At 41.9% G+C, this 72,089-nt stretch overlaps 1 protein-coding gene and 1 pseudogene across 2 annotated transcripts; one reads left to right on the forward strand and one right to left on the reverse strand.

Moving 5' to 3' along the window:
- Nucleotides 1-23,502: 23,502 nt before the first annotated feature.
- On the reverse strand, nt 23,503-53,007 carry PRKRIP1 (PRKR interacting protein 1). The gene is made up of 6 exons (XM_082361279.1): nt 52,831-53,007; nt 52,125-52,203; nt 51,200-51,300; nt 47,653-47,738; nt 46,711-46,778; nt 23,503-23,982 (listed from the first exon to the last, which is right to left on the reverse strand). The coding sequence occupies exons 1-6, from the start codon at nt 52,954-52,956 to the stop codon at nt 23,888-23,890; spliced, it is 555 nt and encodes a 184-aa protein (XP_082217405.1). The 5' UTR covers nt 52,957-53,007; the 3' UTR covers nt 23,503-23,887.
- Nucleotides 23,989-35,264, forward strand: LOC309613844 (small nuclear ribonucleoprotein G pseudogene; annotated as a pseudogene). The gene has a single exon. The product of its transcript is annotated as a small nuclear ribonucleoprotein G pseudogene (transcript).
- Nucleotides 53,008-72,089: the final 19,082 nt, after the last annotated feature.

Below are 72,089 nucleotides of genomic sequence, written 5' to 3' on the forward strand. Positions count from 1 at the left end.
CGAGCCCTGGTCCAGGAAGATCCCACATGCTGTGGAGCAACTAAGCCTGTGTGCCACAACTACTGAGCCTGTGCTCTAGAGCCTGTGAGCCACAACTACTGAGCAAATGAGCCACAACTACTGAAGCCCATGTGCCCAGAGCCTGTGCTCTGCAATGAGAAGTAACTGCAATGAGAAGCCCATGCACCGCAACAAAGAGTAGTCCCCCATCGCCACAACTAGAGAAAGCCTGCACGCAGCAACAAAGACCCAATGCAGCCAAAAATAAATTTATTTTAAAAAGTATTTTATTTATTTAAGCTGATACAAGACTGGAGTTTGGTTTTTTGTTATGAGAAGGTTTTCTTGGAATATTGAGCTGCTTTAAGTAAGACTTACTTTTATTATTTTTAAATATTTTGTCCGCACCGTGTGGCCTATGGGATCTCAGTTCCCTGACCAGGGATTGAGCCCGGGCCATAGCAGTGACAGTGCTGAATGCTAACCACTAGGCCACCAGGAAACTCCCAATAAGACTGTTTAAGTGATCTGTTGTAACCTTCTGTGTTTGCCTTTGAAATCTTCACTGTCACTTTAGTTAAGTGAATACTTTCACAATACTTACGATTCTACTTGACCAAGTATTTTAAAACTTTATTTTAAAAAAACTGTATTGAAATATAGTTGATTTACAATGCTGTGTTAATTACTGCTGTACAGCAAAGTGATTCACTTATTTATATGTACATTCTTTTTTAATATTCTCTTCCATTATGGTTTTTTTCTTTTAGTTATTTCTGAGATATACATTTTAAAGTAATAACTAGAATTGTGACTTATAACATTATACCAGAATAAATAAGATTTTTAGAAATTTCATGTAATGTCTGAAACATTTATATTAACATATTTCCATACAAATAACCCAAAGAAAGTTTAGTATTAGTTGTTTTTTTTTTATACTGAAGGTTTTTATTAGTCATCAATTTTATACACATCAGTGTATACATGTCAATCCCAATCGCCCAATTCAGCACACCACCATCCCCACCCCACCGTGGTATTCCCCCCTTGGTGTCCATACGTTTGTTCTCTACATCTGTGTCTGAACTTCTGCTCTGCAAACCAGTTCATCTGTACCATTTTTCTAGGTTCCACATGCATGCGTTAATATACGATATTTGTTTTTCTTTTTCTGACTTTCTTCACTCTGTATGACAGTCTCTAGATCCATCCACGTCTCAACAAATGTCTCAATTTCGTTCCTTTTTATGGCTGAGTAATATTCCATTGTATATATGTACCACACCTTCTTTATCCATTCGTCTGTCGATGGGCATTTAGGTTGCTTCCATGACCTGGCTATTGTAAATAGTGCTGCAATGAACACTGGGGTGCATGTGTCTTTTTGAATTACGGTTTTCTCTGGGTATATGCCCAGTAGTGGGATTGCTGGATCATATGGTAATTCTATTTTTAGTTCTTTAAGGAGCCTCCATACTGTTCTCCATAGTGGCTGTATCAATTTACATTCCCACCAACAGTGCAGGAGGGTTCCCTTTTCTCCACACCCTCTCCAGCATTTGTTGTTTGTAGATTTTCTGATGATGCCCATTCTAACTAGTGTGAGGTAATACCTAGTAGTAGTAGGTAGTGTAGTTTTGATTTGCATTTCTCTAATAATTAGTGATGTTGAGCAGCTTTTCATGTGCTTCTTGGCCATCTGTATGTCTTCTTTGGAGAAATGTCTATTTAGGTTTTTTGCCCAATTTTGGATTGGGGTGTTTGTTTCTTTAATATTGAGCTGCATGAGCTGTTTATATATTTTGGAGATGAATCCTTTGTCCGTTGATTCATTTGCAAATATTTTCTCCCATTCTGAGGGTTGTCTTTTCGTCTTGTTTATGGTTTCCTTTGCTGTGCAAAAGCTTTGAAGTTTCATTAGGTCCCATTTGTTTATTTTTGTTTTTATTTCCATTACTCTAGGAGGTGGATCAAAAAAGATCTTGCTGTGATTTATGTCAAAGAGTGTTCTTCCTATGTTTTCCTCTAAGAATTTTAAAGTGTCCGGTCTTACATTTAGATGTTGAATCCATTTGAGTTTATTTTTGTGTATGGTGTTAGGGAGTGTTCTAATTTCATTCTTTTACACGTAGCTGTCCAGTTTTCCCAGCACCACTTATTGAAGAGACTGTCTTTTCTCCATTGTATATCTTTGCCTCCTTTGTCATAGATTAGTTGACCATAGGTGCGTGGGTTTATCTCTGGGCTTTCTATCTTGTTCCATTGATCTATGTTTCTGTTTTTGTGCCAGTACCATATTGTCTTGATTACTGTAGCTTTGTAGTATAGTCTGAAGTCAGGGAGTCTGATTCCTCCAGCTCCGTTTTTCCCCTCAAGACTGCTTTGGCTATTTGGGGTCTTTTGTGTCTCCATACAAATTTTGAGATGATTTGTTCTAGTTCCGTAAAAAATGCCATTGGTAATTTGATAGGGATTGCATTGAATCTGTAGATTGCTTTGGGTGGTATAGTCATTTTCACAATATTGATTCTTCCAATCCAAGAACATGGTACATCTCTCCATCTGTTGGTATCATCTTTAATTTCTTTCATCAGTGTCTTACAGTTTTCTGCATACAGGTCTTTTGTTTCCCTAGGTAGGTTTATTCCTAGGTATTTTATTCTTTTTGTTGCAATGGTAAATGGGAGCGTTTCCATAATTTCTCTTTCAGATTTTTCATCATTAGTGTATAGGAATGCAAGAGATTTCTGTGCATTAATTTTGTATCCTGCCACTTTACCAAATTCATTGATTAGCTGTAGTAGTTTTCTGGTGGCATTTTTAGGATTCTCTATGTATAGTATCATGTCATCTGCAAACAGTGACAGTTTTACTTCTTCTTTTCCAATTTGTATTCCTTTTATTTCTTTTTCTTCTCTGATTGCCGTGGCTAGGACTTCCAAAACTATGTTGAATAATAGTGGTGAGAGTGGACATCCTTGTCTCATTCCTGATCTTAGAGGAAATGGTTTCAGTTTTTCACCATTGAGAATGATGTTTGCTGTGGGTTTGTCCTATATGGCCTTTATTATGTTGAGGTAGGTTCCCTCTTTGCCCACTTTCTGGAGACTTTTTATCATAAATGGGTGTTGAATTTTGTCAAAAGCTTTTTCTGCATCTATTGAGATGATCATATGCTTTTTATTCTTCCATTTGTTAATATGCTGTATCACATTGATTGATTTGCGTATATTGAAGAATTCTTGCATCCCTGGGATAAATCCCACTTGATCATGGTGTATGATCCGTTTAATGTGTTGTTGGATTCTTTTTGCCAGTATTTTGTTGAGGATTTTTGCATCTATATTCATCAGTGATATTGGTCTGTAATTTTCTTATTTTGTAGTATCTTTGTCTGGTTTTGGTATCGGAGTGATGGTGGCCTCATAGAATGAGTTGGGAGTGTTCCTTCCTCTGCAATTCTTTGGAAGAGTTTGAGAAGGATGGGTGTTAGCTCTTCTCTAAATGTTTGATAGAATTCACCTGTGAAGCCATCTGGTCCTGGACTTTTGTTTGTTGGAAGTTTTTTAATCACAGTTTCAATTTCATTAATTGTGATTGGTCTGTTCATATTTGCTGTTTCTTCCTGGTTCAGTCTTGGAAGGTTATACCTTTCTAAGAATTTGTCCATTTCTTCCAGGTTGTCCATTTTATTGGCATAGAGTTGCTTGTAGTAGTCTCTTAGGATGCTTTGTATTTCTGTGGTGTCTGTTGTAACTTCTCCTTTTTCATTTCTGATTTTATTGATTTGAGTCCTCTCCCTCTTTCTCTTGATGAGTCTGGATAGTGGTTTATCAATTTTGTTTATCTTCTCAAAGAACCAGCTTTTAGTTTTATTGATCTTTGCTATTGTTTTCTTTGTTTCTATTTCATTTATTTCTGCTCTGACCTTTATGATTTCTTTCCTTCTGCTAACTTTGGGTTTTGTTTGTTCTTCTTTCTCTAGTTCCTGTAGGTGTAAGGTTAGATTGTTTACTTGAGATTTTTCTTGTTTCTTGAGGTAGGCTTGTATAGCTATAAACTTCCCTCTTAGAACTGCTTTTGCTGCATCCCATAGGTTTTGGATCGTCGTGTTTTCATTGTCATTTGTCTCTAGGTATTTTTTGATTTCCTCTTTGATTTCTTCAGTGATCTCTTGGTTATTTAGTAATGTATTGTTTAGCCTCCATGTGTTTGTGTTTTTTACGTTTTTTCCCCTGTAATTCATTTCTAATCTCATAGCGTTGTGGTCGGAAAAGATGCTTGATATGATTTCAGTTTTCTTAAATTTACTGAGGCGTGATTTGTGACCCAAGATGTGATGTATCCTGGAGAATGTTCCATGTGCACTTGAGAAGAAAGTGTAATCTGCTGTTTCTGGATGGAATGTCCTATAAATATCAATTAAATCTATCTGGTCTATTGTGTCATTTAAAGCTTCTGTTTCCTTATTTATTTTCATTTTGGATGATCTGTCCATTGGTGTAAGTGAGGTGTTAAAGTCCCCCACTATTATTGTGTTACTGTCTATTTCCTTTTATAGCCGTTAGCAGTTGCCTTATGTATTGAGGTGCTCCTATGTGATAGGTAATTAAAAACTACTAGAAATAAGGGAAACATTTCAGTATGTAAAGAAAGTAGGATATATGTTGTTGGCAAGAAGGTATGAAAAATGGAGATATTTTTATTAAAGAGTAGATTTGTCCTAGAGCTGGTTGTTTCTGGATGGGGAAAGAATAAGGGACAAACTCATATGGATATAGGAAGTTGTGGAAGAGGAACCTTGAGAAAAGAGTTTTGTTCATGATCAGAACTGGATAAGATTAGATCGAATTCAATCTAAGTAAATTAATTTTCTTATTAAAAGTAAGCTGATAGGGCTTCCCTGGTGGCACAGTGGTTAAGAATCCGCCTGCCGATGCAGGGGACACGGGTTCGAGCCCTGGTCCAGGAAGATCCCACATGCCGCAAAGAAACTAAGCCTGTGTGCCACAACTAGTGAGCCTGTGCTCTAGAGCCCATGAGCCACAACTACTGAGCCCATGAGCCACAACTACTGAAGCCCATGTGCCTAGAGCCTGTGCTCTGCAACGAGAAGTAACTGCAATGAGAAGCCCATGCACCGCAACAAAGAGTAGTCCCCCATCGCCACAACTAGAGAAAGCCTGCACGCAGCAACAAAGACCCAATGCAGCCAAAAATAAATTTATTTTAAAAAGTATTTTATTTATTTAAACTGATACAAGACTGGAGTTTGGTTTTTTGTTATGAGAAAGTTTTCTTGGAATATTGAGCTGCTTTAAGTAAGACTTTCTTTTATTATTTTTTAATATTTTGTCTGCACCGTGCGGCCTATGGGATCTCAGTTCCCTGACCAGGGATTGAGCCTGGGCCACAGCAGTGACAGTGCTGAATCCTAACCACTAGGCCACCAGGGAACTCCCAGTAAGACTGTTTAAGTGATCTGTTGTAACCTTCTGTATTTGCCTTTGAAATCTTCACTGTCACTTTAGTTAAGTGAATACTTTCACAATACTTACGATTCTACTTGACCAAGTGTTTTAAAACTTATTTAAAAAAAACTTTATTGAAATACAGTTGATTTACAATGCTGTGTTAGTTTCAGGTGTACAGCAAAGTGATTCAGTTATATATGTGGTGTGTATATATACAAATATATGTATGAATACATGTGTATTCTTTTTTAGATTCTTTTCCATTATAGTTATTACAAGGTATTTTAATTAATTAATTAATTGTATTTATTTATTTTTGGCTGTGTTGGGTCTTCATTGTGGTGAGCGGGGGCTACTCTTCATTGCGGTGAGCAGGCTTCTCATTGCGGTGGCTCCTCTTGTTGCGGAGCATGGGATCTAGGTGGGCGGACTTCAGTAGTTTTGGCTCATGGGCTCTAGAGCGCAGGCTCAGTAGTTGTGGCGCACGGGCTTAGTTGCTCTGCAGCATGTGGGATCTTCCCGGAACAGGGCTTGAACCCGTGTCCCCTGCATTGGCAGGTGGATTCTTAACCACTTCGCCACCAGGGAAGCCCTATTACAAGATATTGAGCATAGTTCCCTGTACTATACAGTAGGTCCTTGTTGGTTATCTATTTTATATTATAGATAGTAGTGTATATATTTTAATCCCAAACTCCTAATGTATCCCCCCACTCCATTTCCCCTTTGGTAACCATAAGTTTGTTTTCTATGTTTGTGAGTGTGCTTGTAAAATAAGTTCATTTGTAGGATTTTTTTAGATTCCACATATAAGCAATATCATATATTTGTCTTTCTCTGCCTTCATTTAGTATAATAATCTCTAGGTCCATCCATGTTGCTGCAAATGACATTGTCTCATTCTTTTTTATGGCAAATATTCCACTGTGTATATATATACCACATCATCTTTATCCATTTATCTGTCCATGGACACTTAGGTTATTTCCATGTCTTGGCTATTGTGAATAGTGCTGCTATGAACATTAGAGTGTGTGTATCTTTTTGAATTACTTTCTCCAGATCACTGGATCATATGGTAACTCTATTATTTAGTCTCTTTTAAGGAACCTCCATACTGTTCTCCATAGTGGCTGCACCAATTTACGTTCCTACCAACAGTGTAAGTGGGGTTCCTTTTTCTCCACACCCTCTCCAGCATTTATTATTTGTAGACTTTAAAAATTAATTAAATTATTGCTCTGCGGGCTCTTCATTGCGGGGCACTGGCTTCTCTAGTTGTGGCACGCGGGCTTTAGCGTGCATGGGCTCTAGAGCACGTGGGCTCAGTAGTTGCGGCACGTGGGCTTAGTTGTGGTATGTGGGATCTTAGTTCCCTGACCAGGGATTGAACCTGTGCCCCCGGCAGTGGAAGTGCAGAGTCTTAACCACTGGACTGCCAGGGAAGTCCCTCACATATATGGTAATTCTAGTTTTTAGTTTTCTGAGGAAACTCCATACTGTTTTCCGCAGTGGCTGCACCAACTTACATTCCCACCAACAGTGTAGGAACGTTCGCTTTTCCAAAGAGCAAATTTAATCAGATTGAGAAAATGCAGAAACAAAGGAAACCAGTCAAGGAAGACAAAATAATAGTTTAGCCATAAAACAACGTCGAGAACCTTTAGTTCCTCCTCAAGGGATACAGATAATGTCCTGAGCCATACCCTTGTGCTGTTTTGCAGAAACTAAACCCCCACCAGGTGGAGGAAGTTAACTGCATGCTGACAACCAGCACATAGACCCCAGACCAGTTGGAACCAGAAGGTTGATAACTGAGATTCTCAAAACATCATCCTGTTATCTCATCATCAACCAGAGAATTGTACAGGAGCTGATTACCCACCTGTGACCTTTTCCCTCACACTGTTTTTAAAAAACCTTCTCTGAAAGCCATCAGGGAGTTTGGGTCTTTTGGGCACAAGCTGCCCTTTCTCCTTGCTTGGTGCCCTTCAATAAACACTGACTTTCCTTCGCCACAACTAGGTATCAGTAGACTGGCTTAGTTCAGTAACAATTTTGGTGACCCAGATGGAATTCCCATCCGGAGTGGGTGTGTCTTGCCTGTGGCACATAGGCCCCTGGCTGGTTGTAGCTCTCAGATCCTGTCCAGCAGCTGTCTGAGCACCTTTGTCTCAGGAACAGTGCTGAGTGCTTACTGCTGACTTGGTGCCACTGGCCCATGGCACTTTGAATTCCATGGTGAAGGAAACAAGGGTCTAGTTCTGGTCTGTGAGATGTCTGGTAAGTAGTGGAACCTTGCATGTGACCACACCAGGATATTCTTCCCTACTGGGTTGCCTTGAATGGAATTTTTCCTTTGGGGGTTGGGGTGGGAGAAAGCATAGGACTTGGTGGTCTGGTTTTGAGCAAAATGCTTTTTTGAAAAAAATATTTATTTTATTTATTTTGGCTGCGCCAGGTCTTTGTTGTGGCATGCGGGACCTTTAGTTGTGGCACACAGACTCTTAGTTGCAGCATGCATGGGGGATCTAGTTCCCCAACCAGGGATCGAACCCAGGGCCCCAGCACTGGGAGCACGGAGTCTTACCCACTGGACCACCAGGGAAGTCCCCAAAATGCTGCTTTAATTGGAGTCTTGTCTTCTGGGTTGAGGAATCCTTCAGCCATCCCACACTGCCCTTGCGGTGATTGGGAAACTCCCTGTTCATCCAAGGCTCGTTGGTACCCCTATCTGGAACAACAGGTAGGAAATCTTCCATTCTTGTGCTAGGGAACTGTGATCCTGAGAGGCCTCTGAGCACTGGGTTGCCTGGCTCTGATCTGTTTCTGGTAATACCAGCTGTATGAAAAAATGGGAAATCAGAGCTCTACTGCATCTTCTAGTCCCCTGGGGTGTATTTTACAAAACTGGGAAATCTTCAGCTACGTTTCTATGAAAAGAAAGATGACTTTGTTATAATACCACATGGCCAGAATGTTTAGACTGGAGAAAAATGGCCAAGATAAAACTCTTGACATTTCAAACTTTTTTTAAAATAAATTATTTTATTTTATTTTATTTTTGGCTGCATTGGGTCTTTGTTGCTGCACGTGGGCTTTTCTCTGGTTGTGGTGAGCAGGGGTTACTCTTCATTGTGGCATGCAGGCATCGCATTGTGGTGCCGCTCTTGTTGAGAGCATGGGCTCTAGGCACGTGGGCTTCAGTAGTTGTGGCACACGGGCTCAGTAGCTGTGTCTCGTGGGCTCCAGAACGCAGGCTCAGTAGCTGAGGCGCACAGGCTTAGTTGTTCTGCGGCATGTGGGATATTCCCGGACCAGGGCTCAAACCCGTGTCTCCTGCATCGGCAGGTAGATTCTTAATCACTGCGCCACCAGGGAAGCCCCAAAACTTTTTTTTTTTTTTTTTTGCATATGCAGTTAGAGAAGTCTGGCTTGATTTAAAAAAAAAAAAATTCTTTTTTTGAGGGGGATGGTGGTGGGATGAATTGGGAGATTGGGATTGACATATATACACTAATATGTATACAATAGATAACTAATAACCTGCTGTATAAAAAAAAAATTAAAAAAAAATTCTTTTCAAAATTCTGGCCCTGAGAGAGCAGAAGTACTCCTAGGTAAAAGGTTAAGTTATAACTCTTATTTCCTTGAAGTGCAAACACAGCTCACATTGTCTGAGACTATGGTCTTAGCTTACTTGGTAGAACCTGAAACTGAGAGGAAATGGGAAAAGAAGCGTTTTAAAACTCAAGTAAACATATTCCAACTGTTATAAATTAATGTGTTTTAGACGTCTAATTCATGACTGTTTTAAAATGAAACTATGAGATCTCTAGTTCTGTCTTTAAAAATTAATTTGTAAATGAGCTCTAATTGATTGGCTCAAAGGAAATTAGGTGCTTATGTAAATTCTCAGGAATACAACAGAAATTAACCCAAATGAATTTCAAGTTCATGTGATCTGGGGGAATATTCAGTATTAAACTAACTTTAATACCAGACATTAAGTTTGGTTTAATACAGACCTGTCTTTAGAGTCATCAGTATTAAGTATAATACTTTTATTGTACTTAGGTTTACTGAAAATCAATAAATTCTCATTATCCTTGTTGCAGAATTTGTCAGCAAGAAAAGATTAACTTGGTATGATATTGTCATAAGTAATAGAGATAAATGGGATAAAAGCTTTTAGGTGAACTCTTTAGGAATAATTGTTTGTTTTTCCAGATTTTTAGTAACTTGAGTTTTCCTAAATGAAGGTAAAATGATGAAAATTAATTGAATGTCTAAATCATTTTTAAATAAGATGAAATACTGGAACACTTGCTAAACAAGTCTGTTTACCTAATTTAGTTTTTCTCTAACAAGAGGACAAGAGATATGTCTAATGAACCAACATGTCTTGTACCACATTGAAGAAATTATGCTATGAGAAAGTGTTTTTAAGTTATAGAAGATGTTCCTAAGTTTGCTGATTAGAAAATACTGGTATGATAAACATTTCACAGTTGCTTGCCTCTTGGTTTTTGCTAGAGATGAAAGTTTTTAAGGGTTAAAAATTGTGATAGGTAATTAAAAACTACTAGAAATAAGGGAAACATTTCAGTATGTAAAGAAAGTAGGATATATGTTGTTGGCAAGAAGGTATGAAAAATGGAGATACTTTTGTTCAAGAGTAGATTTGTCCTAGAGCTGATTGTTTCTGGATGGGGAAAGAATAAGGGACAAACTCATATGGATATAGGAAGTTGTGGAAGAGGAGCCTTGAGAAAAGAGTTTTGTTCATGGTCAGAACTGGATAAGATTAGATTGAATTCAATCTAAGTAAATTAATTTTGTTATTAAAAGTAAGCTGATAGGGCTTCCCTGGTGGCGTGGTGGTTAAGAATCCGCCTGCCAATGCAGGGGACACGGGTTCAAGCCCTGGTCCAGGAAGAGCCCACATGCTGTGGAGCAACTAAACCTGTGTGCCACAACTACTGAGCCTGTGCTCTAGAGCCTGTGAGCCACAACTACTGAGCTCATGAGCCACAACTACTGAAGCCCATGTGCCTAGAGCCTGTGCTCTGCAACGAGAAGCCACTGCAATGAGAAGCCCATGCACTGAACAAAGAGTAGCCCCCATCACTGCAACTAGAGAAAGCCTGCACACAGCAACGAAGACCCAATGCAGCCAAAAATAAATTTATTTTAAAAAGTATTTTTTTAGTTTAAGCTGATACAAGACTGAAGTTTGGTTGTTTGTTATGAGAAGATTTTCTTGGAATATTGAGCTGCTTTAAGTAAGACTTTTATTATTTTTTTAATATTTTTGGGGCTTCCCTGGTGGCGCAGTGGTTGAGAATCTGCCTGCCAATGCAGGGGACACGGGTTCGAGCCCTGGTCTGGGAAGATCCCACATGCCGCGGAGCAACTGGGCCCGTGAGCCACAGTTACTGAGCCTGCGCATCTGGAGCCTGTGCTCCGCAACAAGAGAGGCCGCGATAGTGAGAGGCCCTCGCACCGCGATTAAGAGTGGCCCCTGCTTGCCACAACTAGAAGAAAGCCCTTGCACAGAAACAAAGACCCAACACAGCCATAAATAAATAAATAAATAAAAATTAAAAAAAAAATTTTGTCTGCGCTATGCGGCTCATGGGATCTCAGTTCCCTGACCAGGGATTGAGCCCGGGCCATAGCAGTGACAGTGCTGAATCCTAACCACTAGGCCACCAGGGAACTCCCAGTAAGACTGTTTAAGTGATCTGTTGTAACCTTGTGTATTTGCCTTTGAAATCTTCACTGTCACTTTAGTTAAGTGAATACTTTCACAATACTTACGATTCTACTTGACCAAGTGTTTTAAAACTTTATTTAAAAAAAACTGTATTGAAATATAGTTGATTTACAATGCTGTGTTAATTACTGCTGTACAGGAAAATGATTCACTTATATATATACACCCTTTTTAAATATTCTCTTCCATTATGGTTTTTTTTCTTTTAGTTATTTCTGAGGTACACATTTTAAAGTAATAACTAGAATTATGACTTTTAACTTTATACCAGAACATATAAGATTTTTAGAAATATCATGTAATGTCTGAAACATTTATATTAACATATTTCCATACAAATAACCCAAAGAAAGTTTAGTATTAGTTATTTTTTGTTTGTTTTATACTGCAGGTTATTATTAGTCATCAGTTGTATACACATCAGTGTATACATGTCAGTCCCAATCGCCCAATTCAGCACACCACCATCCCCACCCCACCGCGGTATTCCCCCCTTGGTGTCCATACGTTTGTTCTCTACATCTGTGTCTCAACTTCTGCCCTGCAAACCAGTTCGTCTGTACCATTTTTCTAGGTTCCACATACATGCGTTAATATACGATATTTGTTTTTCTCTTTCTGACTTACTTCACTCTGTATGAAAGTCTCTAGATCCATCCACGTCTCAACAAATGACTCATTTTCGTTCCTTTTTATGGCTGAGTAATATTCCATTGTATATATGTACCACACCTTCTTTATCCATTCGTCTGTCGATGGGCATTTAGGTTGCTTCCGTGACCTGGCTATTGTACATAGTGCTGCAATGAACATTGGGGTGCATGTGTCTTTTTGAATTATGTTTTTCTCTGGGTATATGCCTAGTAGTGGGATTGCTGGATCATATGGTAATTCTATTTTTAGTTTTTTAAGGAACCCCCATACTCTTCCCCATAGTGGCTGTATCAATTTACATTCCCACCAACAGTGCAGGAGGGTTCCCTTTTCTCCACACCATCTCCAGCATTTGTTGTTTGCAGATTTTCTGATGATGCCCATTCTAACTGGTGTGAGGTAATACCTCATTGTACTTTTGATTTGCATTTCTCTAATAATTAGTGATGTTGAGCAGCTTTCATGTGCTTCTTGGCCATCTGTATGTCTTCTTTGGAGAAATGTCTATTTAGGTCTTCTGCCCAATTTTGGATTGGGTTGTTTGTTTCTTTAATATTGAGCTGCATGAGCTGTTTATATATTTTGGAGATGAATCCTTTGTCCGTTGATTCATTTGCAAATATTTTCTCCCATTCTGAGGGTTGTCTTTTCGTCTTGTTTATGGTTTCCTTTGCTGTGCAAAAGCTTTGAAGTTTCATTAGGTCCCATTTGTTTATTTTTGTTTTTATTTCCATTACTCTAGGAGGTGGATCAAAAAAGATCTTGCTGTGATTTATGTCAAAGAGTGTTCTTCCTATGTTTTCCTCTAAGAGTTTTATAGTGTCTGGTCTTACATTTAGGTCTTGAATCTATTTTGAGTTTATTTTTGTGTATGGTGTTAAGGGAGTGTTCTAATTTCATTCTTTTACACGTAGCTGTCCAGTTTTCCCAGCACCACTTATTGAAGAGACTGTCTTTTCTCCATTGTATATCTTTGCCTCCTTTGTCATAGATTAGTTGACCATAGGTGCGTGGGTTTATCTCTGGGCTTTCTATCTTGTTCCATTGATCTATGTTTCTGTTTTTGTGCCAGTACCATATTGTCTTGATTACTGTAGCTTTGTAGTAGAGTCTGAAGTCAGGGAGTCTGATTCCTCCCGCTTCGTTTTTTCCCCTCAAGACTGCTTTGGCTATTCGGGGTCTTTTGTGTCTCCATACAAATTTTGAGATGATTTGTTCTAGTTCCGTAAAAAATGCCATTGGTAATTTGATAGGGATTGCATTGAATCTGTAGATTGCTTTGGGTGGTATAGTCATTTTCACAATATTGATTCTTCCAATCCAAGAACATGGTACATCTCTCCATCTGTTGGTATCATCTTTAATTTCTTTCATCAGTGTCTTACAGTTTTCTGCATACAGGTCTTTTGTTTCCCTAGGTAGGTTTATTCCTAGGTATTTTATTCTTTTTGTTGCAATGGTAAATGGGAGCGTTTCCATAATTTCTCTTTCAGATTTTTCATCATTAGTATATAGGAATGCAAGAGATTTCTGTGCATTAATTTTGTATCCTGCAACTTTACCAAAGTCATTGATTAGCTGTAGTAGTTTTCTGGTGGCATTTTTAGGATTCTCTATGTATAGTATCATGTCATCTGCAAACAGTGACAGTTTTACTTCTTCTTTTCCCATTTGTATTCGTTTTATTTCTTTTTCTTCTCTGATTGCCGTGGCTAGGACTTCCAAAACTATGTTGAATAATAGTGGTGAGAGTGGACATCCTTGTCTCATTCCTGATCTTAGAGGAAATGCTTTCAGTTTTTCACCATTGAGAATGTTTGCTGTGGGTTTGTCCTATATGGCCTTTATTATGTTGAGGTAGGTTCCCTCTCTGCCCACTTTCTGGAGAGTTTTTGTCATAAATGGGTGTTGAATTTTGTCAAAAGCTTTTTCTGCATCTATTGAGATGATCATATGGTTTTTATTCTTCCATTTGTTAATATGGTATATCACATTGATTGATTTGCGTATATTGAAGAATCCTTGCATCCCTGGGATAAATCCCACTTGATCATGGTGTATGATCCATTTAATGTGTTGTTGGATTCTTTTTGCTAGTATTTTGTTGAGGATTTTTGCATCTACATTCATCAGTGATATTGGTCTGCAATTTTCTTTTTTTGTAGTATCTTTGTCTGGTTTTGGTATCAGGGTGATGGTGGCCTCATAGAATGAATTTGGGAGTGTTCCTTCCCCTGCAATTCTTTGGAAGAGTTTGAGAAGGGTGGGTGTTAGCTGTTCTCTAAATGTTTGATAGAATTCACCTGTGAAGCCATCTGGTCCTGGACTTTTGTTTGTTGGAAGATTTTTAATCACAGTTTCAATTTCATTACTTGTGATTGGTCTGTTTATATTTGCTGTTTCTTCCTGGTTCAGTCTTGGAAGGTTATACCTTTCTAAGAATTTGTCCATTTCTTCCAGGTTGTCCATTATATTGGCATAGAGTTGCTTGTAGTAGTCTCTTAGGATGCTTTGTATTTCTGTGGTGTCTGTTGTAACTTCTCCTTTTTCATTTCTAATTTTATTGATTTGAATCCTCTCCCTCTTTTGATGAGTCTGGCTAATGGTTTATCAATTTTGTTTATCTTCTCCAAGAACCAGCTTTTAGTTTTATTGATCTTTGCTATTGTTTTCTTTGTTTCTATTTATTTCTGCTCTGACCTTTATGATTTCTTTCCTTCTGCTAACTTTGGGTTTTGTTTGTTCTTCTTTGTCTAGTTCCTTTAGGTGTAAGGTTAGATGGTTTATTTGAGATTTTTCTTGTTTCTTGAGGTAGGCTTGTATAGCTATAAACTTCCCTCTTAGAACTGCTTTTGCTGCATCCCATAGGTTTTGGATCGTCGTGTTTTCATTGTCATTTGTCTCTAGGTATTTTTTGATTTCCTCTTTGATTTCTTCAGTGATCTCTTGGTTATTTAGTAATGTATTGTTTAGCCTCCATGTGTTTGTGTTTTTTACGTTTTTTCCCCTGTAATTCATTTCTAATCTCATAGCGTTGTGGTCGGAAAAGATGCTTGATATGATTTCAGTTTTCTTAAATTTACTGAGGCATGATTTGTGACCCAAGATGTGATGTATCCTGGAGAATGTTCCATGTGCACTTGAGAAGAAAGTGTAATCTGCTGTTTCTGGATGGAATGTCCTATAAATATCAATTAAATCTATCTGGTCTATTGTGTCATTTAAAGCTTCTGTTTCCTTATTTATTTTCATTTTGGATGATCTGTCCATTGGTGTAAGTGAGGTGTTAAAGTCCCCCACTATTATTGTGTTACTGTCTATTTCCTTTTATAGCCGTTAGCAGTTGCCTTATGTATTGAGGTGCTCCTATGTGATAGGTTATTAAAAACTACTAGAAGTAAGGGAAACATTTCAGTATGTAAAGAAAGTAGGATATATGTTGTTGGCAAGAAGGTATGAAAAATGGAGATATTTTTATTAAAGAGTAGATTTGTCCTAGAGCTGGTTGTTTCTGGATGGGGAAAGAATAAGGGACAAACTCATATGGATATAGGAAGTTGTGGAAGAGGAACCTTGAGAAAAGAGTTTTGTTCATGATCAGAACTGGATAAGATTAGATCGAATTCAATCTAAGTAAATTAATTTTCTTATTAAAAGTAAGCTGATAGGGCTTCCCTGGTGGCACGGTGGTTAAGAATCCGCCTGCCAATGCAGGGGACACGGGTTCGAGCCCTGGTCCAGGAAGATCCCACATGCCGCAAAGAAACTAAGCCTGTGTGCCACAACTAGTGAGCCTGTGCTCTAGAGCCCATGAGCCACAACTACTGAGCCCATGAGCCACAACTACTGAAGCCCATGTGCCTAGAGCCTGTGCTCTGCAACGAGAAGTAACTGCAATGAGAAGCCCATGCACCACAACAAAGAGTAGTCCCCCATCGCCACAACTAGAGAAAGCCTGCACGCAGCAACAAAGACCCAATGCAGCCAAAAATAAATTTATTTTAAAAAGTATTTTATTTATTTAAGCTGATACAAGACTGGAGTTTGGTTTTTTGTTATGAGGAATTTTTCTTGGAATATTGAGCTGCTTTAAGTAAGACTTACTTTTATTATTTTTAAATATTTTGTCTGCACCGTGCGGCCTATGGGATCTCAGTTCCCTGACCAGGGATTGAGCCCGGGCCATAGCAGTGACAGTGCTGAATGCTAACCACTAGGCCACCAGGGAACTCCCAATAAGACTGTTTAAGTGATCTGTTGTAACCTTCTGTATTTGCCTTTGAAATCTTCACTGTCACTTTAGTTAAGTGAATACTTTCACAATACTTATGATTCTAGTTGACCAAGTATTTTAAAACTTTATTTAAAAAAACTTTATTGAAGTATAGTTGATTTACAATGCTGTGTTAGTTTCAGGTGTACAGCAAAGTGATTCAGTTATATATGTGGTGTGTATATATACAAATATATGTATGAATACATGTGTATTCTTTTTTAGATTCTTTTCCATTATAGTTATTACAAGGTATTTTAATTAATTAATTAATTGTATTTATTTATTTTTGGCTGCATTGGGTCTTCATTGTGGTGACCGGGGGCTACTCTTCATTGCGCTGCGCAGGCTTCTCATTGCAGTGGCTCCTCTTGTTGCGGAGCATGGGCTCTAGGTGCGCAGACTTCAGTAGTTGTGGCTCGTGGGCTCTAGAGTGCAGGCTCAGTAGTTGTGGCGCATGGGCTTAGTTGCTCTACGGCATGTGGGATCTTCCCAGATCAGGGCTTGAACCCGTGTCCCCTGCATTGGCAGGCGGATTCTTAACCACTGCGCCAGTAGGGAAGCCCTATTACAAGATATTGAGTGTAGTTCCCTGTAGTATACAGTAGGTCCTTGTTGGTTATCTATTTTATATTATAGCTAGTAGTGTATATATTTTAATCCCAAACTCCTAATGTATCCCCCCACTCCATTTCCCCTTTGGTAACCAGAAGTTTGTTTTCTATGTTTGTGTGTTTGTAAAATAAGTTCATTTGTGGGATTTTTTTTAGATTCCACATATAAGCAATATCATATGTTTGTCTTTCTCTGCCTTCATTTAGTATAATAATCTCTAGGTCCATCCATGTTGCTGCAAATGACATTTTCTCATTTTTACGGCAAATATTCCACTGTGTATATATATACCACATCATCTTTATCCATTCATCTGTCCATGGACACTTAGGTTATTTCCATGTCTTGGCTATTGTGAATAGTGCTGCTATGAACATTAGAGTGTGTGTATCGTTTTGAATTACTTTCTCCAGATCACCGGATCATATGGTAACTCTATTATTTAGTCTCTTTTAAGGAACCTCCCTACTGTTCTCCATAGTGGCTGCACCAATTTACATTCCTACCAACAGTGTAAGGGGGTTCCTTTTTCTCCACACCCTCTCCAGCATTTATTATTTGTAGACTTTAAAAATTAATTAAATTATTGCTCTGCGGGCTCTTCATTGCGGCACACTGGCTTCTGTAGTTGTGGCACGCGGGCTTTAGAGTGCATGGGCTCTAGAGCGGAGGCTCAGTAGTTGTGGCGCATGGGCTTAGTTGCTCCGCGGCATGTTGGATCTTCCCGGACCAAGGCTTGAACCCGTGTCCCCTGAATTGGCAGGCGGATTCTTAACCACTGTGCCACCAGCGTAGCCCTATTACAAGATATTGAGTATAGTTCCCTGTACTATACAGTAGGTCCTTGTTGGTTATCTGTTTTATATTATAGATAGTAGTGTATATATTTTAATCCCAAACTCCTAATGTATCCCCCCACTCCATTTCCCCTTTGGTAACCATAAGTTTGTTTTCTCTGTTCGTGAGTGTGTTTGTAAAATAAGTTCATTTGTAGGATTTGTTTAGATTCCACATATAAGCAATATCATGTTTGTCTTTCTCTGCCTTCATTTAGTATAATAATCTCTAGGTCCATCCATGTTGCTGCAAATAACATTGTCTCATTCTTTTTTATGGCAAATATTCCACTGTGTATATATATACCACATCATCTTTATCCATTCATCTGTCCATGGACACTTAGGTTATTTCCATGTCTTGGCTATTGTGAATAGTGCTGCTATGAACATTAGTGTGTATCTTTTTGAATTACTTTCTCCAGATCACCAGATCATATGGTAACTCTATTATTTAGTCTCTTTTAAGGAACCTCCCTACTGTTCTCCATAGTGGCTGCACCAATTTACATTCCTACCAACAGTGTAAGGGGGTTCCTTTTTCTCCACACCCTCTCCAGCATTTATTATTCGTAGACTTTAAAAATTAATTAATTAAATCATTGCTCTGCGGGCTCTTCATTGCGGCACACTGGCTTCTGTAGTTGTGGCACACTGGCTTCTGTAGTTGTGGCACGTGGGCTTTAGAGTGCATGGGCTCTAGAGTGCGTAGGCTCAGTAGTTGCGGCACATGGGCTTAGTTGTGGTATGTGGGATCTTAGTTCCCTGATCAGGATGGAATCTGGGTCCCCTGCATTGGGCACATGGAGTCTTAACCCTGGACCACCAGGGACGTCCCTGTAGACTTCTTGATGATAGCCAATGTGACTGGCGTGAGGTGACACCTCATTATAGTTTTGATTTGCATTTCTCTAATAGTGATACTGAACATCTTTTCATGTAGCTGTCGGCCATCTGTATGTCTTCTTTTGAGAAATGTCTATTTAAATCTTCTGCCCGTTTTTTGATTGGGTTGTTTTTTTGGATATTGAGCTGTATGCCCTTGCCAGTCTCATCATTTGCAAATATTTTTTCCCATTCTGTAAGTTGTCTTTTCGTAAAACTTTAGTTTTTAAATTTTATATTTTCCTTATTTTTTTGGCTGCATCGGGTCTTAGTTGCGGCACATGGGATCTTTGTTGAGGAATATGGGATTTTTCGTTATGGCGCATAGTCTGCTCGGGTTTCTCTCTAGTTGTGGCATGCGGGCTCCAGAGTGCATGGGCTCTGTGGTATGTGGCACGCGGGCTCTCTCGTTGAGGCATGTGAGCTCAATAGTTGCAGCACGTGGGATCTTAGTTCCCTAACCAGGGATCGAACCCGTGTCCCCTGCATTGGAAGGCAGATTCTTTACCACTGGACCACCAGGGGAGTCCCAGTAAAACTTTATTTTTGACAAACTTCCTCAAATCAAATTCTAAACTGAAGTTCTTTTGACCTCTAAAACTTGCGACCTTTCAAAGGCCCCTGAGGCATCTGAGACTAATATTAAACTAATTCAGATTATTTGGTATGTTAAATTACATGAGAAGCATTATCAAATGAGTGGTGATAAAACCTTCTTAGGTAATACTGTATGGGTAAACATCATTAAGTGTTCTAAAAATTATAGTTCCTAAAAGTTCCTAAAATTTGGGTATGTCCTGGATTGTTATCAGTCTTAATTCTAGTTATCTTAAAATATTGTATGTCACAGCAACTTGGTGAAGCTTCTTTGTCAATTGCATTGTAAGAAGATCCTTAACTGTGCCTTTTCAAGTCTTTTGTCATTCACAGATATTTCACTCATGGTTTTGCAAAATCTTCTTAAGATTCACAGAAAGGAATTTTTGGCAAGTAGAAGATTCTGATAACTTCCAGATCATACTGCTGAACTAGTTAAGAAATTCTAATGGAAACCCTGATTGTTTCATAAAACTGTTAACAAGATTAAGTATTAGTTACATAGTACTGAGTGAACTAATGAATATGGTTATGTTTTATGGTTTTTGTCTGAAACATTGCTGGCTTTTAGTCTGTTTTCTAGACATAAGGAAACCTTTCCCTTTATAACAACTTGGTAAGTTTTACCTTTGTAAGTGGAATTGAAACATTTATCTTTTCTCTTGACCTGATCCCTCCAGGAGTTGGAAACTCAGAGTCCCAACAGCTTTATCAGCTGAATAAGGAAGGTCACCTCCTGACAGGAGCAGGAATATTGAGATATTTTAGGAACCTTGAGAAGGGAGGAATTCTCTCAAATCTACAGATACTGCAGGCAAAATCTGATGGCAAGTCATTGATATGATTTTCCTGGCCTCAAGAGGTTTTTAAAAAGTTCAATTGATACTCCTTATGAAAAGTTCTAGCACAGCCAATTGAAAAGAGCCTATACGACCAGTTACACGTAGGTAAATCAGGCTGTTTACTGAAACTAGACTTAATTTGGCCCAATTTGGTAGAAATAAGGATAAATTAGGGAGAGATTGTTTTGATAATGTACCTTTGTGGATACTGAGGTTTTGTATATACTGAGGTTTTTGTATTATCTACATCCAAGATGACCTTGTTGCTATATTATAAAGTATTTTAATTAAGTTATTAAAGGAATATTCTAAGCTTGTTTCTGAAACTGATCACAGTAATCAGTAATCTATCTTTGGATGAAGATCAGATGCCCCCTGATCCACAACCAGGAGATTATACATACTGGAAAGGACAGTGCTTATAAGACTCTCTCCAACCTAAATGAAAGAGCCCTTATCAGGTATTAAATAGTTTCTTTCAGTTTCACTGTGCGTGAGCTGACTCTTGAATTAATATTTCCCACTTGAGGGCTTCTGTACTGGACTGGTCGATAGAAAGGACTGCTGACCTCAAACAAACAACACCCACATGAGAAAAAGACAACAGCAGTGGTAGACAGCTGACCCAAGAATCTGGACCAGGTCTGTTAAGATCCATCCTAATTCAATGGAACTGTTTACCAAATGTGTCTCCCTATCAAAATGGAAAGTTTTTGTTTTATTTCTAATATACTTCTGACTCCAATGTTCAGGATAGAAAGGAAATTCTCCAGTGAAGCTGAATAACTACTCACGATGTGTTATCACTGCTTGCTACTGAAAGATCTGCAAACAAAAAAGGGAAAATGATGGAGGAAACTTTCACATATTGAGGTATGGAGAAGTCATTCTGGCTTATAAGGTAAGGCCGTTCTAGTTTATCATCAAACATACATTGTACACCTGCTTTAACCATTAAAGAATGCATTTAAAAAATCAAAATGAAGTAACTGTGGTTCAGGCATCCAAAATGGATCTGGGTGCCTATTATGGACATGGTTTCAGACACATTCCTGTATTACTGAGAACTTGAACTTTCTGAACTGTATCAGACTCAAGGACACTATCAGCTGCTATGAAACCTTTCTCTTTAGGAATGGTAACAAGCGAGGCAGCTCAAGCTGTAGCCTCCCAGCAGAAGGCACTGGATTCTTTAGGCAGAAGAGTACTAGATACTAAAATTGCTTTACATTGTATTTTGACAACAAAAAAGAGGTGTAGTGGCCAATAACTCCTGCTACGTATATGTTCATACCCCTGGAGAAGCTGAAACACAAATAAATAGAGTTAATTCAAAATCCTACTTACAGAATTTACATAAAAAAGGACCCGCTCTGAAGCTTATTTTCCTGGCTGCCATCTGTAACAGGAAGACTTCTGGGGTTTACTACAGGGGTGCATTTTGATCATTATCCTCATTGCAATATGTCTACTAATTTTCAAATGTGTGTCCAGGTGCTGTGACAAAGCAGAGAGAGGTAATGTTTTCATAATACAAAATACTGATGCTAAGCAACTTGAGAATTCTTTAAAAATGAAAAGTCAGGGACTCGGGACTTCCCTGGTGGTCCAGTGGCTAAGACTCCGTGCTCCCAATGCAGGGAACTAGATCACACATGCTGCAACTAAGACCCAGTGCAGATAAATAAATAAAAAATAAACATATATTAAAAAAGTCAGTGACTCTCTCCTGAAAAAGGTTGCCGCCTCTCTTCCCGTCAGGCTTGAGGTATATCAAAGAAAAAGGCTGACTAAAACCAAGCAGGACCCTGTGGGCCTTCCTAGAGAAAGAAAGACCCCCCCCTGCCCAATGTCCCCTGTTTTAGCCTCCTAGGCCTTCCCTGAGTTCCAAAGAGCAAATTTAATTAGAAGTAAGAAAATGCAGAAACAAAGGAAAGCAGTCAACTAAGGCAAAATAATAATTTAGCCATAAAACAAAGTCAAGGACCTCTAGTGCCTCAAGGGCTATAAATAGTATCCTGAGCCATTCCCTTGAGTTGTTTTGCAGATATCAAGACCCCCACCAGGTGAAAGAAGTTAACTGCATGCTGACTACCAGCACGTAGACCCCAGACTGGTTGGAACCAAAAGGCTGAGATTCCCTAAACATCACCCAATTATTCACCATTAACCAATCAGAATTGTATGAGCTGATGGCCCATCCTGTGACCTCTCCCTCAGTCTTCAAAAGCCCTTCTCTGAAAGCCGTTGGGGAGTTTGGGTCTTTTGAGCACAAGCTGCCCGTTCTCCTTGCTTGGCATCCTGCAATAAACTGGGTTGTGATAATAGAAAGTACATCGTTAGTTGCTGAGTGTTGGGTGACCTGATCCAAGTTTCTGGTTGGTAACAGAAAATACTAAGAGTCATTCAACCTAAGGTACTGATAACCCCCTAAATATCATCAGAAACCGTTGGAGGACATTTTCTTCCTGAACATCATCTCCTGACATCTAGTAAAGGTAAAAACAACGATCCAGTCTGGCACCCTCCCATTTGTCTAGTCATTTGCCCACCTGTCCAGCACACATGTGCTCTGGTATCTCACTGAGCTCTTGGCCACAGGCACTGGGCAGAGGCAGGGAGTGCCTCCAGTGTGAGAGACTCACTAAAGTGTGTGTCATAACTCTTACTTTGACTCTGGGGAGAGATAAAGAAACCAACAGTTCAAAGATAGGAGGACACAAAACTAACCAGCCAGTCCCCGATAAAAGAGAAACACGGCTTTCAAGATGTACAGTCAGGGTGTGTGCTAATTTATTATGGCTGACTTGCCATTTCAGCTTCCTGGGAAAGAAAAATTCCTGTGACTTGAACTGCGGAAAGACAGAAGTTATCACAGATGTCACATGGCTCAGGGTGGAGCCAGGGAAATCAAGAAAAGTAAGATGTTTCTTAGTTTCCCTTCACTCAAAACCACTACTTCCCTAATTCTATCAAACTCCATAAAAGGCACAAAATAGAGCTAGAAACTTGGAAATATCCAAAAAGTGAGCAAAGGCTCTAATTAGAAACCATCCGAGTTCCTCCTGTTGGCCTGAAAAGGCACCCTCAGTCACCTCCCATTTTCTGTTTAGATCCCCTCTGAACTCCGGATGAAAATGCAGCTTTTGGCCAATGCATCTGCTTCCCCTGCAGTGCAGCTAGGATCCCCCAGGCCATCTCCACTGGTCCAGCCCAGGCTGGATTCTCTACCTGCTTATTTTCTACTCACCGGTTGTTTTTCCAAAGCTCCTCTCACACGTTAAGGTCCTCTCTTCTGGCTCAGCCCCAGTTTAGTCCCACATCTCCCTCTGCACATGTGTGCTGGGAGGGAGCACGTGTTCTGGGGTGCAGTCCGCACTCTCCGTTGAAGGAAATGGAGGTCACGTGCCCTGCAGTGAGAATTAGCTCCACAGCCAAGGCCATTTCCTTCAACGAGTCTGGGAACAGGCCCCATCCCTCTCATGTCGTTTCACAGCCTTCTCTACAGTTTCTGTAATTAACATTCACAGGTCCGAACAAAACCTAAAGTTTTTCTGTTCTTTACTAAATAAACATTTGCTTCACAGAAACCAGCCCCAAACACATCAGTGTCCAATTACGTGAGAACAGGCAGCAGGGGGACCAGGTCATACATCCCCCCCCTTGCAGCGAGAACGTTAGTGAACCCTGCCTGGCAGTGCCCTCGAGCGTCCAGGAGACGGTCCTCTCGCCTACAGGCCCAGTCCTGCCAACAGGGGGGCTGTGAGCCCTTAGGGTGGACTCCTACTTGCTTCTATCCAGTGAGGCTTTGGGAGGGAAAATGAGCTGGAACAGAGGTTGCTCCCTTCCCCTTGAGGCCTGTGGAGGCTTTTCTGAGGTCCCGGTCACAGAGCGGGCCAGGCTCCAGACAGCTGCCGTGGCCAACATCGTCATCGCCCCATGATGAAACTGGCCTCGTCCTCCTCCTCTGTTCCAGATGCCGCCTCAGAGCCACTGGATGGCTGCTCCTGGGACTGACTGGATCCTGTAATCACACGACATTCGGATTAGAGAGATACAAATCTTAGAGTATCCCCTGATTAGCGAATCAAGCGGTACTCCAAGAAAGGACTGCTCAGGAAAAGCCAGGAACCAGCTGTTCTTGGACTGTACAGGGAGGAGCCCGAGAGGCCCTCATGTCCACCAGTCCCCACTGCCCCTCCCGGGTAGAGAGGGCCAGTCACAGAACTGACCTTACCACTGCTGGAGGGCAGGCCTCCTCCTCATGAAAAGGTCCAGCACACATGAGATCCTGACACCCCACAAATCAGGCCTCACTGCCTTTTATATGACCCCCCAAAGTCTGTCACCCTGGCAGGGCGACGTCCACAGCAGCCCTTTAACATTTAGCACTAGGCTGACAACACTCCTGCTGACGTCTCCAGCTCTCACCCAAGTCTGCAAAAGGAGTCTCAAAAACCTTGTAGCAGAGGGCTCTGCCTACCAGTATGTCGGCTTCCCGGCTCTTCCCACAGACGCAGAAAGCCTCTGACACTCCATGTGCAGCTCTGAATCCCAGTGTCTACCCTGGCGGTCTGCCAGTACCCTCAGTGCAGCTGAACTGGCTGAGAGCAGAGCACAAAGGCAGCTTGTTCCCAACTCCTCCCCTCTTCTTGGGAGCAGGGCGGCAGGCGAGAGCTGGGACGAGGCAGAGCCCACACCAGTCCTCCAGCTCCCCGTCCACGCCAGGAGGCCACTTGCAGGCACCGTGGGCCTCCTCCTGCAGACATGCAGAAACTCACTCCAGCATCCCAGGGCCCACAGACACCAGAGCTCTGCTACTGCTGTTGTCACAGGGCCGAAGAGCTTCAAGGCCTGGGGGTGCCCAGGGCACAGCACAGTCACCTGCATACCCTAGGATGGGACACTGGAGAGCACTCATGGCAAGGGGTTGACATCATCTCTATGATTTAATTATTTAGGGTTTTCCTCCATCTTAACCTCATGCCAAAAAGAACAAGAAATTCTGAAAGAACAAATGATGAGCACGCTTTAGTAGCTAAGATTTGCTGAACACCTATTATGTGCCAGGCACTGTGCTTACTGTCTTTGCATATACGTACCGTCTTAACTCTAAACAGCAGTCTATGAGATAAGTAACACTCCTCTATATCCATCTTACAGATGAGGAATAAAGCTCAGAGAGGTTAAGTAATCTGTTAACCGAGGTCTCATAATCAATAAAACCAGGACCTAGGATTCAAGCCTGGACTATCTGACTTTCAAGCCTCTGGTACCTTGCCTGCAGAAATGCATAAGGAAACAGAGGCAAAAGAAAAATGACATGACAGCCATAAAAAAGAATGAGATAATGCCATCTACAGCAACATGGATGGACCTAGAGATTATCATACTAAGTGAAGTAAGTCAGACAGAGAAAGACAAATACTATATGATATCACTTATACGTGGAATCTAAAAAAAAATGATACAAATGAACTTATTTACAAAACAGAAACAGACTTCGAAAACAAACTTATGGTTACCAAAAGGGAAGGGGGGAGGGATAAATTAGGAGTTTGGGATTAACATATACACACTACTATATATAAAATAGATAACCAACAAGGACCTACTATATAGCACAGGGAACTCTACTCAATACTCTGTAATAACCTATATGGGAAAAGAATCTGAAAAAGAATAGATATATGTATAACTGAATCACTTTGCTGTACACCTGAAACTAACACAACATTATAAATCAACTATACTCCAATATAAAATAAAAAAGAAAAATGAGGTGAAAACAGGAATGAGGTGAGCATACTGAATGGATAAGGAAAATGTGGTCTACTCATACAGTGCAATGATTCAGCCTTAAAAAGGAAAAAAATTCTGACACAGGCTGCAACATGGATGAACCCTGAGAACATTATGCTGAGTGAAACAGGCCAGTCACAGAATGACAAATACTGTATGATCTCTCTTATAGGAGGTACTTAGAGTAGCCAAATTCAGAGACAAAGTAGAAGGGGTGGTCGCCAGTGCTGGGAGGAGCAGGAAATGGGGAATTGTTGTTTAAAAGATATAGTTTGTGTTTTACAAGATGAAAAGAGTTATGGGAATAGATGATGATGATGATAATGGTTGCACAATTTGAATGTATTTAGTGCCACTGAACTGTACACTTAAAAATGGTTAAGATGGTGAATTCTGTGTTATGTGTATTTTACCAAAATTAAAAAAAAAGGAGGGGAAGAAAGAAAAAAAAGAGAAAGAAAGGAAGAGAGAGAGGGAAGGGAGGGAGGGAGGGAGGGAGGAAATGCTATGCAGAGACTGAGTGAAAAACTATAGATGGATCAAAAACATAGCTCTGAGCTCCCTGAACTCCTAGGGCAGAACTCCCTAAGCGCTCTCATGTCATGGCACTCATGGAAAAGGACAGTATTTCTATGGCATGTGGGGCAACTGGTCCAAGGCCATGGGCACTCAGTCTCCACCCTGAAGGCAAGGGGATCAGGGTCTCTGCCATGTGTAGTCCATTCCCCATATACCAGCGGGGGAGCTCTGCTCTAGAACCTGGGCTCCAAGGCCGAAACTGCTGATTACCTGTTTTGTTCCATAACTTAGTCATACTTGGTCAGCCTCAAGCCTCTCTAAGAACCACCAACCATATCCATAGAGATCTGAACACAGCAGGACAAGAACATAGGCTTTGATCTTTCATTCTGATCTTAAAGAGACAGTAAAACAGGAGGCATCTTTGAGCTCACCGAGTAGACATCATGAGCAAGGCTCACCCTCCTGAGTGGAAGAAATTTATGGAGAAGTTATCACTAAAATTAAATGGTGGCAGACATGTCCAAGGAATATTGTGGGGCTTTGATCCCTTTATGAATCTTGTGATAGATGAATGTGTGGAGATGGCAACTAGTGGGCAACAGAACAATACTGGAGTGGTGGTGATATGAGGAAACAGTACCATGTTAGAAGCCCTGGAACCAGTATGAACAATGGCTGTGTTCACCAGAGAAATCAACTGCTTCCACATGTCCCCTCCACATTTTACTATGATAAAAACTGGCTCGTGTACATTTTATTACTGAACATTTTTATTAAATAAACTTTTGTAATAGTGAAAAAAAAAACCCCAGGAAAATACTCATTAACCTGGATGTCTGTGGAATGGCGTGTCCGTACGCCTGAAGTGCTGACTGACAGAGGAGACTCAGAGCGCTCCGTGTGCCTGAGAAGCTCCTGAAAATGCAGTGCCTCAATTAATATTAAACAATTGTTTCCCGTGTGTCGGAGACAGGTTGTTGGGGCCTGGAAGTATCTCTCTAAAAAAGGAGAAACCTAGGAATCTGCTGCACATTCAAGCCATTTGGTAATTCAACAAAATCATTTCATTCTCCAATAAAAAGAAACAGGACTCAGAGAAATAGCTGATTCTAGGTTACGGACAGGAAATACACAAGACAAGTCTGGACTATCTTGTAGTACCAGGAACTAAGGAAATGCTGTTAAAAACAAAACAAAACCCCTCAAAACTCCACCAATAATGGAAGTATGTAAAAGGGACACAGGGGCCATCTGAAAGAGCTCCCAATGGCTAAAGCTGGAAGAGTTTAGGCAAGAAAATAAAGTAGTACTGGATTAAACCTAAAGTATAAAATAAATATCCCAGAGTCCATACTGATATAAAGAAATGAGGGAGAAGACAAATCCATGCAGAACAATTTCAAATAGCTTATGTAGCTACTCTGCCCTCATGGAGGGGCTGTATAACCCGCCACTCCTTAAGTATGGGCTACGCATAGTGATTTCTTTCCAAAGAGCATAGTGTGGGAAGGGGAAGAAAAGAGTCACTTTACACAGAGAACCCTGAAGAGCACTGCCTGAGCAGGTGATCAAGGGCAACATCAACTGTGACAAGCCATCTTGACAAGCACCCAGCCCTGACCTAAGAATGGTACTTTATCTCTGTGGTCTTCCTCCCAAAAATAAATAACTCATGAGAAAAACGTCAGACAAATCCCAACTGAGGGACATTCTACAGAACATCTGACCCTCAAAACTCTCAAGGTCATCAAAACAAAGTCTGAGAAACTGTCAGAGCTAACAAGAGCCTAAGGCTACATGATGACTAAATGTAATGTGATATCCTACATGGGATTCTGGAACAAGAAAAAGGCATTAGTTAAAAATTAAGGAAATATAAAGTATGGACTTTAGCTACTACATGTATCAACAGTGGTTCATTAGTTGTGACAAATGAACCACATTAACTTAAAATGTTAACAGAGGAAACTGGGTATATGGGAATTCTTTGTACTATACTATCTTCATAATATTTCTGTAAATCTAAAATCATTCTAAAACAAAGTTTATTTAAAAAAAAAAAGACACTGTCTACCCTCATGGAACTGAGATTGCAACTGAATAGATAAGCACGTATGTGATTCAGCAGATTCTGTAACCAAGTATGTGCAAAACCCTGTGGAGCAAGGTGGAGGCTGGGTGGGGAGGGAGGTTAGGAAAGGCTTTACAAAGAGAGGAAGGTGCAAGATGAGAAGTTTTCCAAGCAGATGGGGAGTCGGGTAGCATGAAAACGAAAAAGAGCTCAGAGGCCTAAGCACGAGCAGAGGTGGGAGAATAGAGATGTTAAGCTTGGCGAGGGTAGAGGACACGTGGAAGGGAGTGGCCAGAACAAAATGGTGGAGAGACCAGAAAGGGCAGGAATGCAGGAGCTACTGACTAGGTTTCAAGCAGGATCACCCCGCAGGTAAGCACAAGGCCAGTGGAGACCCATTATCTGGGATCAAATCCCAGCCTGTCACTCACTCCCGCTAGTTCTACGGGTGCCATTACCACTTGGTCCCTAAGGTCAACTGTAAAATGGGGATAACATCACTGCCTATCTCACAGGGCCGCTGTGAGGATTATGTTAGTTAATACCTGCAAAGCACCTTAGAACTGGGGCTACACAATAAATGTTCAATAAATGCTAAGTATTGTTATTATACAAGCAGAAGAATGAATGACAATCCAACCTCTGTCTTAAAAAGAGCTTTGGAGGCTGTTCAAGGTGGGCGGCGTCGGGGGTGGGATGGGAAGAGAGTGGAGGCTGCTACCATCGTCCTGCCACATCTGCAGATATAGATAGATATTGACTGATTGGCTGTGCTGGGTCTTAGTTGCAGCATGCGGGCTCTTCGTTGCAGCATGCGGACGTCTTAGCTGCGGCATGCGTGTGGGATCTAGTTCCCCGACCAGGGATCGAACCTGGGCCCCCTGCATTGGGAGCACGGAGTCTTACCCACTGTACCACCAGGGAAGTCCCCTGGATCTATATTTTTGTAAGGTTTTTTACTAAATCCTCAATGAGACCTTGACTTCCTCAGAAATCACATTCTTATCCATGTGGAGGAATATGGCAAGGATATGATAAAAGTGTACACCATTGCACACTGTTGATGGCAGTAAAAACTGGTATTACTCCTTTGGAAAGAAACTGGCAATACATTTCAAGAGCCAAGAACTCTTTTTACACTCTGTGATCTAATAATTCCCACTGCTGGAAATTTATCTCAAGGAAATGACCCAGAAAGAGGGAAGGGAGACAGGTGCATAAATTCAGTAAAATATCTTCTAAAGAGAAAAACTGGAATCAATCTAACGTCTAAGAAAAGGGAAAGTGTTAGGTGTATCATGGCATGTCAATTGCTGGATATTATCAGTCACTGAAAAAATTATGAAGGACCAGAAATGCTTATAATGTTAAATAAAAACAAGCAAAGTGGAAACTGCTCATACACTACAATTATCATTACATACAAATGACGTACATATGGAGAGATTAAAAGAAAATGGACAGAAAGAAAGTTGATCTATGAGGATGATAATATTTGAGCTTTTTCCATTACTCTTATGCTACTGTTTACATAAAATTTTAAAATCTAAGAACCTGAGATTTTATTTAGACTATAGGAATACTAGGTAAAATGCCACTGAGTGTAATTGAAACTGATGTTAACTTTTTAAAAAAAACCAGATGAGGGGGATTAACCAAGATGGCGGAGTAGAAGGACTTGCTCTAACTCCCTCTTGTGAGAGCACCAGAATCACAACTGTCTGCTGGACAATCATTGACAGGAAGACCCTGGACTTCACCAAGGAGGATACCCCACGTCCAAGGACAGAGGAGAAGCCACAGTGAGACGGTAGGAGGGGCGCAATCAGAGTAAAATCGAATCCCATAACTGCTGGGTGGGTGACTCACAGACTGGCGAACACTTATAACACAGAAGTCCACCCACTGGAGTGAAGGTTCTGAGCCCCACGTCAGGCTTCCCAACCTGGGGGTCCGGCAACGGGAGGAGGAATTCCTAGAGAATCAGACTTTGAAGCCTAGTGGGAATTGATTGCAGGACTTCGACAGGACTGGGGGAAACAGAGACCCCACTCTTGGAGGGCACACACAAAGTAGTGTGCGCATCGGGACCCAGGGGAAGGAGCAGTGACCCTGGGGGAGACTGAACCAGACCTACCTGCTGGTGTTGGGGGGGTCTCCTGCAGAGGCGGGGGGTGGCTCTGTTTCACTGTGGGGACAAGGACTCTGGCAGCGGAGGTTCTGGGAAGTGCTCCTTGGCGTGAGCCCTCCCAGAGTCTGCCATTAACCCCACCAAAGAGCCCAGGTAGGCTCCAGTGTTGGGTTGCCTCAGGCCAAACAACCAACAGGGAGGGAACCCAGCCCCACCCATCAACAGTCAAGTGGATTAAAGTTTTACTGAGCTCTGACCGCCACAGCAACAGTCAGCTCTACCCACCACCAGAGCCTCCCATCAAGCCTCTTAGATAGCCTCAACCACCAGAGGGCAGACAGCAGAAGCAAGAAAAACTACAATCCTGCAGCCTGTGGACCAAAAACCACAGTTACAGAAAGATAGACAAGATGAAAAGGCAGAGGGCTATGTACCAGATGAAGGAACAAGAAAAAACCCCCAGAAAAACAACTAAATGAAGTGGAGATAGGCAACCTTCCAGAAAAAGAATTCAGAATAATGATAGTGAAGATGATCCAGGACCTCGGAATAAGAATGGAGGCAAAGATTGAGAAGATGCAAGAAATGATTAACAAAGACCTAGAAGAATTAAAGAACAAACAAACAGAGATGACCAATACAATAACTGAAATGAAAACTACACTAGAAGGAATCAATAGCAGAATAACTGAGGCAGAAGAACGGATAAGTGACCTGGAAGACAGAATGGTGGAATTCACTGCTGCGGAACAGAATAAAGAAAAAAGAATGAAAAGAAATGAAGACAGCTTAAGAGACCTCTGGGACAACATTAAACGCAACAACATTCGCAATATAGGGGTCCCAGAAGGTGAAGAGAGAGAGAAAGGACCAGAGAAAATATTTGAAGAGATTATAGTCAAAAACTTCCCTAACATGGGAAAGGAAATAGCCACCCAAGTCCAGGAAGCGCAGAGAGTCCCATACAGGATAAACCCAAGGAGAAACACGCCGAGACACATAGTAATCAAAGTGGCAAAAATTAAACACAAAGAAAAATTATTGAAAGCAGCAAGGGAAAAACGACAAATAACATACAAGGGAACTCCCATAAGGTTAACAGCTGATTTCTCAGCAGAAACTCTGCAAGCCAGAAGGGAGTGGCATGATATACTTAAAGTGATGAAAGGGAAGAACCTACAACCAAGATTACCCGGCAAGGATCTCATTTAGATTTGATGGAGAAATCAAAAGCTTTACAGACAAGCAAAAGCTAAGAGAATTCAGCACCACCAAACCAGCTCTACAACAAATGCTAAAGGAACTTCTCTAAGTGGGAAACACAAGAGAAGTAAAGGACCTACAAAAACAAACCCAAAACAATTAAGAAAATGGTCATAGGAACATACATATCGATAATTACCTTAAGCGTGAATGGATTAAATGCCCCAACCAAAAGACATAGACTGGCTGAATGGATACAAAAACAAGACCCATATATATGCTGTCTACAAGAGACCCACTTTAGACCTAGGGACACATACAGACTGAAAGTGAGGGGATGGAAAAAGATATTCCATGCAAATGGAAATCAAAAGAAAGCTGGAGTAGCTATACTCATATCAGATAAAATAGACTTTAAAATAAAGAATGTTACAAGAGACAAGGAAGGACACTACATAATGATCAAGGGATCAATCCAAGAAGAAGATATAACAATTATAAATATATATGCACCCAACATAGGAGCACCTCAATACATAAGGCAACTGCTAACAGCTATAAAAGAGGAAATTGACAGTAACACAATCATAGTGGGGGACTTTAACACCTCACTTACACCAATGGACAGATCACCCAAAATGAAAATAAATAAGGAAACAGAAGCTTTAAATGACACAATAGACCAGATAGATTTAATTGATATATATAGGACATTCCATCCAAAAACAGCAGATTACACGTTCTTCTCAAGTGCGCACGGAACATTCTCCAGGATAGATCACATCTTGGGTCACAAATCAAGCCTCAGTAAATTTAAGAAAATTGAAATCATATCAAGCATCTTTTCTGACCACAACGCTATGAGATTAGAAATGAATTACAGGGAAAAAAACGTAAAAAAGACAAACACATGGAGGCTAAACAATACGTTACTAAATAACCAAGAGATCACTGAAGAAATCAAAGAGGAAATCAAAAAATACCTAGAGACAAATGACAATGAAAACACGACGATCCAAAACCTATGGGATGCAGCGAAAGCAGTTCTAAGAGGGAAGTTTATAGCTATACAAGCCTACCTAAAGAAACAAGAAAAATCTCAAATAAACAATCTAACCTTACACCTAAAGAAACTAGAGAAAGAAGAACAAACAAAACCCAAAGTTAGCAGAAGGAAAGAAATCATAAAGATCAGAGCAGAAATAAATGAAATAGAAACAAAGAAAACAATAGCAAAGATCAATAAAACTAAAAGTTGGTTCTTTGAGAAGATAAACAAAATTGATAAGCCATTAGCCAGACTCATCAAGAAAAAGAGGGAGAGGACTCAAATCAATAAAATCAGAAATGAAAAAGGAGAAGTTACAACAGACACTGCAGAAATACAAAGCATCCTATGAGACTACTACAAGCAACTTTATGCCAATAAAATGGACAACCTGGAAGAAATGGACAAATTTTTAGAAAGGTATAACCTTCCAAGACTGAACCAGGAAGAAATAGAAAATATGAACAGACCAATCACAAGTAATGAAATTGAAACTGTGATTAAAAATCTTCCAACAAACAAAAGTCCAGGACCAGATGGCTTCACAGGTGAATTCTATCAAACATTTAGAGAAGAGCTAACACCTATCCTTCTCAAACTCTTCCAAAAAATTGCAGAGGAAGGAACACTCCCAAACTCATTCTATGAGGCCACCATCACCCTGATACCAAAACCAGACAAAGACACTACAAAAAAAGAAAATTACAGACCAATATCAGTGATGAATAAAGATGCAAAAATCCTCAACAAAATACTAGCAAACAGAATCCAACAACACATTAAAAGGATCATACACCACGATCAAGTGGGATTTATCCCAGGGATGCAAGGATTCTTCAATATACGCAAATCAATCAATGTGATACACCATATTAACAAATTGAAGAATAAAAACCATATGATCATCTCAATAGATGCAGAAAAAGCTTTCGACAAAATTCAACACCCATTTCTGATAAAAACTCTCCAGAAAGTGGGCAGAGAGGGAACCTACGTCAACATAATAAAGGCCATATATGACAAACCCACAGCAAACATCATTCTCAATGGTGAAAAACTGAAAGCATTTCCTCTAAGATCAGGAACGAGACAAGGATGTCCACTCTCACCACTATTATTCAACATAGTTCTGGAAGTCCTAGCCACGGCAATCAGAGAAGAAAAAGAAATAAAAGGAATACAAATTGGAAAAGAAGAAGTAAAACTGTCACTGTTTGCAGATGACATGATACTATACATAGAGAATCCTAAAACTGCCACCAGAAAACTGCTAGAGCTAATTAATGAATATGGTAAAGTTGCAGGATACAAAATTAATGCACAGAAATCTCTTGCATTCCTATACACTAATGATGAAAAATCTGAAAGATAAATTAAGGAAACACTCCCATTTACCATTGCAACAAAAAGAATAAAATACCTAGGAATAAACCTACCTAGGGAGACAAAAGACCTGTATGCAGAAAACTATAAGACACTGATGAAAGAAATTAAAGATGATACCAACAGATGGAGAGATATACCATGTTCTTGGATTGGAAGAATCAACATTGTGAAAATGAGTATACTACCCAAAGCAATCTACAGATTCAATGCAATCCCTATCAAATTACCAATGGCATTTTTTACGGAACTAGAACAAATCATCTTAAAATTTGTATGGAGACACAAAAGACCCCGAATAGCCAAAGCAGTCTTGAGGCAAAAAAATGGAGCTGGAGGAATCAGACTCCCTGATTTCAGACTCTACTACAAAGCTACAGTAATCAAGACAATATGGTACTGGCACAAAAACAGAAACATAGATCAATGGAACAAGATAGAAAGCCCAGAGATTAACCCAAGCACCTATGGTCAACTAATCTATGACAAAGGAGGCAAAGATATACAATGGAGAAAAGATAGTCTCTTCAATAAGTGGTGCTGGGAAAACTGGATAGCTACATGTAAAAGAATGAAATTAGAATACTCCCTAACACCATACACAAAAATAAACTCAAAATGGATTAGAGACCTAAATATAAGACTGGACACTATAAAACTCTTAGAGGAAAACATAGGAAGAACACTCTTTGACATAAATCACAGCAAGATCTTTTTTGATCCACCTCCTAGAGTAATGGAAATAAAAACAAAAATAAACAAATGGGACCTAATGAAACTTCAAAGCTTTTGCACAGCAAAGGAAACCATAAACAAGACGAAAAGACAACCCTCAGAATGGGAGAAAATATTTGCAAACGAATCAACGGACAAAGGATTAATCTCCAAAATATATAAACAGCTCATGCAGCTCAATATTAAAGAAACAAACACCCCAATCCAAAAATGGGCAGAAGACCTAAATAGACATTTCTCCAAAGAAGACATACAGACGGCCACGAAGCACATGAAAAGATGCTCAACATCACTAATTATTAGAGAAATGCAAATCAAAACTACAATGAGGTATCACCTCACACCAGTTAGAATGGGCATCATCAGAAAATCTACAAACAACAAATGCTAGAGAGCTGTGGAGAAAAGGGGACCCTCTTGCACTGTTGGTGGGAATGTAAAATGATACAGCCACTATGGAGAACAGTATGGGTATTCCTTAAAAAACTAAAAATAGAATTACCGTATGATCCAGCAATCCCACTACTGGGCATATACCCAGAGAAAACCATAATTCAAAAAGACACATGCACCCCAATGTTCATTGCAGCACTATTTACAATAGCCAGGTCATGGAAGCAACCTAAATGCCCATCAACAGACGAATGGATAAAGAAGTTGTGGTACATATATACAATGGAATATTACTCAGCCATAAAAAGGAACGAAATTGAGTCATTTGTTGAGAAGTGGATGGATCTAGAGACTGTCATACAGAGTGAAGTAAGTCAGAAAGAGAAAAACAAATATCGTATATTAATGCATGTATGTGGAACCTAGAAAAATGGTACAGATGAGCCAGTTTGCAGGGCAGAAATTGAGACACAGATGTAGAGAATGGACATATGGACACCAAGGGGGGAAAACTGCGGTGGGGTGGGGATGGTGGTGTGCTGAATTGGGCGATTGGGATTGACATGTATACACTGATGTGTATAAAATTGATGCCTAATAAGAACCTGCAGTATAAAACAACAAACAAACAAAACAACTAATACTAAACTTTCATTGGGTTATTTGTATGGAAATATGTTAATATAAATGTTTCAGACATTACATGAAATTTCTAAAAATCTTATATTTGTATTTGTATGGAAATATGTATGGAAATATGTTAATATAAATGTTTCAGACATTACATGAAATTTCTAAAAATCTTATATGTTCTGGTATAATGTTATAAGTAATAATCCTAGTTATTACTTTAAAATGTGTATCTCAGAAATAACTAATTTTCTTGTCAACTGCATTATTATGAACTTTCATCAAATCTTTAACAGTGGTCATTTTTAAGTCTTTTGTCATTTACAGACAGTTCTGGGTGTACTCTGATGCTTTTGCAAATATGTTCCTATAAAAGGCTTTCATCTTCAAGAAATTCATGGAAAAGACTGACAAGTACAGGTTTCTGGTAACTGACTGTACTGCTGAACTGAATGAATAAGCATTTTCAGAACTCTAATGAAAAACTGATGAACTCATAAAAGTGCTAACAAAAGATCAAGATGAAAAAAAAAATTAATTACATGGGACTGAGTGAACTGATGAGGATGAGTATAATTTTTGTGACTTTCTGTCTGAATTAAAAAAAAAAAAAATCCCACAAGGACTCAGAGGCAAAGAATATACAAATCAATTTTCACTGCAAAGTAAAGGAGCTGTTACAGTGGAGGATTACTGGACTGAATGTCAATATTATGACATAGTATGAGTGTGTTTCATGTTTGGTAATTGCAATCATTGTTGCTTTTGTTGTGGTCATCCATGTACAATGCTTGGTGTCAGTCTACTTATCTCTTGTAAAAATAAAATACAGTGTGTGTGTGTGAAAAAAAAAAATGTAATGTACAGTACAGGGTATATAGTCAGTATATTGTAGCACCTTTTTTTGGAGTCTAGTCTATAAAAATATCTAATCACTATGTTGTATACCTGAAACTAATATAATATTGTAAGTCAACTGTATGTCATTAAAAAAGCCAAAAAATTAAATTTATATACAAATTCAAAGGAACTAGAATATCAAAAAAAAAAAAAAAAAACCAGATGAATGGGGACTTCCCTGGTGGTCCAGTGGTAAAGAAGCTGGTCCAGTGGTAAAGAAGCCCTTCCAATGCAGGGGACGTGGGTTGGATCCCTGGTCGGGGGAACTAGGTTCCTATATGCCGCGGGGCAGCTAAGCCCGCATGCCGCAACTATTGAGCTCGCGTGCCTCAACTAGAGAGCCTGCGTGCCACGAACTACAAAGCCCAAGTGCTCTGGTGCCCGCGCGCCACAACTATAGAGCCCATGCATCCTGGAGCCTGTGCGCTACAACTAGAGAAGAGAAAACCTACACGCCACAACTAGAGAAGGCTTCGCGCGCAATGAAGAGCCCACACCACAACGAAAGATCCCGCATGCCGCAAATGAGACTTAACTCAGACAAAAAAATAAAAAAACAAAGCAAAAACAAACAAACAAACAGATGAATGATTACGCTAGGGAAAAAAATCCTTTTGTACTATGGAATTGCAAGGACATGGGAAAATGTGATACAATGTTGTATGAAAAAGTAGGACAACTGTAAATATGATAATTATATAGATATATATAATAAATATTAAAATTGAAATAAAAAACGTGAAAATGTTAAAGTGATTATTTTTAGTAAGAATTATGGATAATTTTTACTTTTGACTTTATTTTGTGCATATTCTAAAAATTTCTAAAATGATCATATATTAATTACCTTTATTCTCAAAAGACACAAAGGCTATGGATAGTTTTCCAATATAATATGTATAAGAGTTTTGGCACTGAAACAAATAGTTCAATCCAAAACATAAATTGAGGGGCTTCCCTGGTGGCACAGCGGTTAAGAATCCGCCTGCCAGTGCAGGGGACACGGGTTCGAGCCCTGGTCTGGGAAGATCCCACATGCCGCAGAGCAATGGAGCGCGGGCACAACTACTGAGCCTGTGCTAGAGCCTGCGAGCCACAAATACTGAGCCCGCGTGCCACAACTACTGAAGCCCGCGTGCTTAGAGCCCGTGCTCAACAAGAGAAGCCACCGCAACAAGAAGCCCGCACACTGCAACGAACAGTAGCCCCTGCTCGCCGCAACTAGAGAAATCCTGCGTGCAGCAACAAAGACCCAGCGCAGCCATAATTAATTAATTAATAAAAAAAAACCCCCACATAAATTGAGCGCCTTCCAAACACCAGATACCAGCTGAGATATGAATTTTATTAGCTGGGGACAATGTGGCCCCCCTCCCCCACGAGGGAACACTTGGAAATGTCTGGAGACATTTTTGATTGTCAATGACTGAGGGGAGGGTGGGTGCTGCTGGCATCTAGTGGGCAGAAGCCATGATGCCCTTCAACATCCTACAATGAACAGGATATACATAGTCCCTTACAACAAAGAATCATCTGGCCCAAAGTGCCAACAGTGCTGAGGCTGGGAAACTGCTTCCCCCCACCCCCAGTTCTGAAATGATTACAACAGGTTTAGTGGACAGCCATCATCTCATACAGATACAGCATTAAAGAGACAGAAAAAAAATTCTTGCTTTTGATGAGAAATCTCTTAACAACTTTCATTCATAATGTACAGCAGTATTAATTATCTTTATCATGTTGTACATTACATCTCCAGTACTTATCTTGGAACCAGAAGTTTGTACCTTTTGACTACCTTCATCTAATTCCCTTTCCTCCCATTCACCCACCTCTGTAACCACAAATCTGATCTCTTTTCCTATGAGTGTTTGTTTGCTTGTTTTTGAAGTATAATCGACCTACAACACTATATTAGTTCCTGGTACACAACACAGTGATTCAATATTTCTATACATTTCAAAATGATCACCACGATAAATCTAGCTGTCATCTGACACCATGCAAAGATATTACACAGTTACTGACAATATTCCCCACACTTACACATTTCATAGCTGTGACTCATTTATTTTGTAACTGAAAGTTTGTACCTCAATCTCCCTCACCTATTTCTCTCCTCCCCGCCACCGTCAAGAAACTGCCCTTGACGTACTTAGTAACAAATCACCTTAAGGTCACCCTGGGTTTCTCTGGTAGGTGAGCCTGTGTCAGGATAAGTAACACTGGTATCAGAATACATCGTTTTGGGAGTTCAAGGCGTCACAATAATCCAAACTGGCTTAACACCATCCTGTGGTATCATTCAGACAAGTCCCACACTGCAGGGCGTCTTCACTGAACTGCTGGACCAGCACGGACAACAAGTGGGGATATTTCCTCTCCAACAACAGAACGGAACTCCTAGCCAGCTGCCCCTTACCACTTTATAGGAGAAGAGCCAAAAAGCTCGAGTAATTTATCTCCAAGTCCCTCAAGAACCCAGAAGCGCACAGAAGCCACCTTGTGGCACAACTGATTATCACATTAAGTTTCTGTTCACTTCAACCATCTAGAAAACCTACTTTCCCTTCCACAAAATGAAAAATAAGGAAGGAAGCTGAGAGGGTGAGGTAAACGGCACACAAACCATCTTTAGGAAGTTATCCCTATAGCACTCTCCATCCAGCTCATTTGGTGCGAAGCATATACAACCATGTATTATTACTAATCATTTTTTTAATAGGTACAGGTGCTAACTTCACAAGTAGAAGAGCAGGGCTCATGTGTCATAACAATGATTTTCAAATCTGTTTGACTGCAGCCCACAGCCCACATAGAAAATGAAAGAAAATTACACAAAACAGTTATTCAGGGTGTGATGCATTCTGATATTTTCTAGTCTACTTTATGCATGTTTGAAAAAACCATGAAAAAACCAACATCTGTAACCTCTAAGTTGATTTCATGACCCAGTGAGTAAAGGATCACATCCCTCAGTTTGAAAGAACACTGTGCTACTATGATGCAACATGGGCACAAACATCTATCTTTCTGATAGAACTGAAGCTCAGGATGGGGGAGACCCAGTGAGAGGGCACAAGGCCGTTTTAAACAGGTTAGAGGTTCTGGATAAAATCTACCATCTCATATACTCTTCATAGCCTTGGGCAAATTAAAGAAAAGTGATTGAAAACTGCACCATCCCATGCACCTAATGTGTAAAAGGGGCTAGAAAAGGGGGATTTAAGAAACCTCAGCTCTGGGGACTTCCCTGGTGGTGCCGTGGTTAAGACTCTGTGCTCCCAGTTGCAGGGGGCCTGGGTTCGATCCCTGGTTAGGGAACTAGATCCCACATGCATGCCGCAACTAAGGAGCCTGCCTGCCACAACTAAAAGACCCAGAGCAACCAAATAAATAAATAAATATTAAAAGAAAAAAAAGAAAGAAACCTCAGCTCTGGGATGTTGCCTCCTGTCTCCTTCAATTCTAGAGCTGATTACTAAAAAGTTATTAAGTGATTCCAAAGACCCACTACAGGTTCATTAAGTACAAACTCAGAGCAAACTAACCTGTTTCTTGTTCTGAAAGGTTCTTAGATTTACTGGTGAGGGAACCGCCCCTCCTGCTGCCCAAATATGCTATATCTTCATTACAGCAAGGTGTCTGGCAAAGTTATCAAGCTGTGGAATTTTAGATCTAAAAAGAGCTTATCATTTTACAGACTAAAATTAAAAAAAACCCTCTGCTCAAACAGGAGATGCTAAGGTCAGGGTGAGCCAGAGTGAGAGCTGAGCCTAGAATCTATGCCTACTGTACTTACTCCCTGACCTCAAATTATCTTAGTTTAGAATGACACCTCTGTGGGTAAGAGGAAAGAAGAGTGAGTCTAGCTGATTCTTAGCTGGAGAATAACTCCACCCAGAGTTTTGTGAACAGGTCCATGTTGACCTAGATGGAGCTCGCTAGTGGATGCTGGAGGGCTCTGGCCCTGGCCCAGTCTGGCTCAGCATTTTTACCAATGACAAAAGGAGGTATGTTCATCAGTCCTGCCCCTGACATGGTAACATGCTTAATTCGAGAATCAGAATTCAAAAGGATTTTGGAAACCTGAATTAACGGAGCCAATAACACCAAGCTGAAATGCGCAACAGCTAAATGTCAAGTCCTGTAATTGGATTCGAAAAACCAAATAAGAGGGTGGGTTCCAGGTAAGACAGAGCAAGCACATTTGACCCCGTTTCTCCACTGAACACAGCTATAGAACCTGGACAGAATGCGTGGACTCTGAAAAGCACACAGACTGGGGAAAAAGACCAGAATACAAAGTACCACTGGAACAATATTGTGTTTCCTGTTTTTTTTCTTTCTTCCCTCCAGTATCCCCCAGCCTGGACTCAGGGCGATCCAATACGCAGAAGTGGAAACTGGGCACAGACACAGTTCCAAGAGAAAACTTCTACTCTGATTCAAGGAGTAAGAAAGCGGACTCCTAATGCTCAGAGGAAGGGAAATTCTTGTGTTTCTTCTTTTCTCTCCATTCTCTCACACCCTAGCTCCCAGGCAATCCTGCCAGTGTCAGGATGGCCACAGCGACTGCGGTGCAATAGGGGCTTGCATGTGCAAAAACTCTGAAGGAGGGGAACCTTCCTCTCTGATCAGAGGAGCTGTGGTCCTAAGATGGCTGGGCAAACTCTGTTGCTTTTCTTCTCTGTCCTCCCACCACTCAGCCCTGGATGCAGGGGCAGCTGTACAAAGTATGTGGCAGAGTAGGTAACTAAAGCCCCAACTTTCTTTTCTTTTTTAAATTTATTTATTTGGCTGCGCCAGGTCTTAGTTGTGGCATGTGGGACCTTTAGTTGTGGCATGTGGGACCTTTAGTTGTGGCATGTGGGATCTAGTTTCCTGACCAGGGATCAAACCCGGGCCCCCTGCATTGGGAGCTTGGAGTCTTAGCCATTGGACCGCCAGGAAAGTCCCCATATGGGATCTTTTTTAGTTGCGGCATGTGGGATCCAGTTTCCTGACGAGGGATTGAACCCAGGCCCCCTGCATTGGGAGCTTGGAGTCTTAGCCACTGGACCACCAGGAAAGTCCCAAGCTCCAACTTTCTGGCTGGAGGTCTGAAAAGGGGAGCCCCAAGAAACCAGGAACTACAGGGGAGATCATGGAGAGGGGATTAGAAGAGACATCATAAAGTTGTTTGTAAACTCCTGGGCCCGCCCTGACAGCACATGCATGGATCTGGCCCTAATCGTCATGCCAAACACTTTGAGAACCGAACTCAAAGAACTAAACCCTGACTGGCCACTGGGCGGCACACACAGGACACATCTGAGAGCACAGCAAAAGCTTTAAAAACCAAACTGACACTGGAACCACAATCTACAGAAGGCTGGTCAGAACCTGTGTTCCAAACACAACCAGGTTGACTGTCTGCTAAAACAAATATCAGCAAGACCAGAGCCTCATGATATAATATTCAAAATGTCCAGGATCCATAGAAAATTACTCGGCATGTGAAGAATCAGGGAAATCTCAACTTGCATGGAACAAATGCCAATGTCAAGATGACCCAGATTTGGAACTACCAAATACTTGAAAGTAGCTATTTAAATATTTTTCCAGGAAGTAAGAGTGAAGACTCTTGAAACAAATGGAAAGACAGAAGACTGCAGCAAAGAAATAGAAGGTATAAAGGAGAATCGAATGGAAATTGAAAAACTTTTCTGAAAAACATAATTCACTGGATAGAATCGATAAGCAGAATGGAGATGACACAGGGAAGAGACAGCTCGAAGTCAGATCAATAGGACTTATCCAATATGAACAACAGAGACAAAAAAAGATTGAAAAAAAAATCCCCAATTTGACAAAGATACATGCTTACAGATTCAACTAGCTCAGTGAACTCCAAACCCAACTCCAGGATTAAACCCAAGGAAATCCATGTGCAGACACATCATAATCAAATTCCTGACATCTAAGGATCTTGAAAGCAGCCAGAGAAAAACAATGATAGGAGAACAATTTGAATAACTACATATTTTTTAAAAATCAGAAATCATGGAGGCCAGAGGAAATGGAACAGCATTTCAAAAGTGCTGAAATAAAAACTGCCAACCCAGAATTCTATATCTAGTGAGAATGTCCTATAGGAATGAAGGTGAAATAAAGATAGCCTCATATGAAGAAAAGCTAAGATAATTTATAGCCAGCAGAACTGTTCTAACTGAATAACTAAAGGAAGTTCTTCAGACATACGGGAAACAATACCAGATAGAAGTCTAGAATATCAGGAACAAAGAAAAAGCAACAGAAATGGTTAACTATCTGGTCACTATTCAAGACTAGTCTCTTGAGATTTCTGAAATATATTTGATGACTGAAAACAAAAAGAGTAACATCATAAAAACAGAACTACCATATGATCCAGCAATTCCACTTCTGGGTATTTCTCTGAAGAAAATGAAAACACTAATTCAAAAAGATATGTGCATCCCAGTGTTCACTGCAGCATTATTTACAATAGCCAAGATATGGAAGCAACCTAAGTGTTCACTGACAGGTGAATGGATAAAGAAGATGTACACACACACATGAATATTACTCAGCCATAAAAAAGAATGAAGTCTTGCCATTTGCGAGAACATGCATGAACCTAGAGGGTATTATGCTAAGTGAAATAAGTCAGACAGAGTAAGACAAATACTGCATGTTTTCACTTATATGTGGAATCTAAAAACAAACCAGAAACAGACTCCACTGACAGAGAATAAACTAGTGGTTGCCAGAGGGGAGGAGGATGGGGGAATGGGCAAAATAGGTGAAGGGGATTAAGAGGTACAAACTGCCAGTTATATAGTAAATAAGTCACAGGGATGTAATGTATTGGGTTGGCCAAAAAGTTCGTTCTTTTCCCCCGTAAGGTGTTATGGAAAACCCCGAACAAACTTTTTGGCCAACCCATACAGCATCAGGAATATAGCCAAAAATATTATAATAACTGTACAGTGCACAATCTATGAAAATATCAAGTCATTATGTTGTACACCTGAAACTGAAATAATATTGTAAGTCAACTATAGGTCAATTAAAAAAAAAAGTAACATTATCTGAAGGGGTTTTCAACGTATGGAGATGTAATACCTAAGACAACTATAACATACAGAGTAAAGAAATCTATGTGATGAAAAGTTCTACATTCTACTTAAAGTGGTGAAATGCTGATTCCAAGTAGACTGTGAAAGTAGTACAAATACAGTAATCTCTAGAGGAACAACTAAAAGACTATAAAAAAGGAAACAGTTAAAAACACGATAAATTAAAATAGAATAATAATAATGTTCAAATAAATCCAAAAGAAGACAGGAAAGGAGAAACAGAGAAACAAAAAACCAGAGAGAACAGGACTTCCCTGGTGGCGCAGTGGTTAAGAATCCACCTGCCAATGCAGGGGACATGGGTTCGAGCCCTGGTCCCGGAAGATTCCCACATGCTGCAGAGCAACTAAGCCCGTGCGCCACAACTACTGAGACTGTGCTCTAGAGCCCATGCTCTGCAACAAGAGAAGCCACCGCAATGAGAAGCCTGCACACTGCAATGAAGAGTAGCTCCTGCTTGCCGCAACCAGAGAAAGCCCGCGCACAGCAACGAAGATCCAACGCAGCCAAAAATAAATAAATAAATTTGTTAAGAAAAAAAATTTGCCCTATTTCCTACTCCCTCTCCGCAGATCCAAGGTAGCCTCCCAAATCAACAGCCTCCTACTCACAGTAGCTGTGAAAACCAGCAGCCTAGCAGCCACTGGAGGAAGTAAACTGCCCTGGGAGTTCCTCAGAAGTCCCATACCCAGAGCACTGTCCCTATCTGACCTGTCTGGCAGCTCCCTGGAAATTTCCACTCGCAAGGCTTGTCTTGTCTTTATTCAACCTGACTCAGTGAGAACAGCCTTTTCTTCAAGGTATTTGTCAAAAACAATCAGTGGCAACTGTTTAACATCATAGCTGCCTGAGGCAGTGATAACAGTCGAAGCAAACAAGAAACTGACCAACAATTTAAGAGGAAAAGCTGGTGATCTAGAAGGCCACGTGCACATGCAGAGCTGTGCACATGTCTAAGACAGACAAGTGATGGCCCTAATCTCACCTCTGGCTAACCTCGAGGCTCTGTGCAAGGAGGAAGTGAAGGCTAAGGCAAAACTGTCAACTGCCTGCCAGAATGGTGAAGGCATGCTCCACCACACACAGAAAGCCCCTTGGCAAAGATCAGGAGATTTACTGGTTCAAAGCATTTCAGGAAATCTCTCATCTTCAGCTGACCACTAAGCTAACCAAGTAAAGACTTCAGTTGCCACACACAACAAAGAATATAAGCTGTACAGAGTTAGTTACACATAAACAGCAACAAAGACAACAAGCAGCAAAAACAACAAACCCTGGGCAGGGAGGGTCAAATTACCAAGAGCCAAGGAGACCTTTCTATTTCCCAATATAATGGGGTCCAAGCCACAGTACCTCCTTCAACAGAACATGAGCTGGTGGGGTGCCCAATCCTCCTGCCCTTGGACCAAGTACTTCCACATTCCTCTGTGTGTGTGGGCTGGGGGAAGGGCAGGGAACGTGATGAGGTGGTTTATTTGAGGGATGATGTCCTAGCAATCACATTCTGGTACCGTAAAATAATTTCTTCCCGGAAATGGTAGGCAACAGGCTAAAACCATACCATATATAGTGTGTCACATAGTACATTTACAACTCATAAGCAAACTGGTCCTGGAAGGGGCCAATCATATTTCCGTATGTCAGTGCGGGTCTGATTTTATCTTAAGACCAAAAATCACAATTAGGAACCATGTCTAGTCAATCAGAGAATAGCCACCAATTCAGAGATGTGGTGACCAGTTGTCATTGTTTCGTCTCTTAGCATCCTTGGTCCTTTCCACCTGGGACCTCTCTCTGGTTCGCAGCCCAGGGGTTCCCAAAGGAGTGGCTGGCACCACTGGCCTTGTGATGGGTTCGGACGTGGGCAGGACTGGCGGCACTGTGGGATGCTGACACACTACTCACCCCCTATCCCTCCTTCTAACAAATCTCAATTCTGTCTAGCGTGACAATGTACCCAGCATCCAGTGATGGATAAAGACAGTCATGACAATTCTGTTTTCTTTTCATCTAGCCTGATGACAGCCATGGATGGCAAAGTGACCTAGTACTGACCAATGAGATACAAGGTAATACGTGATGGGGGATCTTTTGCTCCCCTCTTTTTCCTGCTTTAAACGTAAGCATGATGCCAGGAGCTGCAGCAGTCATCTCATGCCCACAGGATAAAGGCCAAAAGAACCACAGGGGCACCAGGCCTGACACTACTGAGCTACCCAACCACACTGGGCTGCCACCTACCACCAGATTTCTTGTTATGTGAGAAAAAGAATTCCTCTTTGCTTAACTACTGCTAGTTGAGTTTTCTATCTCTTGTAGCCAAAAGCATTCTTAACTGATTTGCCAAGTGACTCAATAAGAGCCAAAGAGACACAAAAACTCTTTTGCTAGGGACACCCCCTGTCTTTCCTGCTAGGCAAGAATGAGCCACGGTGTGGCCCGGAGCAGCTACTGGTACCTCACAACCACAAGGAGGAAGCGAGCCTCCCTGAGGACAGGGAGCCAGGGGACAGAAGGAGACAGTGAATGCCAACAACATCAGAGCTCCTTTACCAGCCATGCCCGAGAGGAGGTCTGTCCTGGACTAAACGGGAGGCAGTATCTTTCTTTTTTGCTTAAACCAGTTTGGCTTCCTGACACTTGCAATTAAACGAGTCGAAACTAATAGAAACAAGCCTTCATTTCTTCAGAGGCCAGCCAACCTACTCCAAACTCTAAATCTCATTCTTGACAGGTCAACCACTGCGATCAGCACTAAGAAAGGTCACGAAAGAAAAGTGGGTACCACTCACCTTCTTTCTGTTTCTTCTGTTCAAGTTTCATCTTCTTTGCCAATAATTTCTTCTCTTTTAACTTCTGGCTGCAAATGCAAAATAATTAATTCCTTAACTATTTTATATTTTAGAAAATAAACATCTACTTACAGAACCTTTAGCAATTTAGTAATTACACGAATGCTACGATAAAATGAAAGAAATACTTCCTCATGACTCTGCTACTCCAACATCATCAACACTATCAACCTGTTTCCTTCATGAATCAAGATCAGATTCTTTGGAGTCCTGAGGTGATTAGCGCAATCCAGAAATACTGGCGATACTTTCTCATTCAAAGATATTTAGGGACAATTTTTAGAATCCTGCTCAGCTCTCTAAAAGTTGAGGGAGCATTTATTAAAACAACACACACACGTGCGCGGGCGCAGTCTGTACACTCATGTAGTCACTTAGGGAGGTTACAGACCCTCCTTTTAGGGAGAAGCTAACCGGGAAGTTTGCTCATAGCAAGTTATTAAACCTGATGTTAAAATACCGACATGAAGGAGAGACAGAAATCCAGGCGCTCACCACCAAAGTGCTGACCAGCAAGCTTTGGAGAATCTGTAGCAAGCTGGGGGCAGGGGGCAATAAGTGACTTGATCTCTCCCCAGGTACTGGAAGAAAAGCCATTCCTCTACGGGGGTGCTCCACTGTGGGTTCTTTTTTTTAGCTGCGCTGCACAGCACGTGGGATCTTAGCTCCCCGACCAGGGATCAAACCCGCGCCCCCTGCATTGGAAGCGTGGAGTCTTAACCGCTGGACCGCCAGGGAAGTCCCCACTGTGGATCTTTACACCCAAGACCTATACAGGCCATACAGGTAAACTTTTGACTACAAGGACTCGTTCACCAACTATTTACTTCTACATTTCCCGCCCCAAGTCTCAGTAGTTACGGGATGCCACAAAGCCCTCACCGCTTTTTCCGACGCTTTGCAGTCTGCTCCTCCGCAGCAATTTTATTCTTTTCCAGTCTTTTCTGAAATTCTGCATCCAATTTTTGCTGCAAAAAACCACATCAGTTAGACAAACTCTGGCCTGCCTGGGTATGAAAACTCTAGAAGTCACACCACTGGGGGTGCTACAGGTACATCCAGGTCTCCAGGGCCACTTTAAGAAGTTGCCTCACATGTGAGGCAGGCAATCAATATATGGATCTCTGATGGTGAAATAACTAAGTTCATTAAGATACCGTTCGTGCACAAGTAAATGTAAGAGGGAAAGTAGGAGAGGGAGCACGCTGAGTATTCCCTGAAGGCAGAGGCAGCACTACTGGCTCTGGTTCTCCAGGGCCCTGGAAAATGTGATATCGTGACATAACATATATACATATTTGGTCTTCATCTACTGTTTTTGGCACATTAAAACTCTTACAAATTTCCTATATAAGAGCCACAGGGGGATCTTTTATTATAATATTTAGTTTTGTTCCCAGTTCCTGAAATAACTCCAGAAATAAAGATGAGATGGGTATCTTTTATTATTCATAACCAGCCCCTTTCAACCAAAGGAGTTTATGAGTGACTTTGGGAAAGCACCTAAGGAACGGGGCTGGTTGCCAAGGGAACTTTCTGCCCCACCTCCTTGACCTCCAGGGAGGGGAGAGGGGCTGAGGGTTGAACTAATCACCAACAGTCAGTGATTTAATCATGTCCACATAATGAAGCCTTCAAAAACCCCAAAAGGCAGGGTTTGGATAGCTCCTGGGTTGGTGAACACTGGAGATGCTGGGAGAAGGAATGGAAGCTCTGCATCCCTTCTTCCATGCAGCTGTTCCTGAGTTATATCCTTTTATACTACACCGGAAAACTAGTAAGCTGTTTTCCTGAGTTCTGTGAGCCCCTCTAAGCAAATTACTTGAACCTGAGGAGGGGGCCATGGGAAACCTCTGATTTATAGCCAGTGGGTCAGAAGCACAGGTGAAAACAGGGACTTGTGGCTGGCCTCTGAAGTTGGGGGTGGGGCTCAGTCTTGCAGGACTGAGCCTTAACCTTCGAGATATGGCACTATCTCCACATAGACAGGGTCACAATTGAGTTGAATTGTAGGATACTCACCTGGTGCCACAGAACTGCTTGGTGTGGGGAAAATCCCCACATCGGTGCCCAGAAGTGTCAGAAATGCAGTAGAGTACTGACAGTGAGGAGACACACAGGAGTGTTGCTTCTTCAGAGAGAGTGATGGGGGTTCACTGGATGGAGTGGCCAGAGGGCTGTGACCGTGGAATTTTCAAGTCCTAACTCGCTACGGTTATCAAATGACTGATTCTAAGGCAGCATAACATGTATTGCCGTCACCTGCTACTAAACACACCTACAGGTGTACATATGTATATATGAATACATACATACATACAAATAAATATATATCCATCCCTTGTATTATTTCTTCCTAGCAGCTCCCTGTTTCTAAGCCTCAGCTTCCTCATCTATAAAATGGGGGAAACAATAATTTCTCTTTCCCTGAGCCTTTAGGAAGACTAATGAACTGCAATAACCTACAGGAAAGCTCTTGTAAACTATAAAGACATCTACTGATAAAAAACAAGTGCCATCTCTATTTCTTCTAGTTACAGCCATAAAGGTCGATGGAGCAAAAAAGGAGCCAGCAGAGGAGGAAGAGGTGGCTTCAACACCTCTGCCAGGCTCTGTGGATCTGCTCAGACTAATGCAGAAACTCTGAGAGCAGAATTATGAAATTAAAAAGAAGGGTCTCCTTCCAAGAAAGGAATCAGCTTTAATAGAGTTCAGCTAGAAAGCAATGACTTCAAACTAAAAGCACCTGATCTGTTTTAGAAGCTGAGCTGGAAATGTCTGAAGCTCAACCAAGACAGAGCCCCCCGCTGGCTGCTGACCCCGGCAAGGGCTCAAGCAGGAGTCAGATGTGCTCTGTCAGTGGTGACAATCTAACAGTCGCTGTGGAAGGTAAGGATTCTCTTGCATCTCTTTGTTTCTTCTAACCTCAGAGCCTCTCTTTCACCATGTGAAATAAAACCTTTGCATTTGTGTGGATTCAAGGTTTGCGAAACATTTTTTCTGTATTTTCTCTGGGTCGTTAATCAATACATAAAAGCTTCAGACTAACTGATGGCACTTGAGACAACCGTCTGCTCTATTTCCTCCCCTCTAAAGTAGTTTAAAAATAAAAAAGTGCTTCTGTTAGTTTCTACATACAGAGTTCTGTTTATTCCTAACAGTGCAAATCCTTCAGTGACCTGGTATAGCTGTGTGACAAGTCACCTGAAACTCCTCACTGGAATTGAGAAGTAGCTGGAGAAGAACCACCGACACCTGGGGGCCGAGTAAGGGCTGCAGGACAAGCAAATACCAGGTGAAAACCACCATGGCAAGGATCCCATTCTGTTAAAAACTCATACAGGTATTTTTCAAACTCAATTTTGGCCATTCAAATAAATTTTTAAGGGACCACTCACCACCACTGCAATCAAAAAACTTAAAATATCTTTGAACAAACGTGGGGAGACATATGTAAAATCTCTATATGATCACTGAGAGATACAAAAAGATTAGACAAATAAAAGAAGACAAAGTTTTTAGAGGGGATGACTAAACACTGACATCCATTCTCATTCAAGTTAAGTTACAGATTCAATTTAAATCTAGTAAAAAAATCAAACAAAACTTTTGGCGTGGATAAAATAACTCCAAAACTCAATTCCAGAAAGAAGACAAGTGAAATGTCCAAAAGAATATTTCTTAAGAGCAACAGGAGAGAGGTTTCTGGCCTTTCCCATCAAGCAATGGAGAGCTTAACAGTTCTTACAGTAAAATTTCAAAAGCAATTCTCAATTCTTTAAAAAAAAATTTTTTTTTAATTTTAATTTTTATCTTTATTTATTTTTGCCACACCGCATGGCTTGCAAGATCTCAGTTCCCTGACCAGGGACTGAACCCGGGCCATGGCAGTGAAAGCACTGAATCCTAACCACTAGACCACCAGGGAACTGCCATCAATTCTCCATTCTTAATCAATTATTATTTGACACCTGTCATGAAAAAATGCCAGTCTCAAAGCTAGAACACTCAGAGGCAAAAACACTTGAAAGCACACCACTACTAGCACCAAACACACAGCTAACTGGAATTACAGGCATTCAGCCAGAAAGAGAGAAACTATAAAGAAATAATAACTCAAGTGGTGTGAGATCCTGCTTCTATTCCATGGCAAATGGCCTGGAGGGGAAAAGGGACTCTGCTGGGCTCTCCACCACCTGGAAGACTCCCTCCCCTCATTCATTTCCTAGTGTGAGCATCCTGCCGTGCTGGGTCTGACCTAAAAGTACCCTGGACTCTACCTGACATCTGTTTCTCGTGCTGACTTTACATGGCAGCCCTCACGCAAGCCACAACCAGGTGTATCTACTCTTCTTCAAGTGCTTTCTTCTAAGGTTTAAGTGCACACTGCCTAAACCCAAGGGGTCAGCCGGCCTCCTGGCTCACTAACCTTCTCGGCCATGGCATCCATGTAGTCCTGTCGCTGGTACTCCCTCCGGCGCAGATGCCTGTACACATGGAACTCTCCGCTGCCGGCCCCAGCGCTTGAACCTAAAGCCACGACAGTCCAGAGCTTTTGATGATATCCAGTTACCAACACAGGCTACTCCTAATCACAGGGGACCAAAGAAAGATACTAGAAGTGATGGAAGGGACCAAGCCTGCCCTATTCCCCATTGTACCCCAGAAGCTAGCACACTGGCTGGTATATTGTAGGTATCATTAAATATTTGTTGTGTGAATGTTGAATGTGAAGTCACCAAAAATTCCACTCTAGCGCAGTATTAAAGAGGACAAGCAGACTATCGTTCAGAGACCAGAAACCTAAAAGAGAGCCTGTGACCTTTCCCTCCCCCACCAGATGATTTCACATTTGACATGCTAGGTTTCTACTTAGTTGAAAAGATGTCCATGATATATGAAGTGAAAAAAAGTAGGTTATCAAATATCAAATAGTATGTGTGGAACAACCATATTTTTGTAAACATTTTTTCTTAAGCATGAGTGGTTTTGACTATAAAGAAGTTTGGAGGACTGTATCAAAAAGTTACAAATAGAACGATAGATTACAGGTGGTTCTAATTTTTTTACACCTGTTATTTATTCTCTTTATAGTTAGTTATGTTAACTTACAACCCAACAAAATAAAAACTATTTCCCTTTTGAAAAAGCAAGGTATTAAAAACAATGCAGAAGAAAGTTCTCTAATGCCAAACCACAAGCAACAATACCCCTTCATTGTAAGAGCAAAATACTGGATCAGTGAACTTTTTTTTTCCTATCAGGGATGTAATTAACAAATACTAACTGCAGAGTTTTTAATACCTACACTTTAAAAACTATTTAAACACACACCCACATCCAAAAGACATTACCCATTACATCTCGGACAAATTCTGGGGGAGGTCGAGGTGCCCATTCACTCATTTTTTCTGGAATTGGAACTGTTTTGTCCTGCAACATTTAAACACGAAAGCATTTGTATGTATAAACCGGCTGACAAAGTGACATCTTTTTCAACCAAAAAACTTTAACTTAAGTATTGAAGTAAGGCTGCTTTACTTCTTGGACCCAAAGCTGAGTTTGTTTTCTTCCCTCTGCCTTTACTTCATCCTGTATATTCTGGGTCCTATCAGAGCCCACAGCCTTGCCAGGGCTACACTCAACTTTTGAGGGCAGAACTCAGAAACGCGACTCATCGTTTATGGCTGGAAACCTCCAACCTCAGGTGTCTCGGCCAATGCCTCTCTAACAATTAGTGCTGTTCAGAAGAAAACAAACCCTTGTGCTAACCCACGGATTGTATCTTTCCAGTCTAAGGCTTCTGTTCACAAAGTTAAAGGGGCTTAGAGCACGAGAAGCCGCTTCGCAGCGCCCTCATCCAGGCTTGGCTCTAACATAAGAGCAGAAAATAGCTCACTATCTCCGGGGCCGCCTACTCCTTCCTAAGGTCTGACCCTGGGGTGCGGGTACTGAGTTCCAGAGTTCGGAAGCGGGGAAAGAGGGCCCGCTAGCGCCCAGAGACGCCGGAAGGGAAGGGGGTGGGACTCGGAAGGGCCGTCAGCCCGCGCCTCGTCTCACCGGGTTCTTCATTAGCCGTTCCAGCTTGAGCTTCTGCTCCTCCGCCGCATTCTTGGGGATGACGAGCGCCTGCGGCTCTTTCTTGGGCCTCGGCGGTCGCACGGAGGAGGCGGCCGAGCTCGCCATCACAGCTCTGTGTCTTTTCTGGCGAGCGGCTGCGCACGCGTATGACGACAGAGCCGCGCGCCAGCGACGCAAGCGCAGTCTCCTAGCTGGGCGGGGCTGCCAGCCGGAAGCAGGATGCTGAATATTCATGAGCTTGAAGCCCCGGTGCGTTATTTTGATTAAAGCTGCTTGATTTCTTTTCGTTTCTGAGCAAATCAGCGCAGCGAATGCCCACGTCCCTGGGGGAGACGTGGCCCTGCGTGCCCGAGGGTCCGGCCCCAGCCGACCTCTCCAGCCCCCGACCGCGACCTCTCAGCATCCCCCACCTCCGCCCCCGGGCCTCTGTCTTGGCGGTTCCTTGGATCTGGTCCACTCCCGTTGCCATTTCTAACAATGTGTTTAAGACGGCACAAACGTCACTGCGAGCTCCCTGAGGACTGGGGCTGTATCTCTTTTGTCCACCTCGAATTACTCTGCACCTGGCCCCCAGCAAATATACCTCGGTCGAGTGAATGGGCCTTTCTTATGAGAAAGAGAACAGTTGCCCCTCGCATCTGGGAACTAGCCTGGCACTCACAGCTAGGCCTTGGTATTCTCCTGTTGGACATAAACAATTTCCCAGAACACCACGGTAGTGCAAGGCCATTCTGAGACCATGATGGAGCAAGGCATAAACAAGACTGCTCTGTAATCATGTTTAAAGCCAGATGAAAACAAGAATATTGTTGGAACCAGGAAAAGACCAACCGTTTCCCCATTCTGACTAATATGAGTAACTGCTGCTTCTTTACAGCATTAGCCTTCCACTTTAAAGATTTATTAAGACTTCCCGTCGTAGAATTGTCCCCGCTTCCTGACATCTATTCCAGAGTAAAAGCCCACTTACTTGAACCCTCCCCCAAATCACCTAACCCAGGTCCAAATTCTATAATAAGCCTTTTCTTTTCCCCCAAATTTATTTATTTATTTATTTACTTATTTATTTTTGGCTGTGTTGGGTCTTCGTTGATGCACATGGGCTTTCTCTAGTTGTGGCGAGCGGGGACTACTCTTCGTTGCAGTGTGCAGGCTTCTCACTGCAGTGGCTTCTCTTGTTGCAGAGCACGGGCTCTAGGCACGTGGGCTTCAGTAGTTGTGGCATGCAGGCTCAGTAGTTGTGGCTCTCGGGCCCTAGAGCGTAGGCTCAGTAGTTGTGGCACACGGGCTTAGTTGCTCCGCAGCATGTGGGATCTTCCTGCACCAGGGCTCGAACCTGTGTCCTCTGCACTGGCAAGTCCCTATAATAAGCCTTTTAAACACTTTTTTTTTTTTTGGCCACGCAGTGGGGCTTGCAGGATCTTAGTTCCCTGACCAGGGATCGAACCTGGACCCTAGGCAGTGAAAGCTCCAAGACCCAACCACTGGGCTGCCAGGGAATCCCCTAAACACCCTCTTACTGAGGTAAATGCTGTCTTCCTTCTCAAAAGAGGCAATAAACCCAATTCGTTCAACTACAGGTGTGTTCCTGGTGGTCTTCACAATTGTTTTTCTTTTTTTTTTTTTAAATAATTATTTATTTATTTATTTATTTATTTTTGGCTGTGTTGGGTCTTCGTTTCTGTGCGAGGGCTTTGTCCAGTTGCGGCAAGCGGGGGCCACTCTTCATCGCGGTGCGCGGGCCTCTCACTATTGCGGCCTCTCGTTGCGGAGCACAGGCTCCAGACGCGCAGGCTCAGTAGCTGCGGCTCACGGGCCCAGCTGCTCTGCGGCATGTGGGATCTTCCCAGACCAGTGCTCGAACCCGTGTCCCCTGCATTGGCAGGCAGACTCTCAACCACTGCGCCACCAGGGAAGCCCCACAATTGTTTTTCTTGTTTATCGTTTGTCAGCCCCTAGAGAGTGGGAGTTCTGTCTTGTTCATTGCTGCATTTCCAGTGTCTGGGGCAAGGCCTGGCCCACAGCAAGACACTCATGTTGCTGGATGAACATGGGATCTTGGGAGCCAGGCACCTCAGATACTGCTGCTGCTGTTGCCTGCTCAGCCCGCACAGCCCAGGACAGGTCTCCCACTGAGTCCCCAGAGGATGGACAGGTGCACAGGTGGTAGTTGCTTGGAGGGTGCTCTGTTAATGCCCTAAGGCCATTCCTGGCCACTTGATAGTGGATGGTTTTCCAGGGGGCAAGGTTGCTGAATTAGCGGAAGTCCTTGAGTGACCCAGGTCTGTCACTGGAACCCAGGGAGGGCTTAGTCTGGGTTGGATCATGCACACATGACCCTACATCACAAACCCCAGGCACCTCACTTTTCCCGAAACACACCACAAAACAAAAACTAGGAGTGTCTTTTCCTCCCTGGAGAACTCCCATACACCCTCCTTTGCCTGGCTTAAATGCTACTTCCTCTATGAAGCCTTCTCTGATTGCCCCCACCCAGCCTCCTCCTCCAGGCAGTCAGTTGCTCCCTTCTTGGTGCTCCCCCTGCTCTGAGTCCCAGTGGCTGGCATGTGGTAGTTACAGGGTGTCTTCACCATCTGCCTTCCCACATGTCTGGGGAGAGGGTTGTGCCAGAATCCCAGCATCTAATTCTGGCTTAGAGTGGTGCTTCCAGAATGTTTGCAGAACAGAGGATTGAGGGAGGGAGGAAGGAAAAGAGTCTGAAAAAATAAAGAATGAGTGAATGTGCAAATGAGATAACCTAGTGATGGACGAATGAGTGAATGAGAAAGTCAGTGCGTACGAGAAAGAATGAATAAACACTCAATAAAGAAATGGATACTCCATGAATGAAAGAGCACACAAGACAGTGGATGAGCAGACAGTTACAGAGCTAGCAGGGCAACCATCTCCATGATACCCCCAGCTCAGGGTCTGGCCCAGAGCTGGTACTTGGCAGACAGCTGCTGGATGGAAGTTAAATGAATGAATGAAATGAATGCATGCACCAAGGTGGGGGAGAGTTAAGGCGTGTAGTTGTGAAGGAGCTGGTAATAGCAACCTCAATATCTAAGCCTAGTATAAGAACGTTGACATGTTTGTCATCCTGTTAAGGAACTGAGAGCCCCAGAGGGGTAAGTGACTGGCTCAGGGTCACCCAGATTCCCAACCCAGCAGGCTGGGGCTGTGAGGGCCTGAGTGATCCCATGACTCACGGATAGATGGACCAAGGCCCCCCAGCAGACCATGGTGGGGCCATCCAGGTGGCACCCTCCTAGGGCTGAAGCCAGATTTGAGGTCCTGCTCCCTGGGAGGAAAGGGTGCCTACCCACCCCCACTCCTCACCAACTGTCCCACAAGAGTGGACTCAGACTCTGAGTGACACCCTGTCTGCCACCAGAGGGCAGCAAAGCTCCACCCAGGCCCACGTGCCAGCAGCTGGTGCCCCTGAGGCACCAGAACTGGGCACTTAGGGAATGACGTCTACTGACCTGAAAGACACCAATGCTTTGGAGTCTGGCAGATCTGATGCCAAAGTCTGGCTCCACCTGCTCTGAAGCGTGGGCTGGGCAAGCAACCTAACCTCTCAAAGGCTGTTTCCTTATGTGCAAGATGGGGACAAGCAAACCTACCCTTGACACTGGCCAGTGGATAAGATGATGTGACAGATGTGCAGTGCCCAGCACAGCGCCTGACACTCAATAACAGGGTGATCACCTGTCCCAGTTTGGTTCCAAGACTGAGAGATTTCCCAGGATGCAGGACTTCCAGTGCTAAAATGGGGAGAGTCTCGGGCAAAGCAGCACAATTGGTCACCCAGGGGTGGGAATTCCCACCTCAGTCCTTTGAGTTGCGGTTGATACTTAAAGAAGTAAAATAGCAAAAATGTTCACAACTATTCCATAGTTTGAGTTTCTCACTGAATTAGTGAGTCAGTGGTCTTTCCACAATGGTCTCTGTCAGTGACTAGAGAACAGTTCCACCAATGGAGATAGAAACAAAGAATACACCCACTTCAGAAGAGTTTGTCAGTTTCCTATAAAGATAAATATACATGTATCACACAACCCAGCAATCTCATTCCTAGAGAAATGAAGATATATGTCCACCAAGACCTGTATGTGAATACATACAGCAGCTTGATTCATAACTGCCCCAAAACTGGAGACAACCCAAGTGTCCATCAAACTGTGATGTATCCATTCAGTGACACACACCTCAGCAATAAAAAGGAAGGAACCGTTGGTACTTGCAACAGCATGGATGGATTTCAAAAGCATTATGCTTAGGGACTTTCCTGGCAGTCCAGTGGTTAAAGACTTCGCCTTCCAATGCAGGGGGTGCGGGTTCGATCCCTGGTTGGGGAGCTAAGATCCCATATACCTTGTGGCCAAAAAAACCAAAACATAAAACAGAAGCAATATTGTAACAAATTCAATAAAGACTTTAAAAATGGTCCACTTTAAAAAAAAAATCTTAAAAAAAAAAAGTATTATGCTTAGTAAATGAAGCCTGATCCAAAAGGCTACAACCTGAATGATTCCATTACTTGACATTCTGGCAAGGCCAAAATGATAGAACACAGATCAGCAGTCACCACAGGCCAAGGATACGGGAAGGGGATAGACTGTAAAGGGCCCGAAGGAACTTTCTGGGGTGATGGACATGTTGTGTATCTGGATTGTGGTGGTAGGTACACAAACACACAATCTGTCAAACTCATTGAACTCTACACTTAAAAAGGGTGAATTTAATTGTATGAAAATGATACCTCAATAAACTAGATTTAGCTTATGTGCAATGATGACACTTGAAAGGCATGGGGGCAATGGAAAGTGTAAGTATTGTGCTGTTGGCTGCTTTCTGTTAACTGCTTTACAAGACTTGAAAGGAGAACATGCATGTTCAGGTTAACCAACCATCAACTCAAGGCATGAAGGTCAGAAGGCATCCAGACTGGCAATCTGCACAGAGGCAGCGTTCATCACTGGGTAGACGAGATGGCTTGTCTAGTGGAGGTCATCCAGCCCTGTCCTAAGCCACTCCAGTGATTGTGCAATTAGTCCATGAACAGAGTAGCCATATGAAGGGTATGCACGGGCACAACAGATGGGCTCCCTCTGACCACGGCTGATATATTACTGCTGCTGCTGAATGCCTGAGTTGAACGATCCTTCATGTAGAATTATCCTTTAAGGAACCCAGTCAACCTCTTGGTGGCAATTTTGTTACATTGACCACCTTTCACCCTAGAAGCATTTGTCTTACTGTAATTTATTCTGTGCCATGTAAGGGTTTGCCTCCGCTACCTGCAGTACCTCTGCCAGCACCATCGTTCAAGGGCTTGCAGAATGTATTGGATTTGCCAGCAAGGGATCCGGCACAATATCTCTTTAGACCAGGGGATCATTTTATGGTAAAGGAGATGCAACATGGTGACGGGATTGTACACACCACAATACCCGAAAGCAGCTGACCTAATAGAACATAGAGTGGACTGTTATATTCTTAGATGAGGTGCCCTCTCAACACTGTGAGAGGTTGGAGGGATATCCACCAGGACGTGGAGTGTGCGTGGAACCTACAGCTGATACATGGCCCTGCACGCCCTGTAGTTAGAATTCATGGATTAGGGAACCAAAAGGTGGAAGAAGTAAGTGGTTCCTTTCACTACCACCCCTGAAATCTGCTTGCGAACCTGTACTTCTCATTTTTTCAAACTTAGTCTCGGCTGGATGAGAAATTCCGATTCCTACTAAATTTTTGGTGGTGAGAACACTGTAGGGTACATAGAAGTAGAAATAGAATGTTGGGCTTCCCTGGTGGCACAGTGGTTAAGAATCCGCCTGCCAGTGCAGGGGACACGGGTTCGAGCCCTGGTCCAGGAAGATCCCACATGCCACGGAGCAACTAAGCCTGTGCGACACAGCTACTGAGCCTGTGCTCTACAGCCCACAAGCCACAACTACTGAGCCTGCGTGCCACAACTACTGAAGCCCGCATGCCTAGAGCCTGTGTTCCACAACAAAGAGAAGCCACCACAATGAGAAGCCTGTGCACTGCAATGAAGAGTAGCCCCTGCTCGCCGCAACTAGAGGAAGCCCGCGTGCAGAAACGAAAACCCAATGCAGCCAAAAATAAATAAATAAATAAACTAATTAAAAAAAAAGAAATAGAATGTTGTACACATGAAACTTACATAATGCTATAAACCAATGTTACCTCAATACAAAAGTAAATCTAAAAGAAAAAAGAAAAGAAATTCTGATTCCTGGGGGTCATGGAACACTGGGAGACACAGTAAGGGTTCCAGTGGATTTGGAGCTCTGATTACCACCTGTTCATTTGGGGCTTTTTGGGCCGGGGAAACAGCAGCAAAGGAAGGGGTGGGAATAAATGACCTCAATTATCACGAGGAGCTAGGCGGCTACTGCATGATGGGGCTGTGGAGGAGTATGTCTAGAACTTGAGGGATTATTAGGGACCATTTCTTTCTTTTTTTTGCACCCATGTTTCTTGAAGCTGCAGCAGAGTGGGAAGGGGCCACGACAGGGACCTGATAATTCTCCCTGCTGAATTTCCGTGTGGGGATACCTCTGTCTCACTGGTGGGCCCAGACCGTCTTGGAACCGGAATGTGACTCACTCCTCTTCAGCTCCTTGGCAGTCCCAGAATGATGAGTAGGGCCTGCACCCTTGTCCTTAAGTGCCTCCCACCCAGCTTCAAGGAGCAGAGGCCACCAGCCATCAGCCATAAGGCCGAATCTGCTGCTCCCTCTTTCCCCTCCAATGGTTGAAATGTCACCCCCCCACCTTTCAGCCTGTCTCACAGCTATAAAGACCAGAAGATTTGGAGTATAGAAACTTTGTTTTAAATCCTGGATCTACTATTTACTGATTATTTGACCCTGAGTGAGTCATCAATCTTTATAAGCCTTAATTCCTTATCTCTGAAATGGGAATAATTACACTCATTTCATGGAATAGTTGTAAGGGCCAATGAAGATGAAATTTGTGAACAGGACACAAGCTGGAATTCAGCTAATGGAGACTGGAATATAATGTTACCCTTGACAAGGAAAAGCCTGCCACCTGGGTCCAGCATCCTATTTCCAAGGACCTTCCAGAACTGGCTCCGTCAGTGATTTCATCTTTTTCCAGTGTTCTCACTCTCTCCTTCAGCATATAAACATGCTCCATCTCCCCAGACTCTACGTCCTTCTCCACATACTCTCCTTCCCTCTACCATCAAACCGCTTTTCAAAAATTTTAATTATGAAGATAAAAAATAGCCCTAACAAGAGCAAATACAAAGTAATTCCCATGTACCCATCACCTAACTTCAACAATTATTAACATTTTCCATTCTGCCCTTTCCCCCTTCCTGCTGGTAAAGCAAATTCCAGAGATCACATTATTTCATCTGTAAATGATTCTGGATGTATCCATAACAAATAAAAACCTTAAAAAATCCAGTATATTACTATCACACCTAAAAATATTAACAATAATTCCTTAGTATCAACTAATAGCCAATTTTTAAAATTTCCCAATTGTCTCAAAAGATTTTCTTTTACAGTTGGATTATCATCTTTAGTTCCCATGTCTTATCTTACCTATATCATTTCCCCTCCTTTTTTTTTCATGACAATTATTTGTTGAAGAAACAGAATATTTTTTCCTATAGAATTTCTCAGTTTGGGATTTGGACAAATGCTTTTTTTTGACATCCTTTCATATGTCCTTCTATCCCCTTATTATTATTATTATTTATTTTTTGGGTAAACTCATAATTAGATCTAGAGACTTGATTAAATTCAGGTTCAATTTTTGTTTGTCTGTGTGCTTCATAAAAGGTGCTGTGTTCTTTCCACCATCTGACCTCAGGATCCCCATTGTGACTGTTTGTCCTGCTTTTAGTCATGTTCAGATTGATTGGGGGTTAGAAGTTGGCAGTCTAATCTATCCATTATAAAGCTCCAAAAATCTTACCTAACGGTTTTTGCAGCCTGTAATGGTTGTTCCTGGATCCATTATTTCATTGAGTGCTACAAAATGTTCAACTTCTAATTTCAGCATTCCTTATGCATTTTTAAGCTGGTATTTTTCTCTAAAGAACTTTCCTCATTGCCCTTTATCCTGTATAGAAGATGCTATTTTTTTTTTTTTTGGCTGCATTGGGTCTTCGTTGTTGCATGCGGGCTTTCTCTAGTTGCTGCGAGTGGGGGCTACTCTTCGTCGCGGCGCATGGTCTTCTCATTGTGGTGGTTCCTCTTGTTGCGAAGCATGGGCTCTAGGTGTGCGGGCTTCAGTAGTTGTGGCACGCGGGCTCAGTAGTTGTGGCTCTAGGGCTCTAGAGCGCAGGCTCAGTAGTTGTGGCACATGGGCTTAGTTGCTCCGCAGCATGTAGCATCTTCCCGGACCAGGACTCAACCCGTGTCCCCGGCATTGGCAGGCGGATTCTTAACCACTGCGTCACCAGGGAAGTCCCTAGAAGATGATATTGATGCCACAACCCACGTCTCTTTGGCTTCCCTTTGAGTTTACTATATACACGGACAGCTGCCCACCTCAAGTACCCGTGTCTTTCTGCTTCTCTGGATATAGCATCACAGTTGCCAAGAATCTCACCTGAGGTGGATCACTTATGTTGTAGCCTTAGATCTTGAAGGGTATAAAGGAAATGGCAATTATATGAGTTGTGGAGTTGCCTGGTTTTTCTTTACTGCCCTAGAATATTTGAAAAAAGAGAATAACAGACCCAGGGCAGCCAGTGAAACCCAGCACCCAAAAGACTGCCTACATGGCAACACCTAGAGAGACTCTCATTTCCAGTATCTGGAGGAAAGTCTATGCTGAAAATCAGACCCTGCAGGAGAGGACAGAAAGAAGGCAACAAAGTAATATTTGAAGAGATAATGGGACTTCCCTGGTGGCGCAGTGGTTAAGAATCCACCTGCCAATGCAGGGGACATGGGTTTGAGCCCTGGTCCCGGAAGATCCCACATTGCAAGGAGCAGCTAAGCCCGTGCACCACAACTACTGAGCCTGTGCTCTAGAGCCCGTGAGCCACAACTACTGAGCCCACACGCTGCAACTACTGAAGGCTGCTCACCTAGAGCCCGTGCTCCACAACAAGAGAAGCCACTGCAATGAGAAGCCCGCGCACCGCAACGAAGAGTAGCCCCCACTGGCTGCAACTAGAGAAAGCCTGCGTGCAGCAACAAAGACCCAACACAGCCAAAAATAAAAATAAATAAATTTTAAAAAAAGAGATAATGGCTGAGAAATTTCTAAAATTAATGAAAGACATGAATCCACATACTCAAGAAGCTCAGTAAACCCTAAGCAGGATAAATACCAAAAAACCATACTCAGGCATGCCAGAGTCAAACTTCTGAAAGCCAAAGACATAAAGAGAGAATTCTAAAATAGCCAGAGGGACTTCCCTGGTGGTCCAGTGGCTAAGACTCTGTGCTCCCAATGCAGGGGGCCCAGATTCGATCCCTGGTCAGGGAACTAGATCCCGCATGCCGCAACTAAGACCCGGAGCAGCCAAATAAATAAATAAATAAATATTTAAAAATAAATAAATAAAATAAAATAGCCAGAGAAAAAAGACACATTAAATTCAGGGGAACAATAACAACAATAGCTTACTCCTTAAGAGTAATTATAGGAATCAGAAGAAATGGAATGACATCTTTAAAGTGCTGAAAGGAGAAAACCCTGCTAACCTAGCCATCTATGCCCAGTGAAAACATTCTTCGAAAACAAAGGCAAAATTTTTTAGACAAACAAAAGCTGAGAGTCTTTGTTTCTAGCAGACCCACACTATGAGACCCCCAGCTAGCTTGGATCTTCAGGAAGGAAAGAAGAAACCTGGAATTGGTAAGTAAATGGAAAAAATTTTCAAGATATGGAAAATAGCATGGCAGTTCCTCAAAAAATTAAACACAGAATTCCCACATGATCCAGCAATTCAACTTCTGGGTATATACTTAAAAGAATTGAAAGCAGGGACTTGGACAGATAACTTGAACCCCAATATTCATAGCAGGTATTATTCACAATAGCCAAAAGTTGGAAAGCATCTAAATGTCCAGTGACAGATGAATGGATAAACAAAGGTGGTATATACATACAGTGGAATATTATTCAGCCTTAAAAAGGAAGGAAAGTCTGACACATGCTACAACATGGATAAACCTTAAAGCCACTATGTAAGTGAAATAAGGCAGACACAGACGACAAATATTGCATGCTCCTCTTATCTGAGGTACTTAGAGTAGTCAAATTCCTAGAGACAGAAAGTAGAATGGTGGCTGCTAGGAGCTGGGGGAGTGGGGAATGGGGAGTTAGTGTTTAATGGGTACAGAGTTTTAGTTTGGGAAGATAGAAAATTTTGAAATTGATGGTCGTGTTGATTACACAACAATGTCAATGTACTTAATGCCACTAAACTGTACACTTAAAAATGGTTAGGGCTTCCCTGGTGGCGCAGTGGTTGAGAATCTGCCTGCTAATGCAGGGGACACGGGTTCGAGCCCTGGTCTGGGAAGATCCCACATGCCGCGGAGCAACTAGGCCCGTGAGCCACAACTACTGAGCCTGCGCGTCTGGAGCCTGTGCTCCGCAACAAGAGAGGCCGCGATAGTGAGAGGCCCGCGCACCGCGATGAAGAGTGGCCCCCGCTTGCCGCAACTAGAGAAAGCCCTAACACAGAAACGAAGACCCAACACAGCCAAAAATAAAAATAAATAAATAAAAATTAAAAAAAAAAAAAAAAAAAAAAATGGTTAAAATGGTATACCTTATGTTTTGTATATTTTTCCATAGTAAAAAAATTAAAAAGACTACCAACTGTTTAGGGCAACAATGATTACAGTGTATACTGAGGTTTCTAACACATGTAGAAGTAAACTATACGACAACACAGAAAGCTGGGGAAAGGAAGTGTAAATGGAATTGTACTATCAAGTTCTTACATCTTTCCTGAAGTTGCAAAATACGATTTTAAGGTAGACTGTAATAAGGTAAAAGGCATATTATAATCTCCAGATTAACCATTTGAAAAAAATATAAAAAGGTATAACTAAAATGCCATAGAGGAGATAAAATAGAAGAATAGGGGCTTCCCTGGTGGCACAGTGGTTGAGAATCTGCCTGCCAATGCAGGGGACACGGGTTCGAGCCCTGGTCTGGGAAGATCCCACATGCCTCAGAGCAACTGGGCCCGTGTGCCACAATTACTGAGCCTGCGCGTCTGGAGCCTGTGCTCTGCAACAAGAGAGGCCGCGATAGTGAGAGGCCCACGCACCGCGATGAAGAGTGGCCCCCGCTTGCCACAACTAGAGAAAGCCCTCACACAGAAACGAAGACCCAACACAGCCATAAATAAATAAAAATAAATAAATTTAAAAAAAAATAGAAGAATAAAAATAATGCTTGATTCATCCAAAAGATTAAATAAAGGAAAGGAAGAACAAAAAAACAGATGGAACAAATGGAAAACAAGTAGTAAGATGACAGACATTAAATTTAGTGTTCTAAATACTGCGGTCTCCAAAAGACAGACATTGCCCAACTGGATTAAAAAAAATCAACAACAAACCAGTTGTATGCTTTTTACAAGTGACATGCTTCAAGTATAAGGACATAGAGAGATTGAAAATATAAACATACAAAAAGATATACCTGGGCTTCCCTGGTGGCGCGGTGGTTGAGAATCTGCCTGCCAATGCAGGGGACACGGGTTCGAGCCCTGGTCTGGGAAGATCCCACATGCTGCGGAGCAACTAGGCCCGTGAGCCACAACTACTGAGCCTGCGCATCTGGAGCCTGTGCTCCGTAACAAGAGAGGCCGCGACAGTGAGAGGCCTGCGCACCGCGATGAAGAGTGGCCCCCACTCACTGCGACTAGAGAAAGCCCTCGCACAGAAACGAAGACCCAACACAGCCAAAAATAAATAAATTTAAAAAAAAAAAGATATACCCTACAAATAGCGACTATAAGAAAGCTGGGGTGATTCTATTAATAACAAAGTAGACTGTAAGACAGAGTACTATCAGAGATAAAGAGGGATATTTCTTAATGATAAAAGGGTGAATTCAACAGAATGACATAACAAACCTAAATGTGTATGGTCTAATAACAGAGCGTCAAAGTACAGGGAGAAAAAAAACTGGCAGAACTAAAAGGAGAAACAGGCAAATCCACAATCATATTTGGACATTTTAACGCTGCTCCCTTGGCAATTAGTTCGAAAAAATGTAGACAAAAACATCAATGAGTATACAGAAGATTTGAACAATACTCTCAATTAACTTGACCTAATTGACATTTATAGAACATTTCACCCAAGAACAGCAGAATGCACATTCTTTTCAAGTGTACATGGAACAGTCACCAAGATAGACCAGGTACTTCGGTCATAAAACAAGTCTCACTATATTTCAAAAGAGTGAAATTATACCAAGCATATTTTCTGACCACAATGGAATTAAAGTAGAAATCAATAACAGAAGGATAACTGGAAAAATCCCTAACTGTTTGGAAATTAAGTAAAGCAGCTCCTGGTAGGCTACTAAGTCTCTGGAAGAAATTGAGTCTGTCCGTGGGAATCATGGTCAATGCAACCGGAGTGGCTGTCATGAGCTGGATATTGTTAGATCCACTACGTCATAAGGTTAGGTGGGCACAGTACAATCATTGTATGATGGAAATGGTACCTTTGGGATCTGATTCAAGCAGGTCCGAAGGACACAAGTAAACAAGATGAATAGGCAGCCCACTTCTCTTCTGGTGCACTAAGCACCTCTTAGTGTTCACCTATGTAGGAAGGGGTGGGTAATACCAAGACCAGCTGATGGAGGACAAAAAGCCTGGGTCTGGTTCAAAGTAGGTTGTCTTGAAATGCTGGTGAGAGCCAAAAATGGCCTGCTGCTACACTACCTTCCCCACTCAGGGGTATCCCAAGTGGAGAATGGAATAGAAATTCTCCCAGTGGGCAGAACTTTGGGCACTACAGCTGCCATCAGCTCTGTGTTCAGGGAGAAGTGGTCAGAGGCCAGGCTGTACACAGACTCTTGGGTAGTGATGGATAGCTTGGCTGGGAAAAAGATATGTAGATGATGTATGGGAGTGGATACAAAAATGTATGGTTTCGCGCTTCCCTGGTGGTGCAGTGGTTAAGAATCCGCCTGCCAATGCAGGAGACATGGGTTCGAGCCCTGGTCTGGGAAGATCCCACATGCCGCAGAAAGCCCATGCGCCATAACTACTGAGCCTGTGCTCTAGAGTCCGTGAGCCACAACTACTGAGCCCGTGTGCCACAACTACTGAAGCCCATGCGCCCTAGAGCCCGTGCTCTGCAACAAGAGAAGCCACCGCAATGAGAAGCCTGCGCACTGCAACGAAGAGTAGCCCCACTCACTGCAACTAGAGAAGGCCTGCGTGCAGCAACGAAGACCCAATGCAGCCAAAAAAAAAAAAAGAAAAAAAGTATGGTTTCTTGGGACTTCCCTGGTAGTCCAGTGGCTAAGACTCCACGCTTCCAATGCAGGGGGCCCGGGTTTGATCCCCAGTCAGGGAACTAGATCCCACATGCTGCAACTAAGAGTTTGCATGCCGCAACTAAAAGATCTCGCAGGCCGCAACAAAGATCGAAGATCCCAAGTGCTGCAACTAAGACCCGGTGCAGCCAAATAAATAAATAAATATTTTTTAAAAGTATGGTTTCTTATGTCTCATGCCAATGCCCATCAGAATACATCACAGAGAGAGCACCAAACAAACAGGAGAATAGGATGACTTGTCTGGTAGATGTCAGCTAGCTTCTGTCCTTGGCCACCCCAGCACTTGCACAGCAGAATAGCCATGGTAGCAGAGATGTAGGCTACGCATGGACCCAATGGTGCAGGTTCCTTCTCACCAAGGCTGATCTAGATTCTGCAGCTACCGAGTGTTAAAACTATCAGTAGCAGAAACCAACATTGAGCCTTTGATTATGGTACCCTATCTTGAGGAGACCAGGCCACTATTTTTTTTTAAATTTATTAAATTTATTTTATTTTTGGCTGCGTTGGGTCTTCGTTGCTGCGCGCGGGCTTTCTCTAGTTGTGGCGAGCGGGGGCTACTCTTCGTTGCGGTGCGCGGGTTTCTCGTTGCGGTGGCTTCTCTTTGCTGTGGAGCACGGGCTCTAGGCCCGCGGGCTTCAGTAGTTGTGGCTCGCGGGCTCTAGAGTGCAGGCTCAGTAGTTGTGGTGCACGGGCTTAGTTGCTCTGCAGCATGTGGGATCGTCCCAGAGCAGGGCTCGAACCCATGTCCCCTGCATTGGCAGGCGGATTCTTAACCACTGCGCCACCAGGGAAGCCCCCAGGCCACTATTTGATGGCACTTGAGTTCGTCTACCTTAGAAGAGGTAGAAATTCATCTTTACTAGGACTGAAAATTATTCAGGGTATGGGCTTGCCTTCCCTACCTACAGTACCTCTCCCAGCTTACAGGGTACCTCATTCAGGGAATTCACATAATATTGCCTTGGAAAAGGGGGAACATTTTATTTTACTTTATCTTCTTTTTTGTCTTCTTTGTATTCACTGAATTTTTTTCAAGTTTTATGGAGATGTAATTGACATACATCACTGTTTAAGGTGTACAGCATAATGGTTTGAACTTACATATATTGTGAAATAATTACAGCAAAATTTAATTAGCATCCATCACCCCTTATGGATACAATAAAAAAAGTCCTCTTGTCCCTCTAAGTCACAGGACACAGCCCAATTCAGTGTGAGTTATGACTCAACCTCAAACTCACTAAGGGGTATCGAGCAAGGCTGGCAGATTTGGCTGGTAAAGAAACAAACCTTTTTAGATTCAGACAGTTTATCATTTACATCAGGAGCAAAAGCAACATCAGCCAAGGTGGCAGCTCCCTGGGACCCTTCTTCAACAGGATGACCAAATTTTACCAAAACAAGAGAGGACAATGCAACATGAGGGGTGGGGCACCTTGATACTGAGGAATCAGTTCTGTGTAGTTTGATAGCCGGCAGCTGTACCCTAAGACGGGAAACCTCATACCTCACCAGAACCCAGGAGGTAATGAGAAAATGCCTTCCTGGAAGATGGGGAGGCAGCTTCCTAAGTTCTCATGTTCTGGGAGGGCCACAGGGCGTCCTGCCAACGTTCAGGTCAGCTGTGGTTAAGTCTTGCCTACATGGCCCATGTAGAGGCGCGCATGGTCGCCAGGGCAACAGGGAGGAACCCTTTCCTTTACAGAGTTAAGACTTCTTTTCCTTCCCCAGCTAAGGCTGGTGGCAGGAGAAAGCCTTCAGTCCAGGAAGGTGATTGTGGGTGGATTCTGCCCCCTCTCCCTGCTTACATCCTCACTTCCTAGTTATGTTTTCATCCTGGTAGGGGCAAAAAGAGAGGAGGTGAGGCAATGAGATGGTTCCTCCCTGGCTGGATGCCTCGGCGTTTTCTTAGCCTGGCCAAAGTCTACAGCGGAATCCTCTTGCGGGCACTTTCTTGTTTCCTTCAGAGGACCAAATATTGGGTCTTTCTGAGGCACTTCCTGTGATGTGATCTAAATACTTTCCCGGAGAAACTCCAGACATGCAGACTCCTATATCCCGAAGCCGCAGGCTCCTTTAGCTTTTTCAGACATGAGATGGAGAACAGGTCACGCTTTCTCAGCCGCAAGGGAGCAAGTGGAAAGCACCTCTCTCCTTGGGAGGAACTCAGCGCAGCTGTAGCTCCCATCCTCCTTTTTCCTTCTCTCAACTCTTCCATGTGCTTGAAATAGGGGAGTGGATTCGGAAGACCCAGAGTCAGCCCATGACCATTTCCTTTGTAAATTCTGCATTTGATGATCTGCCTCTGGAATTTCACATCTATTGAAATGTTGAGCCTCAGTGGAAATTTTTAACATCACATTACTGACCTCCAAAAATATTTGTCTCTTTTGAGTATCACGGACTCATGGTCTGTCACAAACTCAACTTACTCCCATTGACCATAATTTTATTTTTGCTTTTTGCTTTTGGCCAGTGGATAGCCCTTGAAGCTGGCTCTTTGTTCTTTGTAGTGATGGATTCCCAGTTAGCCTTGAAAGCATTCTTGCTTTCTGACAGCAAGACGTTTTAGGCCCAGTTCGAGGTTTTCTGCCTCAAACATGGAATCAGCTACTCTTTCCAAGGAGCCTTGGTCTTGTATATTCAAACATGGTATTAGAGACCAAAAGTTGGGCCTTAGGAATGCAGACTTTTATGGTGTCACAGGAGTACTGGGGGCAATGCAGGATGACAGAACAGAAAAATTATCTTTTATTTAAAAACAAAAAAGATCATCAATTTATGTAAATACTTTAAACTTAATTACAATTTTACTTAGCCCTTTCTTATACTGATATCAAAGTCTTTTAGTTTATTTTCTCCTCTTTTCTGAGATAGAATCTTTTCTCCTCTCTGTGACATATAACATATTTTTACCAAATTTTATGTACTTTGCTTTAATATATTATACCAAATCATGTGTTTAAATAATAATGTTATTTAAAGCTTCAGAAGGTTTCACTTTTCTAAAACAAAATTGGATCTTATCCAAGAGTATTATAAAAGAATACCCGTGATCTCTTAGCTGTTTTGCTATTTCATTTTTTAACAGCTTTATTGAGGTAAAATTTATACACAATAAACTGCATGTTTATAGTGTATAATTTGATAAGTTTTGACATGTGTATACACTGTGAAACCATTAGCACATTCCAGATAATGAACATGGGCATTACCCGCAATAGTTTGTTTATACCCTTTTGTAATCTCTCCTTTTTGTTCCCCTCCCTGCCCACCCCCCATCTCCAGGCGACCACTGATCTGCTTTCTGTCATTATAGATGGCATTTTCTAGAATTTTATAGAAATGAAGCCATACAGTATGTACTCTCTTTTTGTCTGGCTACTTTCTTTTTTTAAAAAATTTATTTATTTTATTTTTGGCTGCGTTGGGGTCTTCGTTGCTGCACACGGGCTTTCTTTAGTTGCGGAGAGTGGGGGTTACACTTCCTTTCGGTGTGTGGGCTTCTCATTGTGGTGGCTTCTCTTTGTTGCGGAGCACGGGCTCTAGGTACGCGGGCTTCAGTAGTTGTGGCACGTGGGCTCTAGAGTGAAGGCTCAGTAGTTGTGGCGCACGGGTTAGTTGCTCCGCGGCATGTGGGATCTTCCCAGACCAGGGCTTGAACCCGTGTCTCCTGCATGGGCAGGTGGATTCTTAACCACTGCGCCACCAGGGAAGTCCCTAGCTACTTCCATTTGGAATAATTATTATGAGATTCATCCAAGTTGTCATGTATATTAATTGTTCATTCCCTTTTATTGATGAATAGTATTCCATTGTATAGTTATAGCATAATTTACTCATCTACTCAACTATTGATATACCTTTGAGTTGTTTCCAGTTTTTGGTCACTAAATAAAGCTGCTATGAACATTCATGTGCAAGTCTTTCTATGGACACACGCTTTCATTTATTTTGGGTGACTACTTTGGAGTGGAATGGCTGGGTCATATGGCACTTATATTTTTAACTTTTTAAGAAGCTACTGAACTGTTTTCCAAAGCATTTTAAACATTTTACACACCCACCAGCTGATGATGAGAATTCCAGGTGTTCCAGTCCTCACCAACACTTAGTATGTCAGTCTTTTTAATTTTAGACATTACAATGGGTGGTTCAATTTCCATTTCCCTAACGACTAATGATGTTGAGCATCCTTTCATGTGCTTATTTGCCATCCATACATCTTGGATGAAGTGTCATTAAATGTTTGGTAGAATTCAGGAGTGAAACCATCTGGGTCTGGAGTCTTCTTTGTGGGGAGGGTTTAAACTACATTTTCAAACTCTTTAATAGATAGAGGACTACTGGTGTTATCCATTTTTTCTCGAATGAGCTTTGGTAGTTTGCATCTTTCAAGGAATTTGTCCATTTCATTTAAGCTGTCGAATTTACTGGCATAAAGTTGTTCATAATATTCCTTTATTATCCTTTAATTATCTGTAGAGTCTATAGTAATGTCACCTCTCTCATTCCTGATGATGTTAATCTACTGTCTTTTTGCTTGCATTATTTCCAGTGAGAAAACTATTGTCATCCTAATACGTAATGTGTCTTTTTTCTCTGACTGCTTTTAAGATTTTTCTCTTTATCACTGACTTTTAGCAATTTGAGTATGATATGTCTTGATATAATTTTCTTCATGTTTCTCGCACTTAGGATTTGTTGAGTTTCTTGGATCTGTAGGTTTCCAGTTTGCATCAGTTTTTGAAAAATTTTAGCCATTATTTCTTCAATTTTGGGGGTCCTCTTCTCTCTTTCCTCTTCCCTCCCTTGGGGACTCCAATTACATGTATCAATATATTTAGCTGCTTGAAGTTGTCCCACATTTCACTGATGCTCTGGTCATTTTAAAACAGCTTATCTTACTTAATTTTATTTATTTTTATTGTGAATACATATATATATTTCTCATAAACGTTGCCATTTTAAAAAATTGTATATGACACCATTCTTTATAGATTGGAAAAAGTAACCCTTTTTGTGAGTACATGATGAAAATTAATAAATTGTTCTCCTTATTAGGGCAAAATGAAAGCAATACATTGTTGCTATTGTGAGGTTAAAACATTTCAGCTTTTTAAACAGTGGAGCAGCATCCCCTCCTAGATATAAGATCAATGTCTCGGGCTTCCCTGGTGGCGCAGTGGTTGAGAGTCTGCCTGCCAATGCAGGGGACATGGGTTCGAGCCCTGGTCTGGGAAGATCCCACATGCCGCGGAGCAATTGGGCCCCTGAGCCACAACTACTGAGCCTGCGCATCTGGAGCCTGTGCTCCGCAACAATAGAGGCCGCAATAGTGAGAGGCCCGCGCACCGTGATTGAGTGGCCCCCACTTGCCGCAACTAGAGAAAGCCCTCGCACAGAAACGAAGACCCAACACAGCCATAAAAAAAAAAAAAAAAAAAAAAAGATCAATGTTTGATTATTACTTTCTTTTTTTTTGATGTTAGCAGTTGTTGAAGCTTAATGCCTAGGTTCATTTATTTATTGGGAGTTGCAAAATAATATTCAAGTTATATCCTTTTTTCTTATTTATTAGCTGGAATAGATTTATAAAGAGATGCTTCCTCTCACCTACTAAAAAATATGGAACGCTTCACAAATTTGCATGTCATCCTT

The sequence above is a fragment of the Balaenoptera borealis genome, assembly GCF_965194805.1.
Source record: "Balaenoptera borealis genome assembly, chromosome: 16".
In the NCBI taxonomy this organism is placed as follows: domain Eukaryota; kingdom Metazoa; phylum Chordata; class Mammalia; order Artiodactyla; family Balaenopteridae; genus Balaenoptera; species Balaenoptera borealis.

Coding starts and splice junctions, on each gene's coding strand:
- PRKRIP1 (XM_082361279.1), bottom strand. CDS start 52,956: ATGGCGAGCTCGGCCGCCTCCTCCGTGCGACCGCCGAGGCCCAAGAAA. Junction 46,779..47,652: donor GCAAAGCGTCGGAAAAAGCG/GTGAGGGCTTTG, acceptor TTGCATTTGCAG/CCAGAAGTTAAAAGAGAAGA. Junction 23,983..46,710: donor ACAGAAGAAACAGAAAGAAG/GTGAGTGGTACC, acceptor GTGTGATTACAG/GATCCAGTCAGTCCCAGGAG.